The sequence below is a fragment of the Mustela nivalis genome (genome assembly GCF_964662115.1).
Source record: "Mustela nivalis genome assembly, chromosome: X".
NCBI classification, from domain to species: domain Eukaryota; kingdom Metazoa; phylum Chordata; class Mammalia; order Carnivora; family Mustelidae; genus Mustela; species Mustela nivalis.
In genome coordinates, this window is record NC_139040.1 from 103,788,088 (window position 1) to 103,860,176 (window position 72,089).

At 37.9% G+C, this 72,089-nt stretch overlaps 1 protein-coding gene across 1 annotated transcript; it reads left to right on the forward strand.

The window, feature by feature from the left end:
• The first annotated feature begins 18,958 nt into the window (after positions 1–18,958).
• On the forward strand, positions 18,959–49,105 carry TMEM47 (transmembrane protein 47). The gene is made up of 3 exons (XM_082717913.1): positions 18,959–19,465; positions 35,510–35,650; positions 45,706–49,105. Exons 1-3 carry the CDS (start codon positions 19,240–19,242, stop codon positions 45,882–45,884), a joined length of 546 nt encoding a protein of 181 aa, XP_082574039.1. The 5' UTR covers positions 18,959–19,239; the 3' UTR covers positions 45,885–49,105.
• Positions 49,106–72,089: the final 22,984 nt, after the last annotated feature.

A 72,089-nucleotide genomic window follows, 5' to 3' on the forward strand; every position in this document is an offset into this window, starting at 1 on the left:
TCATCTCCATGGTGAACTGGACCATAATAGAGTAGCCTATTAAGTATGCATTGGGTATCAGTTGGCTTGCTTTACAAAGACAGTAGAGAGTGTTAGTTAATTTGAGTAGTTGGTTGAGAAGAAATAGATTTCTTACATGAAATCATGGTACATTAAATGATATATAAAGTATGACAAGACAAAACAAATCTGAATGGGGAGACACAGGTTTCCCTACATTGATTATCTTTCACTTAAGATACCCTTCACTCGGGTGCTACCCCCGCCCCCCTGCCTGTCTCTCTGCCTACTTGTGATCTCTGTCAAATGAATAAATAAAATCTTAAAAAAAAAAAAAGATGCCTTCACTCGGGGAAGGAGTCAAAATGGCAGAGGAGTAGCAGACTGAGATGAAATCAGGTTGCAGTAGTTCAGCTAGATAGTTATCAAACCATTCTGAACACCTACAAAGCCAATGGAGATCAAAGAGAGGAAGAGCAGCAATTCTAGAAACAGAAAATCAACCACTTTCTGAAATATAGTACATGTGGAGAAGTGAATCTGAAGTGAAGGGAAGATAGACACTGGGGGGGGGGGGCAGCTCCCAGCAAGCAGCAGAGCAATGTAGCACAAAATTCAAACTTTTAAAAGTCTGCTCCACTGAGGGACATGGTTCCAGAGGCTAAGCGAGGGTGGAGCCCTCATGGGGACAGTGTGGTCTCAGGTCCCATGAGGTCACAGAAGGATCGGGGCTGTCTGAGTGTAGCAGAGCTCGCAGGTGTCACAGTGGGGAAGCTAGCTACAGAGACAGAGCTGAGGAGTGAGCTCTCAGCTCGGGGTTACCTTAAATTGTGATCTGTGGCACATTCGGACCACTGCTCTTTGAGCAGGAATCCCTCAAGTGGCAGATCTAGAGAGACTCACCTTCCTCAGCCAAAGAGCAGAGTGACAGGAATCTGCTGGGATTGGAGACTCCAAATGGGGCTGTGCGCCAGAGAGAGAAAAGTGTGAAGTGTGGTCACAGGCTGGGTGAAGACGGAGTGCGGCCAGAGACCAGGGAGACAGGAGTGATTGAGCACTTTTCTCAGAAGACGCACTGAGGAGTGGGGCCCTGAGCTCTCAGCTCCTCCAGCAGGAGATTGGGAGGCCGCCATTTTCATTCCCGTCCTCCAAGGCTCTATGGGAAGGATTCAGGGAAAAAAAGCTCCTGAGAGTGAATTGGAGCAGATTTCTTATCCTGGCCCCTAGGAAGGGTGGGGCAATTCTGCCTCTGTCAAAGTCATTTGAGAATCACTGCAACAGGCCCCTCCCCACAGAAGATCAGCAAGAACATCCAGCCAACACCAAACTCACTGATCAAGTAAAACAGTGGAATTCCAGAGGAGGGGAAAGCAAATATGGAATACACGGCTTTCTCCCCATGATTCTTTAGTCTTGCAAAGTTAATTAAGTTTTTTTAATATTGTTTTTTTCTTCCTCTAATTTTTTTTAAAACTTTTCCTCTTTCCTCTTTTAACATTTTTAAAATAGTTTATCTTAACAATGCCTTCCTTAAAAAAATATTTTTAAACCTTCATTATTATAGTCCTATTTTATCCTTCATGGTATCTAACTTTATTTTTTGTGTACAAGTAGGATTTTTTCTTCTAAAATATTTTGTGATATAATTTCTTCTAATAGATCAAAATATATTCTAAATCTAGAATAGGCTTTGTTCTAGTCTCCAGCTTGAACAAATTCTTTCCACTTTATTTTTCTTTCTTTTTCCAACCAACTTATCTTATCAATTCCTTTTTTAGAACATTTTTTTAATTTTCATGTTTACAATCATATCCCATCCCTTCATCATATTTATGCTTATTTGTGTGTGTGTGTGCATTTTTTTTCTTTCTTTCTTTAAAATTTTGGGAGGTAGTTTCTTCTAAGAGACCAAAACACATCCAAAATCAAGTGGGTGGCTATGTTCTATCCACCAGTCTAATTAATATATATCTTTATTGTTTAATTTTTTTTAATTAAAAAAATTTTTTTTTAATTTCTTTTTACTCCCTTTCTTTATCCCCCGGTTGTGGGTCTCATCTGATTTGGTTAGCATACATTTTTCTGGGGCCTTTGCCACCCTTTTAGTATTTCATTCTCTCATTCATATATTCTTATCTGGATAAAATGACAAGGCAGAAAAACTCACCACAAAAAAAAAAAAAAAAGAACAAGAGGCAGTACTGATGGCTAGGGACCTAATCAATATGGACATTGGTAATATGTCAGATCTAGAGTTCAGAATTATGATTCTCAAGGAGCTAGTTGGGCTCAAAAAAAGGCATGGAAGATATTAGAAAAAAGCTATCTGGAGAAATAAAAGCTCTCTCTGGAAAATGAAAGAACTAAAATCTAACCAAGCTGAAATTTAAAAAGCTATTAATGAGGTGCAATAAAGCATGGAGGCTCTAACTGCTAGGATAAATGAGGCAGAAGAGAGAATTAGTGATATAGAAGACCAAATGACAGAGAATAAAGAAGCTGAGTAAAAGAGAGACAAACAACTACTGGACCACAAGGGGAGAATTCAAGAGATAAGTGATACCATAAGACAAAACAACATTAGAATAATTGGGATTCCAGAAGGAGAAGAAAGAGAGAAGGGAGCAGAAGGTATACTGGAGAGAATTCCCCTAATATGACAAAGGGAACAAGCATCAAAATCCAGGAGGCACAGAGAACCCCCCACAAAATCAATAAGAATAGGTCCACACCCCTTCCTCTAATAGTAAAACTTACAAGTCTTAGTGACAAAGAGAAAATTCTGAAAGCAGCCCGGGACAAGAAGTCTATAACATACAATGGTAGAAATATTAAATTGGCAGCAGACTTATCCACAGAGATCTGTCAGGCCAGAAAGAACTAGCACGATATATTCAGAGCACTAAATGAGAAAAACAAGCAGCCAAGAATACTATATCCACCTAGGCTATCACTGAAAATAGGAGAGATTAAAAAGCTTCTAGGACAAACAAAAACTAAAAGAATTTGTAAACACCAAACCAGCTCTACAGAAAATATTGAAAGGGTCCTGTAAGCAAATAGAGAGCCTAAAAGTAGTAGACCATAAAGGAACAGAGACAATATATAGTAACAGTCACCTGACAGGTAATACAATGGCACTAAATTCATATCTCTCACAAGTTACCCAAATGCAAATGGGCTAAATGCCCCAATCAAAAGACACAGGGTATCAGAATGGATTAAAAAAAAAAAACACCATCAATATGCTGTCTACAAGAAACTCATTTTAGACACAAAGATACCTCCAGATTTAAAGTGAGGGGGTGGAAAACAATTTACCATGCTAATGGACATCAAAAGAAAGCTGGAGTGGCAATCCTTATATCAGATACATTAGATTTTAAGCCAAAGATGATAATAAGAGATGAGGAGGGACACTATATCATACTCAAAGGGTCTATCCAACAAGAAGATCTAATAATTTGAAATATCTATGCCCCTCAGAGGGGAGCAGCCAAATATATAAACCAATTAATAACAAAATCAAAGAAATGTATCGACAATATTACAATAATAGTAGGGGACTTTAACACCCCCCTCACTGAAATGGACAGATCATCCAAGCAAAAGATCAACAAGGAAATAAAGGCCTTAAATGACACACTGGACCAGATGGACATCACAGATATATTCAGAACATTCCATCCCAAAGCAACAGAATACACATTCCTCTCTAGTGCACATGGAACATTCTCCAGAATAGATCACATCCTGGGTCACAAATCAGATCTCAACCAGTACCAAAAGATTGGGATCATTCTCTGCATATTTTTGGACCACAATGCTCTGAAGTTAGAACTCAGTCACAAGAGGAAATCTGGAAAAAACCCAAATACATGGAGCCTAAAGAACATCCTACTAAAGAAGGAAAGGGCCAACCAGGAAATTAAAGAAGACTTGGAAAAACTCATGGCAAAAATGATAATGAAAACACAATGGTTCAAAAATCTGTGGGAAAAAACAAAGGCAGTCCTGAGAGGAAAATATATAGTGATACAAGCCTTTCTCAAGAAGCAAGAAAGGAAAAAAAATAAAATAAAATAAAAAAGAAAGAAAGAAAAAAAAAAAGAAACAAGAAAGTTCTCAAATGCACTACCTAACCCTAGACCTAAGGGAGCTGGAGAAAGGACAACAAAGAAAGCCTAAACCCAGCAAGAAAAGAGAAATAATAAAGATCAGAGCAGAAATCAATGAAATAGAAACCAAAAAAACAATAGAACAAATCAATGAAACTAGGAGCTGGTTCTTTGAAAGAATTAATAAGATTGATAAAACCCTGTCCAGACTTATCAAAAAGAAAAGAGAAGGACCTAAATAAATAAAATCATGAATGAAAGAGATCACAACCAACACCAAGGCAATACAAACAATTATAAGAACATATAATGAGCAACTATACGCCAGCAAATTGGACACTCTGGAAGAAATGTTTGCATTTCTAGAGACATATAAACTACCACAACTAAACCAGGATGAAATAGAAAACCTGAACACACCTATAACTAGTAAGGAGATTGAAGCAATCATCAAAAATCTCCCAACAAACAAGAGCCCAGGGCCAGACGGCTTCCCAGGGGAATTCTACCAAACATTTAAATAATTAATTCCTATTCTCCTGAAACTGTTCCGAAAAGAAAAAAACAAAACAAAACAAAACATACTTCCAAACTCATTTTATGAGGCCAGCATTACCTTGATCCCAAAACCAGACAAAGACCCCATCAAAAAAGACAATTACAGACCAATATCCTTGATGAACACAGATGTGAAAATTCTCACCGAAATACTAGCCAATAGGATCCAACAGTACATTAAAAGGATTATTCACCATGACCAAGTGGGATTTATTCCTGGGCTGCAAGGCTGGTTCAACATCTGCAAATCAATCAATGTGATACAATACATTAATGAAAGAAAGAACAAGAACCATATGATACTCTCAATAGATGCTTAAAAAGCATTTGACAAAGTACAGCCTCCCTTCATGATCATAACTCGTCAACGTGTAGCAATAGAGGATACATACTTCAATATCATCAAAGTCGTCTATGAAAAACCCACAGCAAATAACATTTTCAATGGGGAAAATCTGAGAGCTTTACTGCTAAGGTCAGGAACACGGCAGGGATGTCCAGTATCACCACTGCTATTCAACATACTAGAAGTCCTAGCCTCAGGAATCAGACAACTAAAAGAAATAAAAGGCATCTGAATTGACAAAGAAGAAGTCAAACTCTCACTCTTTGCAGATGATATGGCACTTTATGCAGAAAACCCAAAAGAATCCACTCCAAAACCGCTAGAACTTGTACAGGAATTCAGTAAAGTATCAGGATATAAAATCAATGCACAGAAATTACAGTTGCATTTCTATACACCAACAGCAGGACAGAAGAAAGAGAAATTAAGGAGTGATCCTATTTACAATTGCACTAAAACCATAAGATACCTAGGAATAAACCTAACCAAAGAGGCAAAGAATCTGTACTCAGAAAACTATAAAGTACTCATGAAAGAAATTGAAGAAGACACAAAGAAATGGAAAAATGTTCCACGCTCATGGATTGGAAGAACAAATACTGTGAAAATGTCTATGCTACCTAAAGCAGTCTACACATTTAATGCAATCCCTATCAAAATACTGTCAATTTTCTTCAAAGAAATGGAATAATCCTAAAATTTATATGGAACCAAAAAAGAACCCAAATAGCCAGAGGAATATTGATAAGGAACACTGAAGTTGGTGGCATCACAATTCCAGACTTCAAGCTTTATTACAAAACTGTAATCATCAAGAAAGTATAGTATTGGCACTAAAACAGACACATAGATCCATGGAACAGAATAGAGAGCTCAGAAAGGGTCTCTCAACTAATCTTTGACAAATCAGGGAAGAATGTCCAATGGGGAAAAAAACCAGTCTCTTCAACAAATGGTATTGGGAAAATTGGACGGCACATGCAGAAAAATGAAACTGGACCATTTCCTTACACTACACCCAAAAATAGACTTCAAATGGATGAAGGACCTCAGTGTGAGATAGGATTCCATCAAAATCCTTGAGGAGAACCTAGGCAGCAACCTCTTCGACCTCAGCCACAGCAACTTCTTCCTAGAAACATCTCCAAAGGCAATGAAGCAAAGGCAAAAGTGAATTATTGGGACTTCATCAAGATCAAAAGCTTTTGCACAGCAAAGGAAACAGTCAATAAAACCAAAAGACAACTGACAGAATGGGAGAGGATACTTGGAAATGACATATCAGATGAAGGCCTAGTATCCAAAATCTAGAAAGAACTTATCAAACTCAACACCCAAAGAACAAATAATCTAATCAAGAAGTGGGCAGAAGACATGAACAGACATTTCTGCAAAGAAGACATTGAAATGGCCAACAGACACATGAAAGAGTGTTCAACATCACTCTGCATCAGGGAAATACAAATCAAAAGCACAGTGAGATACCACTCACACCAGTGAGAATTAACCAGTGAGGAAATGACAGATGCTGGCAACAATGAGGAGAAAGCAGAACCCAAGAAGGATCATTCCTACACTGTTGGTGGGAATGCGAGCCAGTAGAGCCACTCTGGAAAACAGTATGGAGGTTCCTCAAAAAAGTTGAAAATAGAGCTACCCTATCACCCAGCAATCGCACTACTGGGTATTTATCCTAAAGATACAAATGTACTCATCCAAAGGGCACGTGCACCCAAATGTTTATAGCAGCAATGTCCACAATAGTCAAACTATGGAAAAAGTCTAGATGTCCTTTAGCAGATGAATGGATAATGAAGAATTGGTATATATACACAATGGAATACTATGCAGCCATCAAAAACCCCGAAATCTTGCCATTTGTAACAGCGTGGCTGGAAGTTTAGGGTATTATTCTAAGCAAAATAAGTCAATCAGAGAAAGACAATTATCATATGATCTCTCCGATATGAGAAATTTGAAAGCCAGGGCAGGGGGTTGTGGGGGTTAGGGAGGGAAAAATGAAACAAGATGGGATTGGGAGGGAGACAGATAATAAAAGGCTTTTAATCTCATGAAACAAACTGAGGGTTGCTGAGGATTGAGGGGGTAGGGATGAGTGGATGGGTTATGGACATTAGGAGGGTATATGCTATGGTGGGTACTGTGAAATGTGTAAGCCTGATCATTCACAGACCTGTACCCCTAGGGCAAATAATATATGTCAATAAAATTTTTTTTGGTTTGTGTTAGTATCCATATTTTGCTTACACAAAGTGAGAGTGGTAGGTATGGTTTTTTTTTGGTTTTGTTTTGTTTTCTTTTGTTTTTTTTAATAAATGTTGCTTAGTCTCAAGGTGGAAGAAAGGGATTAGTAATGCCAGGGGAAGAAAAAGGGTGAATGGATGGTCAGTCCTGAGCTGAAGCCTACTAGCAGGAATAAAACAAAAGGCAATTAGTAGAGTTTTTCACCTCTTGTTCCCTGGGCATAATAGAGTTTTAGGCCTTGTAAAAAAAAAAATTAGTTGGGAATAATGAAGCCATCTTGATGTTCTGTCACTTTCAGATGACGTAAAATAGAAACCTCAGCTTTATTACATAATTGTGTGGCGTTAGGTAAGTAACTTAATCTTTTTTTTTAAGATTTTATTTATTTATTTTGATACAGAGACAGAGAGAGATCACAAGTAGGCAGAGAGGGAGGCAGAGAGAGAGAGGTAAGCAGGCTCCCTGCTGAGCAGAGAGCCCGATGTGGGGCTCCATCCCAGGACCCTGGGATCATGACCTGAGCTGAAGGCAGATGCTTTAACCCACTGAGCCACCCAGGCGTCCCCAGTAAGTAACTCAATCTTTACGCCACCTGGTTATCTCACATGAAAAGCCATGCTCACACTTATCTCTGTGTGGTTGTATTCATTCAGTAAGTAAAAAGTAGGTGCAAAACACTTAAAAAATGCTAGCAGTTGATAGGCGCTTAATAAACCCTAAATAATAATAACATTAACAAAATGATTGCAATGAAATCTGTTTTGGAGCAATCACATCTTTCAAACTCCAGGTCATTAATACAAGTGTGTCACGACATTTAAATCTCTGGCATTCCTGGACCAGCCAGCTGAGCCATAGCCACAGTATCCTTTCTCTATCCCAACCTTCTGGCCAAACATGACAGTACACTGTTACAGGATCTTACAATGGAACTTGTCTCAAATTTAAATAAGGTACCAAAGAGAACAGATATTGGGACGCCAGAGCGAGGGTGACAGAGACTCCCTCTTCCAATCACTTGATTTACAAAGAATATAAAGTAGGACTGGTTCCATAGCTCTTAAACCCCTCAGCCTGGTCAACAGCATAAAAATAGACCTATAATAGAAGCAGCATTCCAGAAAAAGAAAAAAGGGAGTAGCTTTCTATGTTCAAACTGAATTAAGCCTGAGCTACAGAGAAGTTTTAATGCTGACTAAAATTTGGAGTTTCGATTACTGTATTGCAGCTGGACATTATAATCACTGAATCGAGATTGTATTTGCCACCTAAAGTGACCATGGGACTCTCTGAAAGTGAACAGATACCCATGAGGTCTGTAAGAGATATCAATAAAGACTAGAGGAAGATTACCTCGCACTAAAAATGTTTAAAGAGACCTTGGAGGAAGAAAAAAAAATAAGTTGCCTTTTTGCTTCCAGTGTTTTTTCTTGTGGTAAAATACACATCATGTAAAATTTACTGTTTTAACCATTTTTATATGTACAGTTCAGTAGAATTAAATGCATTCATAATGCTGTGCTACCATAACTACTATTGATCTTCAAAAGTCTTTTCATCTTGTAAAACTGAAACTCTAAACCTATTAAACAATAGCTCCCTATTCTTCCTTTCCCCCTCACCCCTGGCAACCACCATTCTACTTTCTGTAAATTGCCTTTTGAATCATGTTTTTTCAAACAGCCCTGTTACCCATAAGTGGTGGAATCATTTTCAGCTCCTCATTCTTTAGTATCCACATATCTGGGCTGTTTCCAAACAGGCTTTGCCTTTTTTTCCCCCTATATAATGCTTTTTCATGCTTTTTCTTCTTATGGAGACATTGTCAAATAAATTATTTGGAGTATAGTCAACTCTAACCCAATTTGGACTAATTTCTCCACTTCTGATCTATTTCTGTTTAAAGCGCTATTAATGATTACTACCAAAATTATTCTCATTTCTGCACATAATGTATCTTACACTTCTGATTGTTCCCAGAAGGGATGATAGGAAGGCAAGAAACACCTTACAAGACTAAGCATGCAACATTAGCAGATATGATGAGGAACTCGGACATGGTTGTAAAAACATTTGGAAGAGTGAAGGAAAAATGGAGCAGAGACAAAGCCATTCAAATGCTTGGCTTAAACAGTGCAGTCTAAGCGAGAACAGAGATCAAGGACAGAGTGAACATTTTGTACTACAGATTCCGAAATCGCACGTCTGGATTTTGTAGGACACTCCTCATTTTTAATATTTCGGCTGGTTGTTTCTTTAAAACAGTTAGCTGGTCTCCTAAATTTGGGTTTGATGACTTGTTGGCTGGCATGAATCTGGCTTGGTAATGGCAAAAATAGCCCCATATTCAGTAAAACAGCAGTAGGAACATTATCCCCAAATATGCAGAGTTTCCAGTTTGGTGAAATTGCTCACATCCAAGTGAAATTTGACTATACTTCAGGGAAAGATGGTTCTACATATTTCCTGGGGAGAGACAAAGATATTAACAAGGATTGGATGTCATACAAATAATACAGTATGAGCCATGCATGCTGTGTGTGCATGTGTGTTTTTTCAGACAATGTGATTCACTGCTTGTTTATTCCCAAAAAGAGACAGGATGTGGATCATGTGAGAGACTAAATATGACAACAGCAGAAGAAGGAATGAAGAGCAGTAAGATTTTTTTAAACAGGAAAAAGCAAGTCATGTATCAATACTTTAGAAATGTCTTTTGATTGTCTTTACTTCTCTCTTTTTCTGTCTATTTCTTTCACTGAATTTAAAGAATAGAAGTAAACATTGAAAATCATCAGGAAAACATGAGTTTAAGAGGATAGGATAATGAAAGTAGAAGGATGAGGCATGGAATAGCTGAGAGTCTTTTGCAGCAGGCCTATCAATGATTAAAGCCACACCCTTTAAAATAATTTCTATTTTAGTTTTGCTGACTCCAAAGCACAATTTTAATATATTTATTTTTTCTTATATTACTTAATCTTGCACTCAGAAACTTGAACAAAGAATGAAAACCAGATTTGTTTTTTCTTCTAAAAGGAAGCTTGTTAGGTGGCTGGGTTTTGGACATAGGGGAGGGCATGTGCTATGATGAGTGCTGTGAATTGTGTAAGACTGATGATTCACTGACCTGTACCCCTGAAGCAAATATTACATTATATGTTAACTTTTAAAAAAGGGGAAAAAAAAAAGAAAATTTAAGCCTTTGTCAATTTTTGACGTGAATAAATTAAAATTACTGCCAAATAAGAAATAAAAACAAAAATAAAAAATTAAAAGGAAGCTTGTTTCTCTCAGAGAGAAACGTACTCCAGAAAAGCCATGAACAATAGCAGCACACATCAATTGAGTAATATTAAAAAAAAGAAAGAAAGAAAGAAAGAAAGAAAGAGAAAAAAAAAGAAACACCAAAGCACACACAACACATGCAGAATACATGCTCTCTGTCCTGGGCACACACAAAGTATTAAAACGTATGACCAAAAAGTGAAATGAAAGTGATAGTAAATTGGTAAAGAGATTCCAAACATTTTGAAAAAACTTGCAATAGACATTGGATAGAAGAATATATTGGAAAAATGTACTTCTCTGAATATGCCTACTGATCTGCTTTATCTGTCTTGCTTTATCAAAATTGGTGATATCTTGTCAAGAAATAATACAGGGTTATCAGAAATCACAGCTTCACTTAGTTCACAGTAGGGCAATGGTGTCAAAACACAGAATGGCGGTGTCAATCACCTTGATTCTCCGCCAGCTATGAAAAATCGGTCTTTGTGAGGGTTACTAGCCAGTCTTTTGGTCATAATTGGTAATTCATATATATATATATATATATATATATATATATATATATATATAAAATTGCGCTTTTTAAAATTTCTTAAGTAAATTTTACTTGCCTGCCATTTTTATGCTCTCAAGCATGCCAAAAATCCTATACCCACTCTCTCTAGACACCAGGTGCCCAGGGTCAAGTTTCACACATGCCATCTTTCACTTACTTTTGTTTCCACGGGCGATTTCTGTTCTCAACACTGTTCACTGGCACACCATTTTTTGTTTGTCGATTTGTCAGTTAAGAAAACTATGTAAGAGTTTCTAAAATCTGATAACTGGGTTGGCTAAAGATAAGGAATTTAAAAGGAGTCCAGAGCAAATCTCAAAGTGGCCAGAGTTTAAAACCCCAACAATGCAGCTTCATCCTCTTACTTTACTTTACTTCCAGGCCTGTGACTCTCTGTATTTGATGGTCTTTATCACTGGGGATTAGCTGCCCTTTTGTACTTTGTTCTGTGCTGTACTTTCAGATGACTTCGATAATTGAACTTCTGCCTTTTACTTCTAGGTGCGTAGCAATTTATTTGCATATCGTGCAGCTGCATAAATGCCTCAGAGTGAATTTGCAGGAAGCCAAGGGTCACTCTTAGTGTTCCTCGGTCTTAGAAGTTGTTTTTTAAGGTGTATCTGAAGAGGGACCAACATTTATCTTCATCAGTCAATTAACACATCATCAGAATCTTGGGACTGAACTGAGAATTATAGCTCTCAGAAGTGAGACACCATTTAGAACTACTGAGTCTAGCATACATTGATTCCAGTTAAGGTCCACAATGCTGACTAATCATTGCTAATGGCTCCAAACTCAATGACAGTTAGAGCCTGCTGAGAAGTGGCCATGAATGAAATACCATTCACCTTGGCAGCAGGTAATGTGTTGAAGGGTAGGGCATAAAGTAGTGAATTTTTATTTACTTAGCAGCTGCTTTGATACCACTACTTGTAGTAGAAATTGAGCACTAAGAGACCTGAGAAGATGATGTCGCTGATGTTTCTCAAACTTGGACTGATACACGAATCACTATGGATCCCGATAACGATACATTCTGATTCAGTAGGTCTCGGGAGAGGTCAGGGCTCTGAATTTCTAATGAACTCCCCAGTGATTCCAGCTCTGGTGGCAAGTCTGGATCACACTTTGAGTAACAAGGATTGAGAGCACTGGGGATGAAATCTACTGAATGAGCAGATGGGGAGAAGAGGGTTGGATATGGATCTATGGTGAGGCAAGTGAGACATGGAGGGCTTTACTCTTTGTAGTGTAATACTGCTTACTGGTGACTTCTCAAGTAGTCCAAAAGATTAATAATTCAAAATTATATACAGTGGTGCTATTTGATGTATTTTTCGTGGTAACTGGTGAATAAGCTGGCCTTTGCACATAGCTCGGTTAGGGGTAGATTTAAGCATTCTACTGGATGCAGAATCAGATATAGAAAAGAACAGAAGCAAGGATTGAGAAAAGGATTTGGGGCTCTAAAGGATCATAAAATTAGTGATTTGAACAAAGTTTATCTAAATCTCCCAGGGAAAAGAAGGCCCTAGCCGACATCTGGATTATAATAATATAATAATTATGATTAGTGCTTACCATATGGCAGATAGTGTACATTATATAAATCACCTCATTAATTCTTACAACAACTCAATGACATAGGTATCACCCTATTTTATAAAAGAGGGAACTGAGGTTAATGGTATGTCCAAATCCATAAAGGCAGTAGGTTCTAGAGTGAGTATCTTAACCTTGATCTGGCTAAATCAAAAGCAATTCCCATTTTTGCTTACTGAAGACCAAAAAGATTAAAAGAGTGTATGTGGGGTGGCGTGGGAGGTAGGGAAGGGGCCCTGAAAAAGGTAGGCTAAAGAAATTGAAAAAAAAAATGACTCAGAGAATGACAAAAAGCAATGATCCTCAGATTGTTCTGATATTTCCGCCTGTATTTGTTTGAACCTGAATGAGCTGACATTTTGAATTTTGACAGACTGCTGACAAATCATGCAGTACTACTCAGTCACTTCAGAGACAAATTTTAAAAGGTGAAATCTAGAGGTGAGAGCCACACTGAAATACAATTCCTAAGAGGATCTGTTTTCCACTAGCCTCAATCCCTTAGCAATGTTGACATTTAAGACCACCTTTTGGAAATTCCAGGGAGAAATAGCTTAGTTGCATTCTTCTTCTTGGAAGTATGAGTATAAATTTCAGCCTTACCTGCAATTAACTTTGAGCCAACACTATACTAGAGATTTACGAATGTGGGATTCATTTTTTTCCAATTGCAAATGTGAGTCCTTCAGTTCACAAGAAAGAAAAGGGATCCACACTTTCTAATGAAAGAGAACTCTCTTACACTATAGATATAGTCTATAGTCTTATAGTCTATAAGACTTTTAGTCTATAGTCTTATAGTCTATAAGACTTTTAGTCTATAGTCTTATAGTCTTTAGATATAGGCTCTATCAGAAGACTTGGGAAGAGCTCCCGGCTACAACAACTTGGAGACTGTTTATACTACAAAAAATAAGCGCATGGTAAATAATGGAACAGTGCAATCATCATGGATGAAACTATTTTTGAGATGAGAAACTTACAATGTTGTGACCAATTTGGGAAGGGGGGGTTCCCAAGCAGGCATTTCTTAGAATTTTCCCATCAGTCTCAACTGTCTTCAAATGCCCAGGGGGTAAAAGGCCTCCATGAAAAATCACAAAGTACACAAAGTTGACTTTAGCCCGAAATCTGAAGTTACAGAGGAAGCTCAGATAACAAGTTCCAAAGAGAGCATGGAAAGGGTGAGTAATTTCCAAGGGCGATTCCTGATAATAATGATTCCATCTCTACTCTAACTTCACTTGGCTTGCATTGAAGTCAACACCGAAATCATAATTCAACACTCATTCGCTTCAAGTTCTGCCAAGCATATGCTAAACCTGCTCGTCTTATCAAGTATTCAACTATTCAGGGAAACCATTTCTGAGGCTTCCAGTGTTACATTTTCAATTTAGTCCTCCAGCACAGGGCGCGCCAGGAGAGATGTAGAATTGATGTACCATGTTGGTGGTGGTGGCCAAGGACAAATGAAATTCTGCCAGAATGAGAATATGTTGATAGGCATGCACTTGCTTCTTGCTTTGGGGTAACCAAAAGCTTCAACTTGTAGTTGTAGAAACAAAATGTATAAAAATGCAGTCATAAGGTGCTCGGAGTGCTTACACCTGTTCATTTATCCATAAAACTGAAAGTAAATACAAATAAAATATAAAAATGGAGGAAGTTTTGGGCCTATAAGTGATTGCTGCTAAGGAAAGAGATGCTTGAAAAAGATGGAAAAGGCATTTAGAGTTAGTCGCACTGGGAATATTGTAATTTTTCATGTACTCCTACCTCCTGGGCATCTGATTCATGCTTCTTTCATTACAACAAACATTTATTTTAAAACTAATCATCCTTTAACTCCAGTGGCCTCTTGTGTTTTCACTTCCAAGATGTATTTCCTTTATCTGTGGATGAGTAAATTATTATGGCCACAGGTACCATTATGAAACAACAATCAACTTGAAATCTAAACATCAACACATAATGTGAATAGCAAATACGCTATTATTGACTTAAATCTAACTGATTCAACAGTATCATACATTTTTAAATTGGAAAAGACATTAGCAAATGATGGAATTTAAGTTTTGGGGATCTGCAATTCTTTATCTTCATCAATATTGTTTTTTATAAAAGCAGAAATAGCGATTATTAGTAACAATTCTTGTGATAACTCTAAGCCAAGAACTTTGCCGCAATGCAACAAGAAATCTCAGTAATGCAATGCAGAATACACCATAAACTGGAACTCTCTTGGACCTTATTAATTTTCATAAATAGCATGCGGGTCTCATTATATCATGGTTTCATTCCCATCAGAATCCTTCTGGTGTGGAAGTCAAGAACGGAATTAGAGTAAAGTGAATAAACCACCAAAGTACCCTTTGTTTCTGATTTTTAAAATATTTTGCCAACATTATTACCTGTGACACTGGAAAAACAGTTGATGTGTGTTTCTAATCTTTTAATGGTTGCTTCATCACTTTCCCCTCCTTTCTATTTCCTCCTTTCTCAGCGCAAGCAGGTCTAAACCTCTATGCCACATCTGTATGTGATCCCAGTGCCAAAAAAGCCTTAGTAACAGCACATTAATAGTTGTACATCTCAAATGGCAAGCAAATGCAGAGATGTGCCTTTGCTGACAGACTGAGCAGACATTTACTCCTCTTTGTTCTCTTAAGACACATTCAAAGTCTGGAATGTGCTCCTCCTTCCTGTCTCTTTCAAACCCTCTACCTCCCACCATAACACTTTTTATTTTTCTGATGAACTTCCCACTCTCTTCCCTCTGACCTCCCTCTCACATTGCTGCCCCACTTTTCTGGCCTGATTCAAGCAGGGGGCTCATTTTTTCTTTTACTTCGGGGGCTAGGGAATGACTCCTCCCTGTCTTTCCCTGGCTGTACATCTCACACAGAGTCACACATTGAAGTTCTGTGACTCCAATTTTCATGGAACTCTTATAGCATGATATAGAGTTAGGGCCTCTAGCCTTTGCCCGCCCCCTGAGGCCCAGGGAGAGGGGTGACCAGAGTGCCATGGTGTCCCAGGCTAGGCTCAGGTGAAAGAGGGGAACTCTGGCCTTTGCATGACACTGTATAGTACAGGGCCAACAAAGTCATTGCTTTTAAGAGATTTCAAGTAAATTCTCCTGAGCTAGAAACTCTTTCTTTAAGGTTCAAAGCAGATATCATTTCTCAGATATAAGTTCATTTCAATCCTCATTTCTACTTCCCTCCTGTATACACACACACACACACACACACACACACACTCCTTAGTTGTCACTTCCTATCCCACTCCCAGTCACTTAACTTGTTTTTTTTTGTAGTTTTCATTCAATGTTTAGTAATTGTTGGAATCCTCCACACTACTTTTTCCATCTTTAGAGTAAATGTAAGTCCACCATCCCTTATATAAAACTTTTTGAGCTAGCTGTGTTGAGAAATTCAAACTTTTTCAGATTTTTAAAGGATACTCTGGTGCAGGGATGCCTGGGTGGCTCAGTCGGTTAAGCAACTTTTCCAGCTCAGGCTATGATCCCATGGTCCTGGGATCAAGTCCCACATCAGGCTCTGTGCTCAGTGGGGAGTCTGCTTCTCCCCTTCCCTCTGCCTTCCACTCTGCCTGCTTGTGCTTGCTCTCCCTCCCTTTCTCTCGGGCAAATAAATAAATAAATAAATAATATCTCTGTGTGTGTGTGTGTGTGTGTGTGTGTGTGTGTTTAAAGGATAATCTGGTGAATATACTGTAAATTTAGATAATACCCAACAGGTTCAGTGGCTGCATATTTATTCATGCTAAGTGGGTATAACCCAAAACCATAAATAGCCTCACATCAGTCTGGAATTGTTTTTTCCACCAAATGAGTTTGCTACAAACTTAGGAAAACAACAACAACAAAATACTTTGTCTTGAAAGGTTTTCATGTTTTAAAAGAAGATTAAGGATGGTAGATCTGTACTATGTTGTGCAAATTCTAAAAATGATTAACATAGGAATGGAGTATTTCAGGAGAATTTCCGTGTTTGTAGTTAAAAATGGCTGATTTTTCCAATGTTGGAGAAAATACAGAGAGTATAAAGTATAAAGAGTATACAGTAGTATAAAGAAAGATGGATTCACTCAAGTAAGCAATTGAGAACAAGCCAGAGAAATGAAACAAAATAAGTGTGTGTGGCTGGGGTAGGGGGGCGGTAGGGGGGGGAGGGGAGGTGGGGGTGGGAAGGTGAGGCAGGAGGAGGGCAGAGCAGCTAGGGAGCTAGGAAGTGGTGAAGGAAAGAAATTCAAATTAGAGGAAATAAAGATAAAGAAAAATATCAGCTGACTGGAGGTAAAACTTATTAAAGGCAGGTTATAAAACTTGGAGAAAAAAGAGTTCTTTATAACTTTGAGGTCATGACATTTTCTTAAATATTATTTGCAAATGTACATTTTAAACCCACAAACATAAATCCAGGTAAAAGAAAAATAGCACAGTCCTGGTCATCCATATTAATCATCCAGATTTTCAATTTTTCCGTGTTCCATTCGTTTTCACAGAGAAGCACTTAGGCTTCTTCCTCCTTCGAAGGTTGGGAGATCAACCTTCTGGTTGGGAGAAGCTTATGGGAAGTTAGAGGTTAAGGAGCTCAGAGTGTTCTAGGTATACCTTTGTAAGGGCAGTACATATCATAATTGAGAGGTAAGGGGGGAGTCGTCAATTTCCTAATTTCCAAGTGTGTGAAAACCATGGTCTTTTATTTCACATTGGGTTGATTCTTATTCTTAAGTCATTTGACACTAACTCGATTGTTTCTTCAATTAAAAATGTTGCTTCGGTCAAAATGTGGTCAGCTCTATGGAAAGATGTGGTTACAAGAAAAGAAATTGTTATCAACAAGAGGTATGAAATCCCACAGTGCCCACTGAGCCACCCAGGAGCCCAAGGACAGTGTTTCAATAAAAGAGAGTAGTCATTTCTTTCATTCTTCAGATCTGAACCACTATTTTGGGTTTCTACCAAGTTTTCCAGATGGTGAAAGATCTGGGAATATCCCCGTCCACAATGATCTATTCAACAATTGCCTCTTTTATAGGAAAAATGGAAAGCAGTCAAAGAGATACAATAGACAACCCGCCAGACGCAAGCTGCACTAGTCAATTACAGAACCACAAAGTCAATTTCAAGGGGTGTTTATTCCTCACAGATAGAAAAACAAACAAACAAACACACAAAAGAGTGAGTGAGTTTCCATAAGAAAAAAGCTCTAGGTCGTATTGGGCTGAATCTTCAGTTGGGAGCGCACAGTAGGTGCTCAATAAATGTGTGCAGATTAAGTACTTTAAAATAAGCCACTTTTCCTATGCCAGGCCCCGGGCCAAGTCTTGCGGGGTACAAGAATAAGTTAATACCCTGGAAGGAATTCAGATCTGAGTCGGCGTAGTGCAAAGCCGAAAGAATAAAGGTTTTCGTCAGCGCGCAAAAAACAGAGTCCTAGAGAAACCAAGTAAGGTTTACTTCACATTTTGCAGGAGCTCTCGCACTCATTTTAGCGCCTGCGTTCGCTGAGCAATTGCCCTTTATAGGGGGCGCAAAAGGAGGCGAGCCTCAAGAACAGAGCGGCGGCAGGATTGGGGGAAAGTTAAGAAATGCGAACAACTGCGGGTTCCTCGGTCTGAGTTCGTCCTGGATTTGAAAAGAGGACTATGCCTTTTGTCACTCTTCGCCTTTCTCCAAATCCCCCGGGAGGAGAAACTGGCTGGGGGTGGGGGGCGGGTTTACATCAGAGAGACCCACAGACAGTAACGCTCTTGGCTACAATGGCCACAGCCCAAGAAACCCATGAATCCACAGCTGACGCCTTGCAGAAAAGGACCCACCCAGGCTCGCTAAGAAAAGGAAACCCACGTGACAGAGGAGGGTGGGGGTGGGAAGCGAGGCGACCCCGGAGCAGGAGAGGCCAGGGGCGGGGCCGGAGACCAAGCTGCTGCAAGAAACTACCCCACAGAGCCGGTCCGGGGCGAAGGGTTCGCTCTGGGTTCCGCGCGTGCCGGACACTGTGCAGTAGACAACTCGTTCCGAGCGCGACACACACGAGGGTCCGAGAAGAGGGAACCGTTTCGCTTATTGGCAAGGGGCGGGGCGCGCGCTAGCCTCTCTCGCCGGGAGCCGGAGCTTGACGCCGCCGGGGTGCGGACCCACCGCCCCGCCCCGCTCGGCACCGCCTCCCGCAGCCCGGGGAGGGGCCGGGGCGGAGCTAGCCTGGCCGCGCCGGGGCGGAGCGGGCGCCGACAGAGCGCGGCGCGGGGCTAGCAGCGAAGGTCCGCGGCGGGATCGGTGTCGCTGCGGCTGCCAGAGAGCCCCCCACCTCGGCCGGTAGCCCCCACCTCGGCCGGTAGCCCCCGCAGACCTACCTTCGCGGCGCGCGGCGGCTCCGCTGCTTCCCTCCGAAGGAGGTCCGGCTCCCCGCTCTCCGGACCCGCCTGGCGACCTCGCCTCCGGCGGGGCAGGGGGCTGCGGCGCCCGGGGCATGGCTTCGGCCGGCAGCGGCATGGAGGAGGTGCGCGTGTCGGTGCTGACCCCGCTGAAGCTGGTCGGGCTGGTGTGCATCTTCCTGGCGCTGTGTCTGGACCTGGGGGCCGTGCTGAGCCCGGCCTGGGTCACGGCCGACCACCAGTACTACCTGTCCCTGTGGGAGTCCTGCCGGAAACCCGCCAGCCTGGACAGCTGGCACTGCGATTCCACGCTCAGCAGCGGTGAGGGCCCGGCGCGCCGCGACCCCTGCCTCCCACCCCGGACTGCCCGGTGCCCCACTGCCCGGACGGCCACCGCCTCTCTCCCCGCCTTCTGTGTCCCCTTCCCTCGTGCGCCCCGCCGCATCCTGACCCTTTGCGGACCCTTGGGCTCCAGCCGCCTCCCTGCGATCCACCCCTCGTCTCTCCCCGGTCCTGGTCGCCAAAGCCAATGCGACGTCCCACGCCCTCTCCGTCCCCCCGGGGCCATTCCTCGGGCTCTGGAGTAACACGTATGCTGTTTGGGGTAATTGATATCATTTAAGGCGAGAACCGCGGGGCCGTGTTAGAAATGCAACGCCTTCCACACTCTCGTTAAAAAAAGAGACGAGCAAAACCGCCCAACTCCACCGAGACGTCGTGGGTTCTCGGCTCGGTCTTCCCCACTCTCTTCTCCTTTCTCTCTCAAGGAGGAATTTGCCTGAGTTTACCTCTCAGTGCCCACGTTTCTGCCGGTTCTACTCCACTTTGTCCGGTTTTCCCCAGGGAGTTTCGCTTTGGGTTTTATTTCCTTAAATTTTTGACGGCTGTGGAGAGTTGGAAGAGAGACAGGCGTAATTTCCTTGCCTTTTTTGGTGGCACGTCGTTGGTTGTGAGTTGCCCTTCTTTCTCTCGCTCTCCAAATACCTCCTCTCTCCTCCAGACCTTTCTTTTTCTCCATGAGCTACTTACTCACAGATGCCTGTAAAGTTGTGGCTTATTCAGCTACCCCTGGAAGCTGCGAACGGGTGGGGTGGAGGGTGGGGAAGAAGGTAGTCACCCCCTGGGAGGGGGCTTTATTCTCTCCTTGACCCCCAGTTGGCTTCCTCTGCGCCCCAGTTATGCTGTTAGCAGAAATCTGCCAACTTCCGATTTCTTGCAGTAAACGCTTTTCCTTGCTAATCTTGATTCTTCAGCTGCTGGTGTCAGTGCAGAGAAAGGGGAATAAAGGGAGAGGACCTGCCCGTGATTTTACACTTACCCACGCGTACCCCTAAGAAACTGATTAAATTCCTTCGTGACAGTCTGTCTTCTCGGGGACTATTTATGAAGCTTTACTGGAGACGTTTCAAGTTCCAAGAAAGTTGAAATAGCACAAATGCCACACAAACCTGATTTACTTTTGTCTTTGGTTTCTTGTTTCAAGAAAGATTAGTTCACTTGGTTAAGTTTCTTCCATAAATTTGATTTTCTGTTTACAAAAGGCTGCTTCTTTGATTTTACTTCAAAATTCCTATTGATGGGATTTTGTCTTTGTTGCTTAATTCACTGTGGAGGGGACTGGTTGGCAGCAGGAGGTCAACATTTAGGTCTTTTAATTCTTTCAGGGTTTGTTGTTTACAACCAAAGATAAAATAAATTGGTAAGATGCCTTTCTTCAGTAACCAGGGGATCCAAATAAACTTTGGAGAAAATATCTTTTCTTTCCCCTCTCCAATAGAAATGGAAATTTATGTAGGAATGCCAGCTTCAGCATGTCTCCTTAGCAACGGCAATCTTTTGCCCCTTTCTCCTGTCTCCTGAAATAATAGTCCCCTGATTGCATAAAGACTTTTCAGATAGGTTCGAGAAACCAGCCTCTACTCTTTTCTTTTCAGACCCAGATCCTTTTCTCTTGGCCAGGAATGTGGGGAATGGGGAGAAGCCAACACGAGTTTGTTGAGCAGTATGCAGTGTTTGCTAATCTCTCCTTAATTGCCTCCATACCCATTTATCTCAGCTTTTTCCCCCTGTCCAGGCAAGGAAGTAGGTAGGGAGACTCAAGCTTAATGCAAAGGTAGTGATAAAAGGTCTCTACGAAGTACAAATGGGAGCCAGGGACAGTTTCTGGGTTTTCCCCACTAAGCCTGTTATCGTACCCTTCTGCTTAAACTCATGCCACAGCATTTATTTCTATTTGGGTTCCTGAAAATCAGCTTCAGTTCTATTTTGCTTAAAATAGTTTTCATCCCAGAAAAAGTGTAGTTGGTGAGCAAATGATGTGGGAGGCTTAGAGATGGTTTTGTTTGAGGCTAACTGGAACAAGTTCTTGACTTTCTTTATGTAGTAGCAGTTCATTTTTCCTCTCCAAGGCGGTGGGTGGGGGGTGCAGGAGGAAAGGAAACAAAATATGGAAAATTGCTCTATCTCCCCAACTTTACAAAATGTGCTTTCTTAAAATGTTCTGTGAACTTGAAGCTTCTATCCACAAATGTTTTGAAACGAAGAGGGAAGCTTGAATTGAAACGAGCAATCCTTTTTTCTTGCCTGTTCCAGAGGGCAGGCAGCTTTTCTCAGTCTGTTTGCGGTGTGGAGTAACAGAAAGCAGGGAGGGGAATGTCTTCTCTGAAGATTTTTTAAGAGATCCACTTCATTGTCTCTTGAAATGAATTACCTCGGGAGGAGCCACCAAGGACAGTTTTACTGAAGGCCCTTCACCAGGATCTTCGGGGCTTAATTAAAAACCTTTGTCTTAATTAGAATTAAAACTGCTATGAAGAGGCGAGCTTGTATTTACAGAAGGGAAATTTCAGGAATGTTTCTACTGACGACAATATGTCCTACTTAGGCCCAGTTCCTACGGAAACTTTCCGCTCAGCCATTATTTTTAAAGCTGCATTTTAATTTTGTTACCAAATACGCGTTGTTTGCTGCTTAGAACCCGTTTTATGGTTTTAAGCGAAAGCAGAACCATGCCTTTTGTGTCCTGGTGTATTGAAGGTTGCATCAGCACTTCTAGTAGGAACCAGTAATCCGGGTGTCAGTCAATTGTAATGCTTTTCTCTGGTGTCCCAGTTCAGAGTAGGGGGACAGTCCAGGCATTCATCTAAAGCTAGAAGTTTTCTAAAAAGACAAATGAGAAAAACGGCCAATAAACTGTCATTTGCGATGGAAACAAACAATAATAATAATAATAATAAAGTATGCTTGTTAAGAAGTTTAGAATAGGTAGTACTCCCATGGCTGCCGGCCACAGAATTTCTAAGAATAGTTTTCCCCACTACTGATTTGGGCAGCCTCTTAATACATCTTTAATCAGTTTTTTTTTTTTTTAAATTGTAGTCGTGTTTTTGGCTTTTGCTTAGTCACATTTAGTTTTGATAACTTTTGTTTAGAATATAGTTGTTAGGATTTCATAGCCATTGCAGAAGAATTCTTAGTGCAAATAGGATTGCTCAAGTGATACAGAATGCTGATGCCCTAAACTTGACATCAAATGTGCTATATAACCTCTAAGATGGTTTTAAAATTTATAAATATGGAGCTATTTCATACAAGGCAGATTCCTTTTTTGACGTCCGTGTGATTTATTGACCGAGCACAAAAGCAAGGACATGCAGATAGCCAAATGAGTGCGTTTTACTACGAGTAATTTTAGGATATAAAAAGTGCATTTATCCATCTTTCCATCTACAGAATATCTATACATCTTTTCTATCCATGAAATACTTGATCAAATAGTCTTTTTCAAGGAATATTAACATCATTCGTGTACTGTCCTAAAAATAGCTTCATTTGTAACATGAGTCACTGGCAGTTTTGAAATGGCAGTGTGTGCCGTATGCTAATAACAGGTGAATATTATTATTTTTTTTCAGCTGACAAGAGGTTCTCTTAAGAGTGCTTTATAGGTAGCTCCTTTTCCTAAAACTAGTAGAACATTCCACTTTGACAGTCATTGTAAGAAAACCCACCTTGGGTCATAGTTTAAGATAAACCAAACTGTCTAAACAACTACAAATCTTAGAAAATCTGAGGTTTAGTGATTCTGAATTCAGATGTATGTCCTTTGTGCATACTTTGAATCCATACCTTCATTGGGAATCAGAATTGCGTTAGGAAACGTCACAACGCTACTTACTTCAGGAAATGTTTAGCTTCTTTCCCAAAATGTGTTGATACCGATGTGTGTTTACAAATAGTTCTGCAGGCCTGGAGGTCAGACAGTTAGACCCTCTTCTGGATTCCTGAAAAAAAACATAAGTAGAACAAATGCAGTTTTATTTAACCTACACAACATAGGTGGGTGGAAAGTTATACAAAGAGTAGCACTCAGCACCAAAACTTTCTCAATAAACTGGAAAAAAAACCAAGTATGACTTATTTCACGATCTTCGTGATGATTTTTCTTTTACCATCTCCTAAGACTTTCAAATTCCCAAGACTGACTTTTAAAAAAGATGTTTTAATTTGTGGGCAGATATAATTCCGTTTTTGCTCACATTTATAGAATGATTGTAACCTCCAGGGAACCATTTGGATCAGTCTTTGTCAGCAAAGGGATTTGATGGGTGTGTGAGAAGCCTGGCCTTTCATAAAACATTTCCCAATAAAACCAAAACAAACAAAAGCATATCTCAGGCAATAGATTTTGTCTGCTGTCAAGAATACATTTGAGGAATTTCTTTCAAGTTTCTGTTAATGGTAAGACTACTTAATGAGACCAAAGATACATCCACTACTACTAGATATATTAGTGAAAAGGATTGTAGATGCTTCAGATTAAGTCCCTGGAATATATTACCTAAATATCACAGTAGATTTCTATATGAACTATGCTAAATTATAATGTAATCCTGTAGGAGAGCAGAGTACTGTTGTGGAGAATACAGGGGGCTTTAGATTCAAACTGCCCTGAACTTGGCCACTTAAGCATTCACGTGACCTCATACAATTTAATGGCTTCAAATGCTTTGTCATTAAGATTAAATATATAAAAGTACCTGCACATTAGGGTTGTGTTCCTTCCTTATTATATATTCAGAAAAACAAGCCCAAAGTGATTTTTTTTTTTTTTTTTTTTTGCAAAATTGAAGACTCCCCCCATCCCCCTTGGAAGGTAAACTCTTTGCATTGAATAATGAAGTATGCTGTCAGTTTCAAATTTAAATTGTGCTACTGCATTACCAAGCATTTAACAATGCTCGTGGTAGATCATGATCACAAAATTACTTTCTAATAGCTACCCTTTTTCTCAGTACTGTTACAGAGCAAACATCTCAATTATTGCCAGTGTCACAGTAAACTTGCAAGGGAGTTAATGTTATCCCTATATGTTATTGAAGAGACCAGGCATTTTGTAAGTTTACCAAGTTTTCAGTCGGTGGTAGAGGCATTTTTTCCAAGAGAGTGCCAGTTACTAATGCTGGGAAACAAACCACTTCAAAAGTTAGTGGTACAAAACAACAATCATTTTATTATGCTCATGACATCTGTGGGTCAGGAATTTAGATAGGACATAATGAGGATGGTTTATCTGGGGCTCCAGGGTGTCTAGGGGACATAGCTGAGGGTGACTTGAATGGCTGGGGACTGGAACATCTGCAACTGCAGGATCTTTTTCTAACTGGGTTTGGTACCTTGGGGGAAATGGCGGAGAGACTGGAGTCTGGCCACTAGAACCAGCCTTACTAGCATGGTGGTCCCAGGGTAGTCAAACTTACTATAGGATGAGTGGTTTTTCCCAAAATGAGGGTCCTAAGAGAACCAGTCGCTGTCTTAACTAGCTGGAAAATCACAGAGGAGCCATTTGGCAGCCCAAATTCCAGGCAAGGAAAGTTGGGCTCCACCTCTTGGTCTTGATGGAGCAACTGGAAAGTCCCATTATAGAAGAGCATGGAGGATGGGAGATGCTGTTGGGCCACTTTTGAGGCACAGAGTCTCACTGGAGTCTAGCTGCCAATCTGCATTCTTACTTTACTGCCTCTGAAGAACAAAGACAACTACATAGCTACTTTCTTGAAGAATTTTCAATCAGGGTGCCTGAGTGGCCCAGTCAGTTACGCATCTGCCTTCTGCTCAAGTCACGATCCCAGGGTCCTGCTCTGCAGTGAGCCTGCTTCTCCTTCTCCATCTGCCACTACCATGGTTGTGCTCACTTACTCTAACTCTCTGTCTCTGAGCTAAAAAATAAATAAAATCTTAATTAAAAAGGAACTTTGCATCAATTATATAAGTAAAATTTGGCTGGGGCAAAAACTGCCCTTATCACATGGGTTTAATGATTGGTCACTTGTATGGGGTTACTTTGGATTTGTAATCAAATGAGCTTAAAAACCTAACCTGTCTACCAATAGAGAACTTCTCCCACTCTCTTTAGGTGGCCTTAAGCCATTTTGGTTTATAGTCTCAAATGACCAAGGCTCAAACTGATTTGAATCTGGGCTATAAGCTGCTACTTCGTGTTGCTGATAAACTTTAGTTTTTTTGTTTTATTTTGTTTTTGTTTTGTTTTGTTTTGTTTTAAGAAAGTTCTGTATGAGACAGAGGAGATAGCTTCTTTGTACACAAACACTAAAATGTTAAAATTGAAGACAGGAGTCAAGTTTTGTAGCACTAGAAAGATGTTGGAGTTGCCGAATTATTTTTTGTTTGCTTGTTTTTCCCTTAATAAAAAAATTATTTTCCTGACAATTGCCCATATATTGAATTACAGAATAATAGCACATTTGGAGTAGAAAAGATTTTTAAAAGTATTCCTGCCTGGGCAAATTTCTTGAATGGATAAGAAAAATTGAGGAAATTACAATGGTAGTGACTCAGTAGGAATTGTACTTGGCTGAACTATTTTTGCACGGTGTGTTTTCCAGCTTTCCTGTCACACTGCAGGTAACTCTTTTCATTTCGGAAGGTTTGCTAAGTGCTCCCAGGCATGGCACTTCGGATTCAGAGGTTAAGTACTACACATGAAATAGATGTCTACTTTTTATAACCATCCAAGATCTGATTTCACATAGAATTTAAGATCTTCAGGTAGACTCATATGTCAGTAAGTCTGTGAAGTTTTAGATGTTTCCTAACATCAAATTTACTTTTTTTTAAGTTTTGCTATGATAGGATGCTTTAAAACATCTGTTTAATTTTAAAATCATAATTGTAAGTATGTGGAAGGCAGCCATGTAAGTTTCTTAAATTGATTACATGAATATAAATTTCACTAGATCAAGTTTTAATGCATCCTGGCTTTTTTTTTTAAGATACATTTATTTATCGAAAGGGACTGATGTTCCTTAAACAGAATTTCATCCTTATATGTCAAAGTTACTGGCAGTTAAATCTTAACAGTCTTTTCAAAGTATTGGATTATCTCCCTTGAAAATTAGACAAGGACATCTTTCCTTGCCATTTTTTGCTTGTAATTTGTGTGGGTTTTTGAGACACTAGTGTCGGCCATCAATTTTCAAAAAATCTTCAAAAACAAGGCATCCATGGTTCCCAAAGAACTGAGGAAAAATACCTAGATCATTTTTATCTCTAGCAGCTTATATTAAATGTTGGGGGATTTTAAATGATAGTTTAATGAGCCATATTTCAACATAATGTCACCTATTGATTCTCTTTTCAAAATACATGTTTATTGGCAAAAAGATGTTTAAATGTAGAAGCTGGGACCCATGAGTGACATATCCTCAGTCTGCAAAAGGCTCATCCACAAAAGAACTACAATTTTCATCAAACGGGGGTTTCTTGCTCTTGTGTTTTAAGGTCCCTAAACCAAAATTTCATCAAAATGTTGCCATAGTACTTTGTGAATGCGACCTGGCTAGCACCACTAGGTGACCTAAAGAGAGAAATGACCTTTCCCTTTTCCTATCTTGTCATGTGTGCCCAAAGATTAACTTCATTAAAACATATTCATTGATTTCATACAGGGCGTAGGCATTATCCTGGTACAGAATTAGCCAGTTTGTGTGGCACCACTGTGCTAGTTAGGGACAGCAAGGTGATGAATAAAACACTTGCTTTTAAACAACGAAATCATATAAATGTACAAAGTAATGTAAAGGGGGAAATAAAAGTTCAAATTCGGCAGGGGATGGAAGAGATCGCAACTAAAGAAGTTTGCTAACAGGGAGCTACTATCTTGCCAATTTTATCCCTCCCCCCGTATTTACTAAGAAGGTATCTCAGTACAGATCGTGGGTGACTGGCTACCTTCCGTCTACCCTTTGATTATTATTAGTTACTCTAAATCCATCACACAGAAGATTTTTAGTTGAATAGAGGAAGGTCACCCACTCCTAGTCCTGGTGTGGACTTCCTTCTTCCTGCTTTTCCAGATAACCAAGTTGCCTAAATTGTAACCTTAGATCCCCCCCCCCCCAAGAGTGGGGAAGATGTTCAGTATAACAAACTCATCACAACTTTATGGAAATAGTACGATCAGAAATTACTACTGAGCCTGTACCCTTTAGATAATATTAGTTACCATAAAATGCTAATGAAATATTTCTAACGTAGTACATGATAGCAGTGATGGTGTGTCTTTTTTTTTTTTTTTTTTTTTGGTCCAAATTCTGCAACATGCTTTAATTGCAGGGCATTTTGCTAAGCACTGTATATAATGGTCTTATTTGGGGGAAAAGATACCATACGTTATGATATTTAGATGATAAATTGCATTTTCACCAAATTTCTAAGATAGAATTCTGTGAAGCAGTTGAAACAACCCTTGATTTGTTAAAGAAAAAGAGATACATATTCATCTAACACCACACAGAATAATTCAAATTCAAAAGGCTTAAATGAAATTGTCTGGATTGAAAATTAGTAACCTGTCTGGTACTTTTGGACAACCAGAATTTTCCAGAATTTTGGCAAAATCGACCTACATTTTGGTTATTAAAGAGTTGTTGCATCACTTACTTGCATGGTTTCCTAGTATCGTATATGTGCTAAAGTCAGGTCAGTGCTGTGTTTTTGATACATTTTTTATTCATATGTTGGCCTGAAGAGTAGGACTCTAAGTTGTATCATTGCAACTTGATTAACAAGGTAGGTGCTTCTCTAATATTCCATTTCACTTTGTGCAGCACAGTGTACAGTGTCTATACTGTCATTTTGTAAAAGACACATAGTTGTTTGCTTTAAATATTTGTTTGCACATGAAGAATGTTAGATTTGATATTAGTTGATTCAAAACACATGGTCATTTTAATTATTGAAATTGGAATCAGAATTTTTCTTTTGCCTGTCTTTGTCTCTATATCTCATGGAGTGGTAGAAAATTAATGCAACACTGGTAGATTTAGGTCAGAATGCAACTTACCAAAGAAAACAAAGTTTAAACTCCCTCAGTAATGGCTTCAGTTTTCCATTTCATTTGCCATATACAGATTGAAAAAGTGAAGTGTATTATTTGATAACTCTGGAAATATTTTGGCTGTTAAGTCTCTAGTTACCTTCCTTTTACACAAATTAACAGCACCATTTTGATTCATTCTTCATACATGAGGATATGGGCTTACTGTCCAAACCTGGAAATATGTAGCATTAATCTCAAAATCCTAAATTACAGTTGATGAAAATAATTCAGTGCATAATTTCTAATAAGATGAGCTAGTCAGGAAAAAGGCATGGTCTTCTGTGATTTGGTCAGTGTTTTAGAGAATTGGGGTTTGAAAAGTTATTCTGTAACTGGAGCTTGTTTCCTCCTCAACAAATACAAGCCGTCCCAGTAGTTCCCATTCCTGATGATAAAAATGGAATTGTCAATATTGAGTTTGCACCAATATAATTAAAATTAATTTAAGTGTTTTGCTATACATATGCCCAACAAGTGAATAAAAGTATTTAGAAAAACTGAAGGTGTTCTGGGGATGAGTGAAATGATCCAGCTTCTGTGGATTTAGGGAAGATTTATGGATGACCTGTGAGCTGGTGTCAAGGTGATAGGAAACATCTTCACCCTGTCACCTCTTCTAGGTGGAACAGTAAATGATTTCGATTGGAGTTATGGATATCATTTTGGTTAATATACCTGTCTTTTAGGGAATTCAAAGGTGAAAATAAAAGTGTTTGGCAAATTTGAATGGGATTTTAAAAATCAGTATTTTAGGGGCGCCTGGGTGGCTCAGTGGGTTAAGCCGCTGCCTTCGGCTCAGGTCATGATCTCAGGGTCCTGGGATCGAGTCCCGCATCGGGCTCTCTGCTCAACGGGAAGCCTGCTTTCTCCTCTCTCTCTCTCTCTCTGCCTACTTGTGATCTCTCTCTGTCAAATAAATAAAATCTTAAAAAAAAAAATCAGTATTTTAGGGGCGCCTGGGTGGCTCAGTGGGTTAAGCCGCTGCCTTCCGCTCAGGTCATGATCTCAGGGTCCTGGGATGGAGTCCCGCATCGGGCTCTCTGCTCAGCGGGGAGCCTGCTTCCTCCTCTCTCTCTCTGCCTGCCTCTCTGCCTACATGTGATTTCTCTTTGTCAAATAAATAAATAAAATCTTTAAAAAAAAATCAGTATTTTAATTTGTGATGAGAATTCTAAAACAGTGATACTCCCATATTAAAACATTAAGATACATTTAGGAAAATACTGCCCACCCAAATTGTGGGAGTTGAATTTCTAAGACTAAAAATCTGTTTCTTCATTGCCTTTTAATTTTATCTAATTTCCTAGAAGAAGTGGCAGTTGTGTGCTCAAGGATTTACATACAGTAGAACTAATTTCAGCATATAAACAATACCTACAGAGGTAAATAAATTAGCCAGTGTTTGACAAGTTAAAAGTTTTGAAATGAGGTGGCACATTTGTAGTTCCACTAATGTGGTACATTTGAACTTGTGGAACGTGTGGAAAGTGTATTGTCATTAAGATTTTACCTTTCATGAAAATTGGAAGTAAACTTTGACCATGAATTCCCTAAAGGAATGTGAATTCTCCAATTTGGCAATTAGAATGTGGCTCATAGAATTTTCATAATGCAGTGGCAATTTCAGACCAGTCTCATGTATTAGACCGTAAAGAAAGTCAGCACAATTCTGCAGAATACTAAAGCATTTATAGACATTGGAAACACTGGCGCCAGCTAATAAAAATACCTTGAAATAGGACTTGATTTTAGTTCCTGAGTTGCATATTAATGCTGGACTTGATGTTGTGATATAAAGACTGCCCAATTTTGATTCTGTAACTACAGGGGAAAGTATAACATTATATATATATATTCATTACTGTTATTTTTTCCTTTTTAAAAATGTTTAACTTTTATTATTTTTTTTTTAGAGAAAGCACTAGTGGAGAAGCACACATGTATCTTGAGCCTTAGCTTCCATAGGTGCACATCCAGTGCCTTGTGTGTGCCACTGTGTCAGTTTTGCCAAAATACAATAGGCCCCCCCATCTCTGGGGGATATATTACAAGAACCTCAGTGGATGCTTGAAACTGTGGGTGGTACCGAACCATATATATGCTTTGTTTTTTCCTGTTCACACATATCTGCAATAAAGTTTAATTTTTAAATTAGGCACAGTAAGAGATCAACAACAATAACTAAGATTAAAAAATAGAAGAGTTATAACAATATACTATACTAAAAGTTATGTAAATATGATCTCTCTCTCGGACTATTGTATTGTGCTATACTCATCCTTCTCGTGATTACATGAGAAGATAAAATGCCTACATGATGAAATGAAGTGAGGCGACCGATACAGGCATTGTGACGTAGCATTAGGCTACTACTATTGACCTGGTGATTCATCGGGAGGATCATCTGCTTCCAGCCTGGACTGTGTTTGACTGCGGATAACTGAAAGCATGGAAAGCGAAACTGCAGATAAGGGGGGGGATCTGCTACACTCTTAAACAGAATCTGCCAGAAGTATGGCAGCCTCATTTCAGGTGGGAGTTCCAGATCCAAAACATTCTTCACAGCCCATTTGTGTCTTCCCTGGTTCATGGACCAAGGATGTACCTTTTTTTTTTTTTCATCAAAACTGATTATCACTTGTTTTCTGAGCTCTTGGAAACCAAACTCAAATTTCAAATCAGCTGGCCTGACATTGAACAATGACCAGTTTTAACTGTGCAGAGCACTGCAATTTGTAAAGTAGCACCATGGCCATTGATGTTCTGCAGAGCTGGTTTATGTTCACTGCTCCACTACAGTGTCACTTTATCATTTATAGAAATGTGTAAAACTAATGCAGAGTAATAAATCTCTAAGGACTCTTAACACTTCATCTCACTAAATACTGTGAGGGCTATAAAATTGTGGAACTAAGATTGATGTAGAAATTAACCAATTATGAGAACTTAAAATAGATGATTTTGTTTTAAGAAATGGGGCTGAAAATTGAGATTTTTATGACATTTTAATTTGTTTTGCAAACACTGAATATGGGATAGCAAGTACTTGTGGCATGCAAACCTTCTAATGGAAAAACCATTAGTGTAGAGACAAATTTTCTGCTCATTTATTATAATATTATCAAAAAAATCATTCACGTACAGAACATTCTATATGTATATTTTGTTAACTGTACATTGGTAGATAAGGAAGTATATGTGTATACATGAAGCCCAGAGTATATTGTTTTAATGGCTATTGCTAGGTATCTATAAAACTATTTTTCACTTTTTTAGAATTCTCTGTGTACTAGTCTTGTTCAACAAGAAAGAGGAAATGGTATCAAGCCGATCTACATGGTCCCTGACTTTAGCTTACCTGTAAGGCAGGCAGGCCCTAATATTTGGACAGTGGATTCTGTTTCCTGAAAGAGGCATGATGCCACAAGCACTGTTCTCAGCTTCAGAATACCTAGTGCTTAGCCAGGAAAAGTGCCCTGGATCTAACTGACTATGGTAGCCTTATCGAACCAGTTTTTGGCTTCCTAATTGTTCAACTGATCAGCAAGTTAAAGCTTGGGTCCTGGGCATCCTGCCTGAGTGAATCATTCCAAATGGCTATAATGACAACAATCTCAAAACTTGGCACTGTCTATGAGAGATATGGGCTCAATACTTCAGTCTAAACCCCAGCTTCTGGCCAGGCAGTGGCAGACATGGCCTAATTCTAGTCTCATAAAATAAAATGGCTTCTCTGTGTGAACAGGCATTATCTATGGTTAAGGACCAGAGGGAAGGGTAACAGTATTACAGTGTGATGTGCCTTTTTGACCTTATGTCTAGTATGACTTTCATTAGCCACAACCCTCAGTACTAAAAATAGATAGAGAGATACCGGACTTTGAGAAGACAATAAAAAGGAGCCCTGGGTGGCTCAGTCTGACTCTTGGTTTCAGCTCAGATCATGATCTCAGGGTCCATGAGGTGGAGCCCTGCTTTGGGCTCCATGCTCAGCCATGTCCTTGAGATGTCTTACCCTCTCCCTTGCCCCTCCCCTCCCCAAATAAATAAATCTTTAAAAAAAAAAAAAAAAAGGAAGAAAATGAGAACTGGTTGTATTCACTTACTTTTTAGAACTACTTCCTGTGATGTAAGAGGTTCCCTTCCTAATTAGGTTTTAGTCCCTTTTAATAAGTGTTGTTCTCCTGGTGGCTTCTATTGCATTTTATTGGTTTTCTCTATGACATGAAGGAGATTCGACATTTTGTGAGATTTGTGTTTTTTGTACTTTTCAGTTGCTAAATTGGGTCAGCATCACTTTGCACACCTTTATTACGCATTTATCAAATTGACTTTATTACGAAATTATTATTGTCTGAGAGACCTTTACATAGAAAAAAATTCAACATTTTTTAATGGTACATAAAGTACAGACCAGGGGTCAGTAAATTTTAGCCAGAGGGTCAAAACTAACCCACCACCTGTTTTTGTAGATAAAGTTTTATTAGGACACAGCCATGCTCATTCATTTACATATTGTCTATGGCTGTTTTCACACTACACAGCAGAGGTTGAGTAGTTGCAACACAGACCATCACCCATAAAACTGAAATATTTACTGTCTGGCCCTTTATGGGAAAATTTTGCCAATTTTTTCCTGTCTTAGTTTGTTTTTACAAGATGCAAACAAATACATGTGTTTTATCTATTCTTTGAGGATATTTAAAGTAGAGAAAAGTGAACAAAATTCCTTTTTTTCTTTTGGATTAAAAGTGGAAGTAGTCAAATGTGTGGCATTTTATGCATACATATTGGGCTGTGTGAAAGAACTTACCAGAAAAGCAGTCTTTTAAGCTATTTTTTAAAGTGAGTGAATATTTTGGTTGTATCTTGACTTAAAATTGATTCTGTAAAAATTCTTATTTAAAGGAATTTGGAGATGCTAACGGTAATAAACATTTTATAAATTAATGGTCCAACTAGACAGTGTTCCACATAGTCTCTCTTAAAGAATTTGATTAATGAATGGAAGGATTTTTTTTGTACCCTAAACACTTTAATACAATGAAAATTTTACTTATTCAGAAATTTCAACTTAAAAGTTTTCAGAAGAATTTCTGTTATGTTAAAGTAAAAAATAATTGTGCTATGTATAAACTTTTTCAAAGAAATTTAGAGACTTCCAAATGTAAGGATTATTCTTTGGGGTTTTTTAAATTCAAAGCTACATGCTGTTATGGAATAAAAAATCCATAGTATGGCTATCCTTTTAAACTCTAGTTGAAAGCCAGATATACTTTTGTTTGAAGTTATATGGCTTTGTTACAAATAGATGGCATAAAAAATGCTCTCTACTTTCTTGCGATTCACCTTTATATTTTAGAAGTGTGGATTTTTTTCTGTTTTCCCCTTGTTTGTTTGTTTCCTGAATGCAATGCAAGTTCTGAGTCAGTGCCAGTTATAAATCCAGAATTTATTACAAGGCAAAGATGTGGGAGAGGACACTTAAGGCGGAGATATATAAGTGTAAAGAAGAGAAGAAAATCCGAGGGTTTTATAGGTTCCTCCATTCATCCCCTATCCTACAGTGGTAAAGAGTGTGCTTTGAAAGCTTTCTGGAGGGATAATTTCAGAGTGCAGCATCAAAATATCATGAGTTCTTGACTTTGGATAGACTACATTGCAATTTAACCATGGATTAAAGTCTATTTTCATTTTCTGCACATACATTACAGTGAGGACCAGAAGAGGCGGCCTGGGACTTCCAAAAGACCCCCACTGAAGAATGTTCTGCACAATAACTTTTTTTGTGATGCTTCTTAAACTGAATAGTGCTTTCATATATTCACTTTGCTATACTTCTTAGAGAACATTTTCCTCTTCTTATGGAATGGGAAATGGGCCAATTTTCTGTCATGCTATTTCTATATCTTTATAAGAAATGACAGATGCATTTCTGTGAGGTTTACGTTTCACTCAGCATATGGGAGACTCACAGTATCCACGTACAAAGACCTGTATGTACCATGTGGTCAATATATACTTGCTGTTTCCACGTATGAATGAAGAAAGGGGGCCGACAGCTGTTTAGAGTACATTCTGGCTCTCTGGGAATACTTAATTTCACAAACCATCCTTGTGGTAAATACCACAGTGAGATTAAAATGAAATGAAAGAGAGGAGGAAAGAACAAACAGCAACAAATTCTCCTGATGCTATTTTGCTGGGGGAGTTGTTTTAGGGAAGACTGGCAAATAAAAACTTGGTTTTTGGGGGGGTTGGGGGTGCGGTAAGAAGGAAGGCTAGACAAGAAAGGACAGGAAAAAAAAGAATGAAGGAGTGTGTTACTGCCACACAACATGGGTGGATATCAGAGATGTAAAAATCAGACACAAAATCAATATCACAGACTTAAAAGCCAGACACAAAAGAGTTCATACCATTTACATAAAGTTTAAGAATAGGCAAAAATGAATCCAAGGTGATAGATGTCCCTTACTAGCCTGGGTGGGAGGAGGATTATTGACTGGGGAGGGGCACGAAGGAAACCCGGTGTCAAAAATGGTCTATATCTTAATGTGGGTGGTGGTATGTGTGCATACGAATATATATAAAATGTCATCCTAGTCTCGATATTCATATTTAAGATTTGTGAACTTTATAGCTCAATAGAGAAAACAATCAAATAATGAAAATAGGTTATGGAAAGGATACCTAATTTACCATGAAGGCATAGTAGAATCCTTGGAAAGCGTGGCAAACCCCTGGTCTAAAAACACTGCTGAGCTTAGCATAAGAGACTTTTCTGAATAAGGACGTTTATGGTAATTTTTGTTGCAAAACAGTTCAGTTCCCAAAGGATGCTTAGCATGCAGCCGGATCCCATGTATTTAGCTGTAGCTAGGTACAGGCTGCAGAACATCATTCTGTTGATTCTTTGAGGACAGACTGCTTAAAAGCAATACCTTTCTTTTTTTTCTTTCCAGATTGGCAGATTGCTACTCTGGCTTTACTCTTGGGCGGTGCTGCCATCATTCTTATTGCATTCCTGGTGGGTTTGATTTCTATCTGCGTGGGATCTCGAAGGCGCTTCTACAGACCTGTTGCTGTCATGCTTTTTGCAGCAGGTAAATATATATTTATTATGTTCAAACTGGTATTCAAGTTGCAGGAACCTTTCTACCACCCCTCTCTTCTCAGGCAAAAGCAGTATGGGGTTGCTGCATTACATAAAAATTGAGAGGCATTTGTTATATTTTAAGGTAAATTGATTAAGGGTTTGTCTTATTAGTTTTCAGTTTGTTAAGCATTTCAGAACACAGTGGCAATTTCTAAACTTCTAACTAAAACATGAATAAGTCATAGTTCTTGACAGGACTGTTGCCTTATGAATTGCAGCAGATGTATTTACCAACCGTCTTCATATTTAGCTTTTTACCCCACCTTTCACTGCCCCCTTGGTGATCTTAAGGTAACATTATTTTTTCCTGACATGAAACTGGAAAAAATTCCCATATATTTAAACTTAAAGTTCTAAATCTGTTTGGAAACAAACATGCTTGTAATGAAAAATGATAATATATAACTTGAACCATCAAACAATTCAGTTGTATGCGGTCACTGGCATAGTTGTTAATTTAACAGCCCTTGTCCTATGAAGCACGCACAGCTTGGATGAAAATATCAAGCAAGGTAGGGTGGAGGTTTTGCTAAAATCAGGGAACTATTTAGAAAGGGGGTTTATAAGACTAAAAGCCCAGTCCATTAATGTGTTTTAATTTTCATTTATAAGTATAGCCTTGGATATATTGTTCTTTGTGGTGCCTTCAATTTATCCTGTCAGTCACAGCTGATTTGAAGACTGCAAAATAAGCCCCTGTGACTGTCAATAATGAAGACACTGACAGAACCGTCTCGGCTGTTAGATGGATTTTTTTTTTTTTTTAAAGCTGTTTAAAGATGGGAACAGATGAAATTTCTCAGGATTTGAAGTGTAGTTTGATCTAAAAATATAAGATCAGAAGTATTCTGCTGCCCCCTGCTGTTTGTGTTCATTTTTTTATACCCAGGAACTGATGGGAATGTAAGCATTATGAAAACAAAGGTCCAGAGGGCTGAAGTACATCTAAGTCAAATCTCTGAAGTGACTTGCTCAAGATTGTATAGTAGCTACTGTCAGAGCCGGGGCTGGGAGGCTACTGAATTTTGAATTAGTGGCTTATTCACTACTGACTCATTCATTCATCCAGCCGTTCATTAGGTGCCTCTTACGGACGGAACATGGTATTAAGAGACCCACAAAACTAGCTAAATAGCATCACAGACACTTTATAATGGAACAGAAACACCATTACAAAAAAAAGTTTGAAGTCTTAGGCAGTGGCAATACTATTCATTTTTTTGTTGATTTCCTGTGTAATAAAGATCTCTATTGTGAATCATTTAGTACACCATGAAGATTCTTCTAAAGATTCCATCACAGTTCTCTTGTTTATATCTTGGTTCATGGATTTAGCATGGATATTTCTATTCTTAGAATGAAATATCTTAGATATTTTAATTTTAGTATAAATTTGTCTTTACAGCTAGGATTTATTAACATAGTGATAAGATAATTGTGATAAAATTTTTTGATAGATTGTTCTGAAATGATATACCATTCCTTAAAACTGGAATTACGTTTTGAATAATCTTTAGAACACTCAGATATTTCTGGTTTTAGAAAGGTATAGAGGTACTCTAGACATTCTCTTATAAATATCCAATATTATGGTGCTACCTAGTTACTCTCTCATTTAGACTTTAACTTACCACATAATAGCATACACAGAATCTGAAAAGAAATCCCGTGTTTAAAGCACCTATTCTAAACACGCTTAGAAAAATAACTAGGAGTTTCTAGTTCTTTCTTAAAAACCTCAGTTTTCCCAAGTATAGCAAAAATTATGAGAGTGTGAATATAAGTACTGATTGTAAAAGAAAACATACTGTAAATGACCATAAGTTAAGGTAATGGATTTGGTCAAAATAAAGATTCCTATTTAGCTCTAGCTACTACAAGTATTAGTAAATTATAAAATAATAAAAGGAATCCCACAGCAATATTCATATATTCATATTCTACCCGCTGAGACCTAAAGCAAGCATTATATTACTACATTTTTAAAATGTACATGTGCTGAGATTGAATTTTACTCATTCTCTTTTGACACTGTGCTTATGGAAGCTTTTTAATGAAATAACCATTAGTTTAGTGTTCTCTTTGCATAAAACAAGGTAAAAACTTACTGGTTATTTGAAACATCATGAAAAGGTTTCTCTCTCCCATCTGAGAACCCATAGTAAACATACTTATTCTCTTGGTTGGCCTGTCTTACCTGTAATTCAGTTTAGTGATTCTTTGTAGTAAATGTGTATTTGGGGCCATTTCCCCTTTTTTCTCACCTTGTTGTGCTTGAAAATAGTCTGTGTTTCTCTTCTTTTCTCAATTTTTTTTTTTTTCAAATAATACCCAGCCTTATCTTGGTGTTGACACACAGAGAATGTTACGTATCTCAGCGAAGAAATAATCTTTTCTTCTGCTGAAACACGCAGTACATAAAATCCAAATAAACATAACACTAGCACTTAGAAACATCTCGACACTGGACTACATAATTAATTCAGCACCAAGTGCTATGCCCAGTACAACGTGGTGCGCAATAAATAGTTGAATGAATGCTGGAAAGATGATGAAGGCATGTGTGGCTTATAACTTGACAGGGAAAAACAGGCACGTGAACAACTAGCTAACTCTAGTGCAATTTTTCTTAAACCATTTCTCTCTTGGCAATTTATGAAGTAGCAAGTTTCATGTGAGCACAAAGCTCAGACCAAAACAGCTCAAGAATTTATTCATGTTTTCATTCACTTATTTAACAAATACTTGTTAAATACTCTAATATGTAGGTATACTGCCTTGGGGTTAGATTATATACTCCAAAGGTATTTACTTAAAAGCTGATGATTAAATCTCATAAAGGCAGCCAAACATATTTTAAAGATTTTCCATCTTCCATTTGTCCCTGAAGTTCCTAATTTGGTGGTGGTGGGGGGGTGTTACCCGCCTGAATATTTACAAGAATTGCTAAGAGCTTGTCATCATTGCAGCCCATCTAAAACATTGTCCCATGTTCCACAGCTCTTTCATTCATTGGTCCTAGAAGTCTGAACTTCAGATTAAGATACTATCTGTAATAATAAGGTTGACAACAATAATTAATTGAGCACCTACCCCCTGTAACACTGCTAGACACTTAGCATATACTCTTTCTGACCCCAGCAATCTTAAGATTGGGTATTTATTTTTGCCATATTATCACTGAAGAAATAGGTTCAGAAAGGTTAAGTGATTCCCCAGGATTATCCAGCTAAACAGTTGCAGGGCCAGGGTTTCAATTCATCTTTACTTGGACATGCCTAACACATAGCAAAACAAGAGCAGAATCAGCCTTGAAATTTGAATTCAGCTGCCAGCTGTGTGCTGCAGCTGGAGTCCATCCCATAACTCCAGTTACTCTATTTCTTGGGGGCAACACCTAAAGGAAGTAAGCAACTGGAAATGTCCTAATAACCACACATTCATCAGTGTAACGTGACTGAATCATAGTGCATCATGAAAGTGTACATATTTCCAATACAGAGGACTATAACATATTTCTTACTGTGTAACTGATAACAATAGGGTATATATGATGGGATTATAAGTTACATCTAGTTCTCACTAAGAGTTGGTGAAATTAAAGGGGCTGCTTCTTTCTAGGTCCTCTTCTTTTATTTTTTGGTTTTGCAGATCTGTTTTATGCTCCACTGGAACTTACGATGATATACAGGCCTCTTATAAGGGCCTTTGGTACAGATTGCATATTTTCAGTCTTCTAATTCAGATTTTAAATAACAGAACCCCTACTAATTTTACTAAGGATACTTCCTTTCTGTTCTATCTGCAAAAATCTTTCTGTAAATGAATGTTTGTACAGAATAGTGATTTTTTCCCCCCATGGTCCTACAACTGCTTTCCACCTCTGACCTGTCTCTGATTAGAGACTTGCCTTTTGTAGCCCTACACACCATCCTGTTACACAGTGAGGTGCCTGGAGGTATTTTGGTTCTAGATTTTGGCAGAAAAACCAATGTGCAGCTTCGATTTCAAGCTAAAAAGGTATTCTATTCACAGATCTTAATCAGTATTGAACTACCCTTTGGCTAGAACAGTTTATAGTATAAATGCCAGTAATTAATTTCATATGTACTATGATTCTCGGTAGTTACAGATTAAATTTAAAAGGGAAAATAAGGGGGTGTCTGGGTGGCTCAGTCGGTTAAGCACCTGCCTTCAGCTCAGGTCATGATCTCAGGATCCTGGGATTGAGCCCTGGCTCTGATACTCAGAGGGGAGTTTCCTTCTCTCTCTCTCCCTCTAGCTCTGCCCCCTGCCTGTGCACACACACTCTCTCTCTCTCTCTCTCAAATACATAAGTAAAATCTTTTTAAAAAAGAATAAAAAGGAAAAGAAGATCACTTCATACTAACCCTTCATGGGCAAATGTTTTCATTCTCCAAATTACCATTTTCTTTTTGGAAATATTCTGTATTTAGAGATCTGCCTGGTAGGTCCTATCACTTCAGTCTCTAAATTAATCTCCTAAATCCATAGTTCCTTTTCATGAACCACCATTACTGACTTAGTTGAGGGCATAACTCTTCAAGTGAAACATCTCCACTTCCAGATTGGAACTTCCCCTACTTTATTTTTTGATAATATTTATATTTCGATAATATTTTGATAATATCTGACTTAAACTATCTATGCGACTCCTTCCTTTCCCGCCTTTTCTTCAGCTTCTTTCCCTTTCTTTCCCGCTGGTGTCAGCTCAGTCATCACTGCGTACAGGTATCCATGCATTGACTAGCCTCCTAGGGTCCTTCCATCTCTAGTCTCCTTCCCACTTACAATCTGTCTTGCACACAAACACATGAGGTACAGTTCTCAAATAGACAGCTGGTGTTGTCACTTGTCCTGTTGGTTTCCCCAGAGGAAGAATTTAAGACAAGGAAACAAGTGCAAGTACTTAGTCTGGGAGGCAAAAGCAGGGATACGGAAAGTGAGACAGAGAAGGGAAGGTAGGCAAGAAAGAGGACATTATCAAACCAGTTGTTGCTGAAGGCAGCTAGAGCTTAAACTTCGTGGAAAAATTCTGGAAACCGGTTTACAACATACAGCTCAGTTATTTCATTGGAAGGACTAGAGAACTGGGGTGTTTAAAAACCAGATTCTGAGAGTCATTGGTAAGGGCTGAGGTGATGCAGGGGAGCCAGCAGTGTTACTTTCCCAGAGCAACAGGACTGCCCCGCAGTCAGGCAAAGTAGCTTTCATGGCCAGAAGAAAAGTCAGGCAAAGAAGTGCAGGTGCTGCTGACAGTTGGAAGTCAGGCTAACGTGTACTGGAGTGATGAAGATGAGAGCATACGGGTAGGGCATGAATAGCATGTACAATTCAAATAACCTCTGAGATGTCTCCCTGTAGAAACCAGTCTCTTATTTTTATGACACACTAAGCCTTTTATAGTCTGAACCAAACCTTTCCATGGGAATGCACCCTTTATTCCAACCTCGTGAATTTTCCTCAGGCACACCCTCTTATACTGCTAAGCTCTATACAAGCTGCTGTTTTTTTTTTTTTTTAACTAGAGGTCTTTTTGTTTTTATCTTCTGATCAAGTCCTGTCCATCCTTCAAGAATCAGTTCCAATGGTGCTTCCTCATGGAAGCCCTCCCTTCTTTATCCAGGCAGAAATGGTGTTTGGGACATCATTAGAGTTCAGGAAATGTGTAGTTAATGGGTCAGTGAACATGCCTCTGCTCTTACTGTTGAACACATTCATTTCTAATTATCTATGTGTCTGTTTTCACCATAGAGTATGAAATATGACCGGCCAAGAGCCTTGTCCTGTCTGTCTGATCCCTTTCACCTGCCACACAGTCAACATCCAATAAGTGTTTGTTGAAATATCCCCTTAAATGAAAATATTGAATATTTCAGTATTGAATGTTTTCAATGTTTCAGCATTGAAAGCGCTGAAAAATAGCCTCTTAAAGAAAACTAGACGTAAGACAAAAATCAGTATCTCTAAGTTCTTGTCATGCCTCTCTCCACACAATTTCATGGTTAGTAGTTTCGTTACTTCTTTTCAAAAAAAATGGAGAGAGGTATAAAATGAACTTCAAGCTCCCTTCAAATTCTAAAATGCTACAGGACTTCACTTACGTTGCCTCTGAGGTAGAGCACAGAGAATATCAAAACCAGTCCCTATTATGTTTCATTGATTGGTAGGAAAGTAGAAATGTAAGTGTGATGATGTTTTCTTGAGTTCTGGCCTTGGTTTGTGTGTTTGTTTTTGCCTTCACAGCATCTATAAAAGGCAAGGAGGCATTTTTACCTGCTTCTGTGTATTTTTTATTAAGTGGAAAAAGTTATTTACAAATGCAGGTTTATGTTTTTTTTTCTCAGTTTTGCTATTACATGCTTTTCTCTCAGTGATTCTAAAGAGAGTAAAATAATTCAGAGGCATAAAGCGTTTTGGGGTAATTTTCATCTGGCTACAACACAATAAAGCTTTATCTCTAAGAAAGCTGTTCAGGAGAATATGCCGGAGGAGCCTAATGGAGTTGTATTTCCACTTTTCCACTAGTGGGAAATTATGTCATTGTACTATACCATGGAGGCCAAATATTTGCTAAATAAAACACATTGAAGTGAATATTAAAAGCGGTCTAGGTAAACAACTCACCCTAGGGACTGGCAGTTTCCCACAAGAACCCATATAATCCTTCTAGAATAGAATTCAGATTAGTTATTACTTCTCTGCTCAAACTCCTTTAGCAGTTGTTCATCACACTGAGAATAAAATCCAGACCCCCACCCATGGTTCACAGGGCCATCCCCAAATGGGCCCCTGCTTCTCTCTTCCATCTCCTGTCCTGCTGTGCTCTGCCTCGTTTTCTATACGGCAGCTACAGTGTCCTTACTAATGTCCTGCTGCCACTGGCCTGCTCCTGAGTCAGGGGTTCTGCACTGCCTCTGCCCTTTACCCCACTCAGTTGACCTGCACCCTCACTTTGTTCTGGCCTGTGCTTAGATGACTTCCCCGCAACCCCCCGCAAAGAGGCTTTCCCCAGCTTTTGATCTGAAAGAGCAGCCTGTGTCCCTCTATCTGGTTTTCTGGCATTCTTGTATTTTCATGTGTCTTGACAATACCTGCCATATTCTCTGCCTAGTTACCAATGGGTAACTAACCCATTGGTAACTAGGTTTTACCTAGTTACCCTGTGACGGTAGCAACTTTTGTTACCAATGCCTTAAACTGTACCACTTGGTTCAAACATTTATTGAATGAGTGAATTTATTGAATGAATAAATGAATGACTATTCCTAATTCACATTTATATTTCAGTCATCTACGGGCAGAATCAGTCATGCTTTGACAAGTTACCAGAATATAGAAGTGTGAGGAGAAATGCCTTTTTTTTTTTTAAACTTACTAACTTTGCCATTTTTTTCTCTACTTCATGGTTGATAGTAATTGACTTCTTATTAGTTTTAAGATGTTTAATACACGAAAGTGCCCTTTCCCTCACGAAGTCACAGAGCCAGCTGACTTTTTTTTAAATACACATTTAGCATTTACTGGCTGGAGGTAGAGCAAGTGTGGGTTACATAATGAGCTGTCAGTTGTCCTGACAATGACTTAAAACATTTTCTGAGATTTTTAAACTATAAACAAGTTCTGATTTCCATTTTGGATGCCAAGAGATTCTCATTTTATATGGACCTATTTTTCCATCCATTCTCTATAGTGCAGAAGTATGGTGGGCGCAGTGTTGACCTACATGGTAAAAGTGCTTCAAATTCTTATATCTGGCTCCAGAAATGTTACTTGACCCCTAGTCAGAACCTTGTAGAATGGAATGATTTTGTGCAATCTCATCCTCATGTATGTTCTGGAGTTCATCAGTGTTATGCTAGAGAGAGGATCATTAATGTAGACTTCTGAGAACATGAATCATATTGGTAACATGGATCTTTTATAGGTACTGAGAATAGATGAACATGGATTTTAAAGAACAAAACTCCAGTTTAATTAAACGCACTATCCATCCTACTGCTCTTTTTATTTTTATTTATTTTTATTTTTTTAAGATTTTATTTATTTATTTGGCAGAGAGAGACACAGTGAGAGAGGGAACACGAGCAGGGGGAGTGGGAGAGGGAGAAGCAGGCTTCCCACTGAGCAGGGAGTCCAATGCGGGGCTCGAACCCAGGACCCTGATATCATGATGTGAGCCGAAGGCAGATGCTTAATGACTGAGCCACCCTGGTGTCCTCCTACTGCTCTTTTTAAAAAATATAATAAACCGTATCTTTTTTTTTTTTTTTTACTATATCACATTTTATTCTTGTCACTTTCACTGTTCATGTTTATTGTTGTACTTTTGGAATTTACAGTATTTTTAAGATGAGTTAAATAATAGTCATTTTGACTAAACGTTTACTTTATGTATCAGGGGTTGGCAAACTTTTTTTTATAAAGGGCCAGAGAGTAAGTACTCCTGACTTCCTGAGCTGCATAGTTTCTCTTGCAACTACTCAGCTCTGCTGTTACAGTGCGGACAGTACATAAATGAATGAACCTGGCTGTGTTCCAAGAAAACTTGTTTTCAAAAACAGACAGCAGACCAGATTTGGTTGTTTGCCAATCCCTGCCCCATAGTACATGGTACCCCAGATTTTTTAAGATTGTTTCTTGAGGGTGGAAGCTGTTCTGTAGTAGAGAATGAGGCAGACGCATCCCATAAATTCTAGTTAAGCTGATTTAAATGAAGTAGAAATTATATAATAGTTGATGCAATATGCAGTGAAGATTTTGAATGGAAGCCATCATCTCTTATGTAATCTAGTGCCTCCCATATAGAAATAGCCACAGGATAAGGGCCATTTTAATTTTATATATAAGCAAAAACAACAACCCTTCCCTTTCCTGATGAATTGGTTTGTTTTATTTTGTTACGTATGACTCATCACAGTTCCCCCTTTAGCCGCGACTGACAACTGACTTAAGAAGTGAGAGTTAGTTAAGAATGAATAGCTGAGTTTTGTGCTTGAGGTAGTACCCAGCATTCACTGATGTTTTCAGTACCATTAGCTTCTTCCTATGCCTTCATTGATTTCATTCTTTTTTTAAAAAAAAAGATTTTATTTATTTATATGAGAGAGCATGAAAGTGGGGAGGGTAGAAGGAGAAGCAGACTCCCTGCTGAGCAGGGAGCCCAATGTGGGACTTGATCTGGGGACTCCAGGATCATGACCCACGCAGAAAGCAGTTGCTTAACCAACTGAGCCACCCACGTGCCCGATTTCTTTCTTTTTTGAAAGTAGATGAAGAATGAATATATAAATGTCATCTATTATATCTAATACAAAAGTATAATTGGATATGGCTTCTTTTGAGTCCCTTTTGAAGAATGAGAGGAAAGGAATGAAAATCATTTTTGATCAGTGGAATATAAGCGAAAGACATCACAGTAAGAATTGCTAGAATCATCGGCTCAGTTGTGGTATTGAGAAGCAACAGCAAGAAAAGTGTGTCTTAAAATCACAGCTTAACTATTTTCATCAGTACAAATGAATTTGAATTCCTCAATTCCTTAAGAGCATAAATAAATAGCAAAAGTTTGGGGTATTTGGGAATACTGTTCTCGGGAAACTATTTACAGATTTTGTATAGTGGAACAGTTGAACTTACAGTAATACTTGCATAATAGTGATGCTTATATATGTATGTCTGTAAAGTGAGAATCACTATGCTCTTGTAAATTATTGCATTAATTATCTCATCAAGTACTATTACTGTGAGTTACTAATTACTAACAGTAATTCTTACTATATTGTGAAACAGTGTTAAAGAAAAAAATGTTAATGTTTTCAGGTATACCATCTAGAACAAGCAGTCCTTCAATTTTTTTGGCTTTAATATTTGATTACAAAGTAATTCTCATATATATATATATATATATATATATATATGTTGTACCCTTTTATTTCCTGCAAATAACAGTTTTCTAAAATCTATTTGCTTTTCTTTCAGTTGTTTTACAGGTTTGCAGCCTGGTCCTTTACCCAATCAAGTTCATTGAAACTGTGAGCTTGAAAATTTACCATGAGTTCAACTGGGGTTATGGCCTGGCCTGGGGTGCAACTATATTTTCGTTTGGGGGTGCCATCCTTTATTGCCTGAACCCTAAGAACTACGAAGACTACTACTAGAACCAACAGTCTGAAATTTTAAAAACAACCAACCATCCAACAAAAGGATTATGTCTGTATCTTTTCTAACTCCCTGTTTTCTAAAACACTTGTGGAGCATCAAGCAGTTTGCTCGGTTGATTTAATATCTTTTGCCTTTTGGCTGTCAACATCATAACCAGCTTTTACATCCATTTTAGGGACCTGCACAAATTAAGAGAGCTGATTAGACATAGGCAAATGCTGCAAACTTCAAATATGTTCATGTCATTTTTCTTGACAAGTGAAGGGTCTATATGACAGCAACCATTGTGAGAAACTAGTTGGAATGAGAAATGCCTGAATCTCCTATTGCCTGCAGGGGAGCAGCTGGCATAAGCAACATTTAGAAGTTCCTTTGCTCTGACAAGGATTCCACTGTTAGAGTCCTTGTCTCCTGCTTATCCCACCCAATGACTAGATTGGCCATTGGCTATTTGCTTGAGCGAGCTTTAGAAAAGTGAACTGCCCTTTGGCACCTAATGGAAGTTCTGAATGTAATTGGTTCAGGGTACATATTCCACCTTCAAGAATACTCTTTTTTTTAATGGGAGGCAATGCTTTGGCCATCAGCTTCTCCCCGGGAAGGGAGTCGAGTCTTGGAGACATGTGCTTTTCATTATGTGGTTAGCAGTTGTGCCTCAACCATATCTAGAATGAGGAAAATTGAGAGTCTCTACTTTCCCTGGGGCAACTAGAAAGAAATATGCATGAGTTGCTTTTGTCCGAAGTACCCTTTAAATCATTTACCAAACATTACCGCAAATAATTGTGCATATGTAACAAGCTTAACTATTTTTATAGAAGGTGAACCATTAGTATAAATGGTAATAAGTTGTTCCCTAGCCCTATACATGCATTTGCCTATTACACATAAAAGTAATATTTGCTCTAGTGAAGTGATTTGAACACTAACCTTGTACACGTTAAGAGGCTTAGATTGGTATTCACACTTAGTTACTGTACAAAAGTACATATACCTTAAAACTTTTGCTCTATGTTCTCTACTGTTTCACTGAAAGTTTTAATAGAATTGTTTAAGAAGAAAAATTGAAATGGTGTTAATCTGAAAATTCATGATTCTTCTGTAAGCACTGTAGTTCAAAAGAGAATAGCAATTAGAATGATCATTTTGTTAAAAATTCAGTAAAATAGAAGGCTGCTTTTTTTAAGTACTTTAAATGTCTTTATTAAAAAATAAAAGAATAGCAATAGATTTATAGAAATGTTTAAATGTCTCAGTAGAGGAGTAGAATTCATCTGGTTATCACCTGGTCCTCTGAAGTTAACTAATGGGCTAACTGATTTGTGCACACATTTATGATGAATTTATGTTAAGGGAATCATTTGGCTGTTCAGATGGAAGGAAATATTAATGATAGGGAAAAAGTTTGCAGCTAATCTCACACTGCAAACTTGCATTAATCCTGTTTAATATACAAATTTGGATAGTTTAATTATAAACATATTTTTATATCAAATAATACAGTTCTAATATAAAAGTTATAGATAGTTATTTTTGTTAACAAAGACACTAAAACAGTATGTCCTGGTTTTGGCCCTTTTGCAGAAAGAAGCATTGGAAAAATCATTTAAAACCTACGTACGTTCTATTGTATTGCAAAATCCGTTAAGAGCAGGACCACATCAATAGTATTTAATAATTTGCTTTACCTCCCAGAGGAGAGTTCTGCTTTCAGCTTGTCTTAAGAACTGTTGCCAAAACAACAGGGGGGGGGATCTATTTTATTATTCAAACACTTAAAAAAAAACACCCTCCTATCTTGTGACTTTTCTATAGAATCACAAAGTAAATATAAAGAACTAGGCTTAATCTTACTTTAGCAATGACAGACAAAAGTAATTAAATGCATCCTAGAGAGAAACCTTTGTAAAAGTATATGATTCTCCATAGAATCATAAGAAACTAGAAACTGGGTGGAAGTTTTCCAGAATGGTATTAGTATTATAGAATCTTCTGAAGCAATTTTCTTAAAAAATAGTAAAATCTGGGCCAGACTGTCTTGCAGTTAATTGCATATTGTCAGAGCAGCATGAGAAATACGATATTTGTTGGATAGGGATTTCGGCTACTAAACACTCTCTATTGTGAGAGAGTCTCCTTATTCCTGAATAATGGAAGAACAGTACTTTGGTGCTGACATCAATCAGGCACTTTTCTTAGTCCTAATAGAGGATGCAGTGTGCTGTTAGACCAATATCACATCTTGAGTCTTATCAAGTTTTCATTCTCTGTCAATATGACAGGCTGGAAAATGACAGAATATGTTATAGGCTAAGGCACACATGTTTGCAGTACACTGAAAAGTAGATTTCTTATATAACTTTTCTCCCCTTCCCAGTGAAGAGCCCTATGTTATATTTCTACCATCACTAATATTTGAAAGTATTTCATGACTAACAAGCTCAGTACAACATGAAAGTTGTTGTTCATCCAAAATACTTTTTCATCTATCAGAATGAACACATGTGAATTTTCACCTACATTATGTCTTTGCAGCTTTAGGTTTGCTTGATGGTTTCTTACAAGCAAAACTGTTGGCTATAAATCCATTGTTTAACTTAAAGAGATATATACACGTACATACACACATAGAGCATAAAGTACTCAGCAGGGCTAGTTATTTGGATTTCTTGCACAACTATTTAGCTTTTTGTAAGTTCAACTTGTAAATTTTAAAGACAAATATAGAGAGACCTATGTGTTTGAAATATAAATGATATATATGGATTAGCATGTACCTGTATATTATTAAACATGCAATGAACTGACTGGTAAGTGACGTCTAATTGTATGGCTAGCAATGTAATTTATTCAGACCGTATTTTTGTACAGAGCAGCGCACACTAACCTATGCCTCTGTGTCCTCTTTAATGCCTAAAACTGTGCCTAGAAATTTCATCTGTCTTAAAAAATAAAATGATACTTCATGCTGTTTATGCTATAGTTTCTCTACTGCTGTTCTATATTTATTATTTTTAAATATATGACATGTTTACTACTTAAATATGAATCCATGGTATTCTGGTTATTTTTTCTAACAGTCCTCTGGGGGAATCCTGTTTATCACTCCAGTGGTTTTGAGTTTGCAGTTTCGCGATCGGTTCTTCATTTCATGATTTTTGTAGCTGACCTGAAGTTATCTATGTGGAAAAAATAAAAATAAAAGTGGTTTCACTGATGCGGTTTGACTTGTGCCTTCTCTGCTGTGTAGACCCATTAACAGGTTCCCAAATTACATGTCTGCAAGTTGATGTTCCCCTTTATAATATATACTTTACTTAGAAAACAGAACCTGCCATAACATGGCTCTTTTTATGTAAAACTTTTAAAACTACTTTTGTTTCATACTCTCTCCCAAGATTCTTTCTGTTCCTTACAGGCCAGTTATGTAAACACTAAGAGAAAGAAAGAATGTTAAATGTCTCTTTAAAGTTTTCTTTTGAAATGCACAGGAAAGAGATACAGTGCAAGCTATTGATTTTCATACTCTAATGACACAATTAGAAACAGGAGTAGCAAAAGGCTTGATACTCTGTTTTGGATTTTGTTTAGTTTTTGGTGTTTGCAAGGTTGGTTAACACAGCCTCTTCTGCATTCTTTTCTATCATTTTTAATTAGAGAAGTACACTCCATTTGCCATGCACATGTGCATGTGCATATGAACAAATCCATAAAATTGAAATTTTGCATCACGTTTGTGTATATAAATGGTGGGTGTACTTGGAAGGAAATTTAAATGAGGCAATAAAATGCACTTGTATGGTTGCCAGAAATTTTTTCTTGAAGACCTAAATAGAGCCGCATGTAATTGAATAAATTTTATTGTATTGATAAAATCAGTTTGAACAAAAAGTACATATTTTTGTTAGGATATCCTTTCATGTCTCTTATGAACCCTTAAATTTTGAAAGGTTCACAGAACTCTTTTCTGCCAAAAAATACTGTAAATCATCTGCAAGCCTATCCTATATTTAATCTCAGACTTTCAAAAGTATGCATATTTGACAGCCATAAGTTCTAATATTTTCTATCACTTTTCCTTTCAACTGCCTTAGACTCTAATTTGATGGAGTAACATCATTCATATGGTGTATTACATTTTCAAGATAAAGTAACTTTCATTTATATGTAGAATTCTCATGAGCAAAACACTTACAAACATGTCCTGCCTGGTAATTATCCATGACCCACTTTCTCTGAATACAGAGGACATGGAGACATAACTTTGCTCTGATTTGACAAGGGAAAATCCTTTGCCTTCAGAGATTTCATTGTGAACATGAAACAGGAAAGCGTTTTCAATTTGCTCTGCCATGATGGCCATATAGCCTGTTAGCAGTTTCTTTTATTAAGCCAGGTCCATCCTATGTCAATACAGCATACCATTTAAGTCATTTGGGTTAGAAAGTAAATTGGTAGTGAAGTCATTTTCTATTCTGTAAAATAATCCACCGAATACCTGAATTTCTGAATTTATCGAATTCTCATGACCTTCTGTTAATAGCTTTTCAGAAGCAGAACCTTAGGTGGGATTAAAAGAGCAAATAAATATTAGAATTCTGTGCTTAGTATTTTTACTAGAAGCACTAATTTACTTGAATAATTTAACTTTTATGACAACTATTGGAATGTGATATCATAGCTACTTAATGCCAAAGTTAAGATCGGACTAAGTAACAAAACACCATCTAATAAAATGCCAACAGTTTTTCTTATATGAGACAGATCTTCAGACTGTTTGGGAAGTCCTCAGATTTTTTTAACAACTACATGTTGCTATGAGCAGAGAGTCCATATATCTATAATTAGAAAATCTGTTTTCGAAGAGTCACCAGCTGGGTGACTCACACATTTATATTCCAGCAGTAAGTCTAATAGTTCCAAAGTATAACTAAGAGAACAGGAGCTGAACTGTTCAAGAGGGAAGAATAATATGTGGTGTTTCAAAGCCAAGATTAACAGCACACAAAGAATGGTGTTCTTTATAAAACTAAAGCTGTGTTGAGTGGTTCACCAGAGAAACTCAGTTTTGGCAAGCAATTATTTCCAAGTTGAATGACTTCATAGGAATAATGATTATAAAGGAAACTTGGAACAAGTGCTGGAAAATCATGTCACCAAACCAGCAAAAACCTTGAATACTTCAATTTCTGCATGTGACCAGAATTAATGAAGAAAATAGTATCTAAACATATATATATATATATATATATATATATATACACTAATAGCCATATATACTAATTATATATAGTAGATAATTATACATTACATATATGGGATGGTGGTACTGAAGACTGCCACTTGGCAGCTTTGAATTTATCATTATAAAGGTAAAATAAACAAACAGCCTATTTTTAAATAAAAATACGGTTCCCAAGAAGAGTTTAAAGAAATTGAAGTCTGAACAGACTTGAGCTCACTATGAACGAGGGATTACACTGTTAAGGGATAAATGGAGGAGATAACTTGTGTTAACAGATACCTCGTGCTAACTCGTTGATACCATGTATTAACTGAAAAGACATAATGCTCTCATGCTTGAGAACCTCTCCCACACACAAACTTCTCTATCAAAGTGTTTTTGGAGACTTTTGTGGCCATATCACTGCTCAGTGGGAATGTAACAACTCGACATCAAGAACAGTTTTCCAATTTCTAACATTTAGGAGATTCTTCTTAAACATTATCTAGCTATTATGATCGTATTACTTATTTGTATAGTGATGTGTCCGAAAGAAGCAAAATGAGAAATTGTAATCATTGGAAAGGAAAAATTTTCCTCTACCATTCAAGTTTATTTATTTACCTTTTTGGCTAGTCTTAAGAATTAAATTGATATGAGACAGCTAAACAGGAGAAAATCAAATTTAACTATGTACATATGGGGACTCTATAAGATTATGAGGCTCACAGGCAGTCAGGCATTTCAGCTAAGAAGCAGGTAGGGGTCTGGGGCTACAAAGGGAAGAAAGGCAATTCACAGGAAGATGAAAAAGTCAATGTTTGGTAAACAGTATTTGCTGAGCCTTCCAGAAACAATAGGACATAGAGAACTTGGCTCAAACAGGACTAGCTAGGGTTCCTCCCTATGGCACCTAGTTCATATTATACTATAGTTATCTGTGGTGATAGCTCTCTCTGGGAGCAGATCCTCTGTCTAAATCCTTTCAAGCAGTTATGGGAGAAGCAAAAAAGAAAAACTCCTTGAGTCATCTGTTTGTTAAAAACAATCAGCCTAAAGTAATCCACAGGCCAAAAGACACATTTGAGGAGGAAAATTTTGCTTCCCTAAATAATAAAACATTTAACACTTACGATAATGAAAATTATGCTTCTCATTCAACTCCACCCTCTGAATGCTGTTCACTGTTGGAAAAATTTTGGCATAAATTTGACATAATATAGAAATCCTTATGGTGGTGTAATGTTTCATATAAAATTTTCAGTTATATTTTCTGAAGACCTTGATATTTTTAAATGCTGCTCAATGAAGCAGAATTTTGGAATAGTCTATTCTCAGGGTATTTCTGTGCAAGCCTCAATATTTAGAACATCTTTCTAGCCAATTTTCAAGACATGGAATACTTTGAATTACTTTCTCCCATTTCTTCAGGCCTGTATAAAATTATTTTTTCCCTATCTGTATCAAAAGTCAATAAACATTAGTACATAATTTGGCCAGGCCCTTGAGCTTTAGCAAGTTCAAGTATGATCCTATACACCAGGATCCAATCTCCTACTGCCAATGATTGGATAACATTTTTGAATTAGAAATGTTCTAGAAGTTGAAGCAAACACTAAGACTTCTCATACCCATTCAAACCAAAAGCACAGTTTGGCTTCAGTTAGGTTTCTTTGACTATTGTGCCGTTTGTACAGGGAAAACACATGCAACATGCTATTTTCCTAAACTAAGGCTGGTTTTGAATTATTGGTATAAATATGTAAAAATTTCATGCATTTATATGCTTAGAATGGTTTTCATATTATCTATTTTGGAACTGGAACGTTTTTAGATTTACAACTTAATAGAAATACAAAGTTACAGTTAGAGTAACGATTGGGGGAAAATATCTATAGGAAAAGGAGATCAAACAGCTAGATCTTCAAAGTCTTACCATTTAGTCATAACTATGTGGTGTAAGACTGTGAAGGTATGAAAGCAGAAACCAGACAGGTTGTTGTAATTGATTAGCTTTGGAGTGTGTGCTCCACCCATAATGATTTTTCTGAGAACAGTGGACTACTTGGCAGGCGACCATATTTGCACCACATGACCCTGAACCCCTGGTCAGAGGTAATTACTGCAGAGATGGTTCCTGCCTTAAGCTAGCCTCGTCTGTTTCTCTTGCCCATTAATTTGGAATTGGTCTCTGCATGTAGCTAGTAATAAAATGCATAAACCATGGGGTTTTGGGGTATGTGTGCAGGGATGCAAAGAAAAACTGCAGAGAATAAAGGAATGAAATAGATATGCAGAAAGAAGCAGACAAGAAGGACGATGTAAGACCCAGAGAGTAGGAAAGTAAAGTGAAGCTGCCTGTGTTCCATGAAATACTCCCGTGTCCTTCCAATAGTTTCCTGTTTTGATTAAACCAGTTTTATTTGGAACTAATAGAACTTCTTTTAGACAAAGCACCCTTCATTAGAGAGTTCAATATGTAGGTTGTGCTAAATGTCCAAAAGAGAACTGGGAAGATTTCCTGGCACACTTCCCATCCCAACCCAGGGTGCCCAACACTCCATTTCCCTGTCAAAATTTAATCCCACTTGTCTTATTCACATTACAATGCTTCATTCACAGTATAATATGGCTCAGTGAAAAGATTTTAATGTAAATTTCCCCTTCTCTGTACATATATTTTCCAGGATCAAAGTCATATGCTAAGGAGGAAAGATCAATAATTATCAGATGGCAGAAAAGCTGCCCTGGAATCTTGGAAGCCACTTATGGTAATTTCTCCCCCATCCTATATCTAAAATGCACTGGCAATCTACATTAGCCCCTAAGAGTTGTTGTGCTGCACAACCCCAGAGAGCACCATTCTCATGTGTTCTCCAAGAATGCCAGTCTTGCTGACTTTGCCTATTTCTTTGAATTTATGGATTATTTTGAGGATTTCAGACTAATATCTCACACACACAATATATTTTTTAAATATTTTATTTATCTACTTGAGGGAGAGAGAGAGAGAGAGAGAATGAATGAGCAGGGGGGAAGGGCAGAGGGAGACAGAGAGGGAGAGAGAAGCAAATATCCTGCTCTGCAGAGGGCCCAATGAGGGGCTTGATCCCAAGACCTGGAGATCATGACCTGAGCTGAAGGTAGACACTCAACCAACTGAGCCACCCAGGCGCCCCTCACATGCACAATATTATCATCCAAAGTTTCCATTACCTTTACTCTACTGCTGCTTTGGGCTCAGGTGAATCAAGCCCAAGTAGAATCAAGCATTTTGGAACAAACCCAGTAACGGCATATAGTTAAAGAGTCTACTCATCCAACTTCTCTGGAGATTTGATCTGCATGGCTGCTTAAGCAAGTCAATCTGATGGTTACAGTTATTCTTAAACCATCCTTTGGCTACATAGTGGCTCCAACACATGACAAAGTAGTTACATACAAGCACAGACAACTAAACCCAAGGTCAAAGACTTAATCTATGATATAGATACTAACAACTTCAAGAGGAGGATTGTTCTTAAAAGAAAGAACATCAGACCAACAATATTTAGGTGTTTACATGACATAATAGGATGAAATTTTTAGTTCTTGGTGCAAAGTATTATAGGCAATCAAATTATCTGTCATCTCCACAGCTTTCATCCAGGGGCTAAGTGATCCACTTTGAGAGGTATTTTTTGTTCTTGTTTTATTGGGTTTTTTTTTTCTATTTAATTTCAAAATGAAGTTCTATTGATTGATGTGAATTTTAGCCTTGACGGACATTTATTCTGTGACTCTGGATGACAGCTGATGGCCTCGTGCCCTTAAGACCAACTGATTCACTACTGCTGGTATAATATATGATCCCTTCATTCTGTGAACAGTATCTTCAGATTGTCCAGGAAGCCACATGTACACACAATATTAGACAAAGAATGGCTCTGACAACTAGTACTATTGGGTAAAGAGCCCGTTAAGACTTAAGTGATAGAAGGCTTCAGGGATATGGTGGACTTTCTCTGGCCCATTTTAGTTGTTTCAGTATCTGATATCACTAAATATCCTACATCATCATTTTTCTCATTCATTTACATTTCTCAGGCCTTCAAAAGATCCTTGAACACATCTAACAAAAAATCCAATCCTTTAGCACATTCTTTTTTCCCTGGCCTGTGCAGCAAAGGCCATTTGTGTTTTGAAATACCAGCAACTGTCCCATTTCCTCGGTTAAGGGAAAATACATGCCTTGGTATTTTCCATTCTTATTTGGATCTAATAATGTGAGGCAAAACAATTTTGCAATCCTGACTCCTTCTTCAGGAAAATGACATAAGAATCCACATAACAATCACAGTACAAGGCATTTAGGAGTGCTGTATTTTACACACTATATTTAAATGCTTCAGGAATAAGAATAGAGTCTTAAAAATACATCAGGTCAGGAACTGCTTCCTCCTTTCTCCAGTCTTTAAATGCAAACACATGCATAGTGACAACTCTCAGAAAAATAGCCCTAATGAGAATTTCTCCCTTTCCCAAGGGGTGCCCTCTGCCACCATCTATTTATGGAATAATAGTGGGCTCCCTCCTTCATTCTCACATCCTACATTTAAAAGAGCAATTTCCATTTTTAAAGTATTGCTGAAAGGAAAGAAGTCATCTTTTATCACAGTCAGGAAAGGTCAGCAAGTCAGTAATCCTCCATTCACTTACTGACAGAAATATCCTTCCCTCCCACAGCAGACCAGAAAAGTGATTTATTTGAGATTGGCATTAATACATAAAATGTTCAGTACACCTAGCTATGCCTGGGCAATCCCTTACATGGTCCAGAGGCTTCTTTTATTACCTGCTAAGGCTGTGAATTGAATCTGTTGGAGCAAGCATTGTAGATAGGATTCCCAATATCCTCTCAAGCACTCTTCCATAATATCTGATCCTGTCAAGGCCAAAATATTTTCATAACGAAGACGAACCAAAAGCGCTTTTTGCTTCTGTGCCCAGATGTTGACCTTTCCTTTATATTTGGGTGCCCACACACATGGACGACCCTATTTCCAGAAGTTTTCTTTGTTGCAACCTGCATGTTTGTTTTTTAGTCCTCTAAATATTCACTACGTTTTATTGTGTCTTTAATATGGGCCCAATGTTGTACAAGATCAAGGGACATTTCTAAATGTATAATCTGAGACTTCACAGGTCTTCTAATTCAAGGGGCAACACAAGCATTGCACACAAAAACAATAATTTTGCCTCAAATTATGGAATACTTGAGTTCTCAAAGTAAGTCCACTGATTTTATTACAACCTGATACTTTAACAATATAGAGTAAATAGCAATATTCTGACCAAAATTAATACATGGTTAAACAAAATGATATATGTAAGAGTCAGTCTGGGTTTTCCTGTCCAGTTGTAGGTTTAATGTTTTCTTTTGGGAAATCTCTACCTGTGACTTGTATCTTGTACAATCTAAGATACCACTGGTTGTTAAGACCTTATGTACCAATAAGAAAGGAAAAACCAAGATTGTGTGGAGGAATGGTCTAACAGCAGTCCTCTGATTAAAACTGGGTCTAACCAAAGGCTATAGCTTCAGTATAAAACTAAGCAACTCAATAGAGTGGCTACAGAGAAAGGACCGGCAAGGGAAACTTAGTATTATAACCTCGACACTGGGTGGCAAATTTGAACAACTAGTCAGTACTCATGCAGGTTTGAGGTCTAAATTCACACTTTTAGTATGGTCCAAGAAATCTCAAGCAGAGAATTTAATTTAAAATGGTCTCAGATGGATTGTGCCTGAAGTTGGCTGGCAAAAGCAAATGAAAATTCTCTCTGGAAGTCCTTAACTTTGACCTAAGCTGACAAAGATTGAGGGTGCACTTGATTATAAGAGACACTCTGATTTCACAGGTGCAATAAAATATGTTTTAGGATTAATGAAATATGGTTATTACTTATTTGTAAGTGATTAAAAGACTTTCACCTCAGAATTAGCTCAGATTAAAATATCTGAGATTTAAGAAGAGTTATCGTATGTTTTAGTTATTATTTTTCAGTGTCTTTAATTTTAGGAGACTTATCTATTCATCTTCCGAGATACATTTCCAGCATAGCAATCCCAGGTACTATGTCACTTATTCCCAAAATAATAATGGTAAAAATATTAGATAAGAATTGAAGTAGTTCATTTGAAAGATTTGTTCTCTATAAAAGCAAACATTTAAAAACACGTGGTGCTTAATGGCAGCTTAGGCTAATGGAACACCGATAAACCAGAATATAATCATGTAGGTGTGCTTCCTTATGAGATGTTTTAATTAATATTGTTTGTTTTTAAATATTTTTTTATTGTGAAATAAAATACACACGAAAGTGTACAAATTCATATGTGGAGCTCAGTAATTTATCATGGAGTGAACATCCGTATAACCATAACAAAGACCAAAAAACTGAAAGTGTCATGCTTCTCTCATCACAGTCCTCCCCATTTCCCCCCCTCTAGAGAGTCATCTCCTTATTTCCTTTTCCAAAAAAAAAAAAATAGCTTGACCATGTAACTATTCATCCTTATATATTACAGTTTTATTTAGTCTGGTTTCTGAACCCGGGAAAACAGACTCATGCAGTAGTTGTTTTGTTTCCGTCTTAGTTTGTTCAACATTACGCCCTTGAGATTTATCCGTATTGTTGTGTGTAAATTGTAGTTTGTCCACTTCACTGCTCTTTAGTATTCCATTATATGAAGATGCCACAATTTATTTATCCATTCTACTGTGGTTGGACATATAGTTTGCTCTTACTTTGGACTACTACAAATATTGATGGTATGATTATTCTTGTATAGATCCCTTGATAAGCTGTACACACACTTCTGCTGTGTATTTATAATTTGGAATGTAATTGATGGGCTCTTGGGGGAATTCACAAGTTCAAGTTAATAAGTATTTCCAAGCAGTTTTTGGAAGCAGTAGTATCAATTTGTATGCCCATCAGCCATGCAATAAAGTGTCAATTTTTTCAGGTTTTTGTTTGTTTGTTTGTTTGTTTTTAGTCATCTGGCCTGTGGAAATTTTTTTCAATGACTTTTAAGAATAAATACAAATTTGCATATAGCATTGTAGGATTAAACTGTCAGGATTGAAAACTACTGACAGGCTCAGACAATGAAACAATGACAATAAGGTAAAATTCAGCAGGAATGATACAAAGCTACTTCATCTGATCAGTACAAGGAGACTAAGTGTCACAGAATTTCACATAAAAAAGATGGCGGGAAGTTATGAAGGTGTTATGGTCAGTAAAAAAATTGGTATCCAAATCTGCACTAAGCAGGGTCAGTTTTCTCAAAGCAGAGCTTGTAAATGCCCAAGCCCTAAGGAAAAGTTATCATTTCTCTCAGTAGATGATTGTTAGTTAATGAATAAGTTGAATGAAGGAATGACTGAATAGTTTGTGTTCAAAGCTGAATACTAGAGAAAGACACTCAAGAGCAAAGCTCTTCTGAGCATTCTTCCTCTTTCCTATTTCAGAGGACAGAGACAATTAGGTGACAATTATCAGAGGAGAAATAAATGATTAAATAGGAAGCAGTGAAATCAAGGGTAGGATCTTTTGGAGACACTGATGAAACAATAGGTTTTGTATAAATCATTTAAGTATTAGTTATGCTTTCTGGAGAACTTTCTTTCCTTGTTCTATTTCATCTGTTTTATTTTTTAGGTTCCTTTTTTTCTTCCCTTTTGTTCTAAGTTCACTTTTTCTTTCTCTCTTTTTAAAAGTGTCAGTTCTGTGTTTTATTTAAAAAAAAAAAAAAAAAAAAAAAGGACTCCTGCAGACAAAAGCCTCCCAAATCAAGAAGTCCCACTTCTGGCCATACCTTGCTTAGCTTAGGCACACCCTTCCACAGAGAGTCCTATTTCTCTTCAGTTCTCCCCATTATTCATTTCACCCAGTGTAGCATTCTAGTTTTTTTTTTTTTTTTAAGAAAATAATAAATTTTGGGGGGGAGATGTTTGATATATATATAAATGAAAAGTCGAATGGAATTTTAAAAAAATCATGCCTATAGAGAATATTCCATGTAAATAAAGTCATACCTCATAAACTTAATGCCTATTAGCATCTCCAGACTTTTCTTTTTTATGTTTATTCCAATTTCTAGGCATAATCAGCTTCTTGTTTTGCACCATTTGTATTTGCATGCCTCTTCGAAGCTGAGGAATAAACGCCTGTTTCATTGCTATTTCCCTAGGTTATTTTGGTTCAGTGGTCTGATGTGTGTAACGCTTCATAAAATTAAGAAATATCTTATTAATGCCTTCATTTCCCCTTCAGGTTTTTTTGTCTGTATGATCTATGCTACAGATTACATTTACTGTAAACTTAATCTATTTTTAATGACACTTGCCAAGAAAACCATGGCTTTATTTTTCTGTTTACTTGGTAGTTGCCGAGCAAATAGCAGCGGTCTATCACCAATTCGGAAGGAAGGTGGCATGCTAAATTTCACCATTTATCAGTTTTCCCTATGTAACTGGCATATCAAAGAACAGTGCATTTTAAATCATCGAGTGCTTGCCTGGGGTTTCTTTTTTTATGAGACAAAGAAAAAACTTAGTTGGAATTTTACAGCATCTTTGAAAAAGAGTTGCAGCTTCATAATAATGACTTATATTTTTAGTGTGCTTTAACATTGACAAAGCACTTTCAAAAAAATAATCTCATTTCATCTTCACAAAAACAAAGCCATTCAGTATACTAGTTAGGATATGGCCTCTGAAGCCTGGCTCCATAATTTCAAACCTTTCCTCTGTCATTTATTGTCTCTTAATATGACCCAGGGCAGTTCATTGAACTTTTCTCTGGGTCACAGTGTCTTCTTTTGTCCAGAGAGGATGATAATAGAGCCTATAGATTTGTTGTGTGCATGAGATGAGAGAATCATTTATATTTGTTAGTTATTGCCACAATAATATGAGTACTGATATAAATCCTCTAAGGTATACGACTAAAAGTTTATAGTTGGAGGTTGGCTATACTAATCATACCTGGTTTCCTGAACAGGTCTAGGAGTTGGCTGAATGTCAGTTGATCTAGAATGGCCTAGGCTGGAATGACTGGATGTCCTTAACTCTGTCTAGATGTGTCTTATTCTCTAGCATCTGTCCTGGACAGATTCCCGTAGTAAAATAGGGCAAGCCCCATTGCTAAAGTTCACTTCAAACCTCTGCACGATCTCACCCATGCTAATGTTCCATTGACAAAAATAAGTCAAGTTGTTAAGCCCAGGGTAGGTCAGCCAACTAGTGATGGGAGGACACTGAAAATATATTTTTGCAAAGGGCACAAATACAGAGAGGGGTAAAACATTGATGCTATCATTGTAATCTACTACAACATGAGGAACATAACAATGTACTTATATGAAAAGATTCAATAAATGTATAACTCTTACTATTAGGTTGATCCAAATGAAATGATCATTTTAATAGATAAAAATAATCAAATATCAGCAATTTTATATGATTCAAGCTCAAATTACCATTACAACTTCCTGTAAAAAAGAATTACCATCTACAATTTTCAGTGGAAGAATCTAAAGCCTAATTAATTTTTAAGGTTACTCAACTCATAAATTTTAGCCTTTTATTTCAATGTAGTCTTCTGACTTTAAATTCAATTGTCTTCTCTTACATTATAGCAGCATTATGAGATTCTTGGTGATAGATAAATGATTGTAACTATGACATGACTTTATATATAATACAGTCATAATTTTCTCTTTATTTTAAAACAGGCTTTAATTCAATTTATTTTTCTTATTAAAAAACTCTGTGGTGGCCACATCTGGAACCTGTGTTCTCTGCAGAGAAACTCTGGTGTGAGTCTTTACAAGATGGTCAGTGAATTCCTAATAGGGTGACGGGGTGAACACAATCTCTTTCCAGAGGTCATAGGTGAGATAGCCACAGGTCTTGGAAATGACATCAAAAGTGGCCTTGGTGAGGCTGCCTAGGGTGGCAGTGCAGCCCCGGGGTGAGGTATAGCAGGTGTCAATACCGGCTGTCATCAGCAGCTTCTTGGGCAGCGCCTCTGGGAGCAGGGACGAGGCGTACCAGCACAGAGCCACAGAGGCCAGTCAGCCTTGCATGGTACAGTACAGGCTTGCCGATCTTGCTCCACCAGTAGCTTTGCCCCACAGGGACAACGGAAAGTTTGGCCAGGAGGATGGCCCCACAGATGGCAGTGGCTACCTCTTTGGAGCACTTAACATCCAGACCAGTGTGTTGATTGTAATCGCCCATGACAATAAATGCCCTGAACATGGTCTGCTGACCAGCACCAGTTTGCTTTTGCACAGGGATAACCTTCAAAACATCATCCTTGAGGGATGGTCTCCAGGAAAAAGCCAATGATCTCAGAGCCCTTGATGGGATGGGGGAAGAGACAGATCTCCTCCCAGTCATGCCCTTGATCAGGTGGCCCAGCTTGTCGATGCACTCCTTGTCCTTGGCCTTGCCTCTGAGAGCCCCACCCCCGACCATGGCCAGGACCAGGTCTGGGCTGCTGCTGCCTAATCCTCCAGCCTCCCATTCCAGGGCCCCAGGGCCCTCTAGGGCCCTCCAGGCCCTCCTGCAGCACCGGTGTCATCTGCTATTTGGTGTTTTCTCAGAGAAGCAGCTAATTACCCAGCTCTTTATCCTCATAAAACTCATGCCGTGCCAGTGAGTACAGGCATCTGAAACACCTGGTCTTTTGCCAACACTAACCCTGTAGCATTCCATCTCCTGGTTACTAGCTCCCAGAAATAGAAATGAAGTTGGTAGTAGCTAAATCCTATATTGGTACTCTCAGAAAAGCCATCCCAAAAGCATTTGAGAATTTATGAGTTATAGCTAAATATATTATTTCATGCTTATTTTACTTGTATGTTCCTAAACATGCTGGCTATGGTATTTTTTCACATTTATTTCTTGTTTGTATATCTAATTATATTTTAGCCAGTTAAATAGATACATTCTGTATAAATACACATTTGGATTATTTTTACGTATGTGCCTATTACATATTTAACATTAAACTATGCATCGCAGGGGCATCTAGGTGGCTCAGTTGGTTAAGCTCTGCCTTTCACTCGGGTTATGATCCCAGGGTGCTGGGATCCTGTCCCAGTAGACTCCCTACTCAGCAGGGAGGCTGCTTCTCCCTCTCCCTCTGCCTGCTGGTCCCCCTGCTTAGACTCTCTCTCTCTGTCAAGTAAATGAAAAAAATCTTAAAACAAACAAATGAAAAAGAACTATGCATCACGATGTTTTTAGAGATGCTCTGTGCACTGTCTTTCACATGGCCTCTACTCAACAAATTGCCTTAGATTAGTAAACAGACATAGAGTTACAATACAACTGATGTCCCTATATGTGGATTTGGATGAGTCAATTAAATGAACATCCAAATCAAATTATTCTTACATTTACAAATCATGTTTCATATAGCTCAGAAGGAGAGAATATTTGCAAGGAGCAATAAGCTATTAAAGCTCCTCATTATAATATATTGCTGCTGAATTAAGTTTTCTTATCTGTCAGTTAGTATGTTATTTATAACGAATCTAATTTCACTCCTTCCTTTCTACTCACACTAGGGTCAGGATCTCGGAAGGATTCTTCATTCTCTGAAAAACTGGTAATTTCAAGACCCCAGAATTCTGTTACTTAATGCTTTTTAAATTAAATGATTGCACAGATTTATTTTGTTGGTGTTGTCAGATCAAGACAGACATATATTTATTACTGGTGTAAATAGCCACAGTATCTTTTTAAAATTTTTTTATTTCTTTTCAGTGTAACAGAATTTATTGTTGATGCATCATACCCAGTGTTCCATGCAATACGTGCCCTCCATAATACCCACCACCTGGCTCCCCTAACTTCCCACCCCCGCTTCAAAACCCTCAGATTGTTTTTCAGAGTCCATAGTCTCTCATGCTTTATCTCCCTGTCCAATTTCCCTCAACTCCCTTCTCCTCTCTCTCTTCCCATGTCCTCCATGTTATTTGTTATGTTCCACAAATAAGTGAAACCATATGATAATTGACTCTCTCTGCTTGACTTATTTCACTCAGCATAATCTCTTCCAGTCCTGTCCATGTTGCTACAAAAGTTGGGTATTCATCCTTTCTGATGGAGGCATAATACTCCATAGTGTATATGGACCACATCTTCCTTATCCATTCGTCCCTTGAAGGGCATCTTAGTTCTTTCCACAGTTTGGTGACCGTGGCCATTGCTGCTATAAACATTGGGGTACAGATGGCCCTTCTTTTCACTACATCTGTATCTTCGGGGTAAATACCCAGTAGTGCAGTTGCAGAGTTCAGAGGGAAGCTCTATTCTTAATTTCTTAAGGAATCTCCACACTGTTCTCCAAAGTGGCTGCACCAACTTACATTCCCACCAACAGTGTAAAAAGGTTCCCCTTTCTCCACATCCTCTCCAACACACGTTGTTTCCTGTCTTGCTAATTTTGGCCATTCTAACTGGTGTAAGGTGGTATCTCAATGTGGTTTTAATTTGAATCTCCCTGATGGCCTGTGATGATGAACATTTTTTCATGGGTCTGATAGCCATTTGTATGTCTTCATTGGAGAATTGTCTGTTCATGTCTTCTGCCCATTTTTTGACATGATTATCTGTTTTGTGTGTGTTGAGTTTAAGAAGTTCTTTGTAGATCCTGGATATCAACCTTTTGTCTGTACTGTCATTTGTGAATATCTTCTCAACAACAAAACCAATCAAAGGACAACTGATAGAATGGGACAAGATATTCACAAATGACCTGACAGATAAAGGGCTAGTATCCTAAATCTATAAAGAACCTATTAAACTCAACACCCAAAGAACAAATAATATAATTAAGAAAAGGGCAGAAGACATGAACAAACATTTCTGCAAAGAAGACATCCAAATGGCCAATAAACACATGAAAAAGTGCTCAACGTCACTCGGCATTAGGGAAATACAAATCAAAACCACGACGAGATATCACCTCACACCAGTCAGAATGACTAAAATTAACAAGTCAGGAAATGACAGATGTTGGTGAGGATGTGGATAAAGGGGAACCCTCCTACACTGTTGGTGGGAATGCAAGCTGGTGCAACCACTCTGGAAAACAGCATGGGGGTTCCTCAAAAAGCTGAAAATAGAGCTACCCTACGACCCAGCAATCGCATTATTGGGTATTTACCCTAAAGATACAAATGTAGTGATCCGAAGTATAGCAGCAATGTCCACAATAGCAAAACTATGAAAGAGCAAAGAAGCCTCACACTTCTTAAGCATCCTGTTTTCTGCAGGGGGCCCGAAAAATGTGTGTGCATGGAACACCTGCCATATGCCATCTAAAGGAAGTATGAGGAGAAGGGGAAACATCACAGTGTCTATAGTTGATTTTTATTTCTGTCTTGTACTAGTTGGGTAACTATAGGAAAGATATTTAAGCTCTATATTCTCTAATATTTGAATAAGCTGTAACACACAGTGTTAAATGGCATCATATGAGATCTTGTGTACACTTAAGTGCCACGCAGTAGTTGGTCAAGCTATGAGCTGCAGAATCCAGAGTCATCTGAGAAATAGAGGCTGATACATCTAGTAAAGGAGAAAATGTAAAACAGCCCACACAGCCTCTAAAGCTGAGGAATTTACCCATCAAATCTTTCAGTTATGGTACTTTATTTTAGGGGGATTCTTTTTTTGCATATTATAATTACCACAGATTATTTTGATTTGAGAGCGTAGACTGCAGTGTTTTTTAAATTTCTCTTTTACTGTGATACAGCAAGAAATGCATTTTTATTTTAGATCATTATATACATGCTGCATACATATATACACATCTGAAAGAAAAGTTTCATGAACTGTTGCTTACCTGCATTGCTGCCTAATATTTTCTACTCTGCCTTGTTCTACTATAATTTTTTAAATTTTTTTTTTAAAAATGGTGATCAGTATCCCAGCAGCAATGTGTCACAACATATGTTTTAAAATACTTTGAAGTATGACAGATCAGAATTTAAATCCCAAATCATCCACTTACTAGCGTAGTGACTGTGAACAAATTAAATTCTCAGATTCATTTGTAGAATAAGAGTTATAATAGGAATAAACCTTATCTCATAGAAACACGGTGAGGATTATATCAGATAATTAATATAAAGCACAAACTATAGTATATGCTCATTATTTGGGGGTTTCAAATCACTACCTTTAATTGCATTAGAGATAAAGTTTTAAAAATGTATCTGACTGTATTCTATCAAATTCAGAAAGGTCAGATAATAATCTGGACATTTCAGATCTCAAATTTCTTACTCCCTTGACTATGTCATATATAGAGAAATCAAATATTATTTTAGGAGATTTAATATCCCTGAAGACACCAACTTAATATCTAAACACCACTGTCCTAGTTTGGTGGGAAAGGGCATGAATGCTTTGGAAGCAGCATTCTGGAACTTGACAAGTGCCTCACTGCACAAAGCCATTGAGGACACTGGCCTGGTATAATTTAACTCTGTTCCTGAAAGCTCTAAATCCAGGCCAACATTTGTAAACACTATTGCACGATTGATTGCAATGTCACTCTGGTCTCTCTTCTCCCTCCTTACCCTCCTTCATTTCCCAGCATGACTCAAAGTTTAAATTTATCTGAACCTTCCAAGTGTGTCTAAGAAAAGTTTATCATTGTTAGTCACTTAACCTCCCTGGGCTTAGAATACTTGGCGAAACCCAAATGTCTTATTTCATACCAGAACTCTCCCCGTTCACTACTGGTGCGAGAAGCAGAAATTCAACTTAATTTAATTTGTATTTTCTCCCTAATTTAGTAATGCAAATTATTATTTTCTGCCTTGTAGATGCTACAATGCACAATGCAACTGAGACCCTGTTGGCTAGTAACCCAGATAAGTGAATCGGTGGAAATGTTTACAGGGAAGCAAATGACATGCTTACTTAAAATTCATTTCTCTTTAATGACAAGAAAATTTAATTTCAAATTGCAATCTACAGGTGTTTGCTAACAGACCTTTCCAGCCATTAGGTCATTTCTTATCACCCACCCTCTTTTGCCATGCCTTATAAATACTGTTGACAATGGGTTTCAAAACATTTTGCTGGTATGTTATATTTCTAAGTCCTATAGATTGCTTATCATGTCCTCTTGATATCATCTGAAACAATGTGTTTTTATGAGGAAACTGGATGATTACTTAATTGCAGTGTTTCTGTTTTCACTGTACATGCTACTGAATAGAAATGAGGGTAATATAGTCTCCTACATAAAATTCCCTAGCTAAGCTAGAAATATGATTTTCATATCTCACTCATCAGGTGACTCTAAACCAAAATAATCCTCCATCTGAATGGAAATATTTCATGCCTGGTTTCTGATGGAAAGAAAAGCGTATTTTGATCCAACCTATTTCAGTTACTTTTCCATTAAAAAATCCTTAAAAATATTTTTGTGACCTGTAAAATGTTCAGGCAGCCTTAAAGATGAAATAAATTTAAACTAGCAGGAAATATTATTAATAAAATCACTTAAGTGTTCTGTGTTTAATTACAAGACCTTTGGAAAAAATCTCACTGTGGAATGAGATACACTCAGATTTCAATGAGAGAAATTTTAGGATTTGATATCTTGATAAATTGAACCTCAGGAAAAATATGAGAAAGGTTTGTCATTCACAAAGTAGTGTCTTCATTATGTGTAGGCAGTCTGTATTTTTTATTATTTTATTGCATCTTTGTACCCTTATAAAAGGTGCTTAATTCCAGGGTTTCTGGCTTAATGGTAATGACCTGTCTCTGCTTAGGTTCCTGTCTATTGTATCGGGTAAATTTTGGGCCTGTCACTTCAGTGACACTGCGAGTATACTGTTGAAATGTGTGTGTAATCTGGGGTGCATGGTTGGCCCAGTTGGTTAAGCATGTGCCTTCAGTTTGGGTCATGATCCCAGGGCTCTGGGATTGAGTCCTGCATTGAGCTCCTTGTTCAACGGGGAGCCTGTTTCTCCCTCTGCCTGCTGCTCCACCTGCTTGTGCTCTTTCTCTGACAAACAAATAAAATCTTAAAAAAAAAAAGTATGTGAAATCTTAAGACACTCCAGTTTGCCCAAATACAATGAAAATGGTCACATCAGTTCTAAGAACTAGAATTTGGGCCAAAGGACCAAACAAAAAAAAAAGGCTAAATGAATGAAATGGATATGACCAGAGTCATGAACACAAGTACCTATGTGCCTGCCGAAATAACATAAATGAATGAGATTGGTTGTATGAAAGACACATTGGAGAACGGCAGGGTCTCTGTGCCACTGGGATTATAAGAATTTATTTGATCCTAAACCAGGTTGCTAGGCTTATTTGAAAATGTGGGTTCAATGTTTCTAGGTCTTCCTATTTTCTATAAAAAGTTAGAAACAGATTCCATTTTTATTTATTTATGTGATAGGGAGAGAAAGAGCACAAGCAGGGGGTGCAGCAGAGGAAGAGGGAGGAGCTGACTTCCCGCTGAACAGGGAGCCTGACAGGGGACTCCATCCCAGGACCCTGGGAGCATGATCTAAGCCAAAGGTAGATCCTTAACCAAATGAGCCACCCAGACACCCTAGAAACACAGACTTCTAGGTTGAAAATATTGGCAGCCATTTTAAAAAATTACTTAAACATTAAGTTATAATAACTTTTGTTGTTTTTTTTTCAAATTTTATTCTTTTCATTTTGGTAGTTTAATTCAGAATCCAAATAAGATCCACACTCTGCAGTTGTTTGACAGAGCTCTTAAGACTCTCTGTTTTTTAAGTAGCCCCACACTGGCCGTGTGACCTCACGACCCTGACAGAGAGTTGCATGCTCTCCTGACTGAGACAGCCGGACTCCCCAAATTTTGTTAGTTTTTTTAACTTAGAGTCCTCGTTCTTCCAAACTTTTAAATATAATTTTTATATATATATATATATATTATTTATAGAGATTTTAAATATGTACTATGATAAATTTTGATAATGCATATACTCATCTAACCTTTACCCCAAACAAGTTATAGAATGTTTCCTTTACCCAAAAAAGATTCCCTTATTCTCAGTTCCGGTCAATTTCTTACCTGACAGTTAAGAATAGTTCTGATTTCACGATAACTTAGATTGACCTTTCCAAATACTTAATATAAATGGAATGACGCAGCCAATTTAGGTTTGGCTCTTTTTGCTCAATATAATGTTTTTGAGATTCATCCATGTTGTTACATTTGTCAGTAGTTTGTTGCTTTGAGTGGCTTAGTAGTATTACATTCTATTCATCTCAAAGCATTATGTAGACCAAGTCTCACGATAGACTTGGCCTGCAGGAAAATGGTAGGTTATTTCTGGATTGGAAAGAAGATAATGGGTGAAGGCAAAAAAAAAAAAAATGCAGAAAGGATGAAAGAATAGATGATTATTGTGCTATGGGAGTGTTCAAATAAAACAATATAAAATAGTGGAAAGAGAAGGACTGGAAAGCAGAAGAGAGCAAAGGACCCCGTAGGTAGGCATTTCAAGAATCCGGGTGCGAGAGGGTCATAGAAGCAACAAAGGAAGTGAAGAAAATAGCTGATTCTGTGATGTGGGTATTTTCTTGTTCACCCAGTGTGTTGGAGTTGCTCAGCCAGTTTCTGGATTTCTTTTAGAGAGAATTGCTCTGTGTGTAGCTGTAGATTCTATGTGTTCATTAGAGGAGGTGGATTCAGAAGCCTCCTATGTCACCATCTTGTACTAAAATCCTTCTTATGGCTTCAATAGTACCCTTGATATTCTGCTACATGGATGACAAATATTGTGCTTTTTTTTTTTTTAAGGATTCTGTTTCTTTTCTATCTTCCTTTCTTCTGATCATCTCACAGTAGCCTCACTCTTTAATGATTTAGCAATGATTATCATTTTCCTAACTTGTGAACGTTAAGTTCACATTGTAAAATTATCTTTGTATTGATGATAGTTTAAGGACAGGTCATATTTTTCCTATTTATCACACTTAAGAGAAATAATCTGGGGGCACCTGGATGGCTCAGTGGGTTACAGCCTCTGCCTTCGGCAGGTCATGAGCCCAAGGTCCTGGGATCGAGCCCCACATCCAGCTCTCTGCTCAGTGGGGAGCCTGCTTCCTCCTCTCTCTCTCTCTCTCTCTGCCTGCCTCTCTGCCTACTTGTGATCTGTCTGTCAAATAAATAAATAAAAATCTTAAGAAAAAAAAAAGAGACTATGGACTCTGAAAAACAATCTGAGGGTTTTGAAGGGGTGGGGGGTGGGAGGTTGGGGTACTAGGTGGTGGGTATTATAAAGGGCACGAATTGCATGGAGCACTGGGTGTGGTGAAAAATAATGAATACTGTTATGCTGAAAATAAAAAATAAATTAAAAAAAAAAATCTAGAATTGATGAAGACCTGGAGAAACAGGTTCTGTATATATAAAGATAATCTAAAATACAATTACTATCATCTCTGAAATAAAATTTAAAATAAAGCCAAAAAAAAAAAAAAAATATCCATTCTGTTTTTCATCAGGATCTCATGCTCTGTCTGCAATGAAACCGAATCACAATTCCCTAACAGTGCAGAGAACTTCCAACAAGGCCATTGCCATATATAATCATTCAATAGTCATGGAGTAGACATAATAGAAATGACTTCTCCTTGAATCTCAATATTCTAAAATTACTATACTTCAGTCCAATTCCCTTCGGTTGATAATTATTTGCCTCTATGTTCTGTGTGTGTGTGTGTGTGACAATTTAATACTTGAGGCTTTTTCAGTTCTGAGGTATTCCATACTTTAGAGGATTTTGGAATCAGTCTCTCAGCTACCAACAATGCTATCTTCTTACATTCCTAGAGACGGTTTGGTAAACTCCTTCTGAATTGGATTACATTATATGAACTAAAATGTATTCACTTATATTCTGTTGCTAACAATGTAAACAAGAATCATTTTAGCCTAAAATTCAGTCCAACAACAAAATATTTTACTATGAATCAAGGCCAGAGTAGATAATGACATACTTCCATGTTGTTTAGAAGAATAGTTTTTGATAAGAAATACTAAATTAAACTCTCCTAAACAATAAGGAAATATATTTTCTTGCATACCAGGAAGACTAGAGGTAGTGCAGGGTCAAGTATAGAAACATCAGTGATTCACCGATTCAGTAAAATATCTATTTCTTCTTTGCTTTCCTTAACAACTTCTTTTCAAGAAAATGCCAACAGCAACGAGGGTATTTACTTTCTTGTTTAGTAAAACAAATAAGAGTAACTTCTCTTCAAAACATGGAATAAAATTTATTCTGATCTAACTTAGGTCACATGACCTTTGTGGAGCAAGAATAACCAGAAGAAATTCTATGCTCTTATTCCTTTGGCAAATGGGAACTCCCTCTGGAGCCGGAAATGAAGTACATACCTAAACAAAACTGAGGTTCTGTTAGGAAGCAGTTAAGTGTGGCTTCAGCTATTTTCCATTCTGCTGTATTTTCTATTCTACTATCTCCTGAGATTTTATTTATAACACATGGGCATTTAACAGCTATTCATGCCATTTAACGTGTGAAAAGGTGGGAACTGAAATTGCATTGGAGTCTAAGTACATAGTGGCTCACAAAATGCAGACACTGAACTTTTATATTGAAGAAATTATTCATAACTTTCAGGAACAAAAATCTTTCCAAATTGTTTATTTTAATTGGGTGTATTTCCTGGCTGCAGAAATAAATAAAAGCTGATTTTAAATTTGTGCAGTATGTCTTCAAACACCAGAGATGTGCTGAGTCATTGATAAATAATTCACTTAGCCTGGCAACAGATGAACGAATTTCTGAAAGCTGCAGACATCTAAGTTTCCCCATACTTTTCCTTTTTGAGATTAGCTAGAACAGAAGAATGATGGGATTCTAATCAGGACCAAAAAAGGGCAGCCTCTTTAAATTTTCAGCAACCTGCTATGGTGAATTACAATGTCATGCCTAATCATATTGTTTGTGTCAAGAGTCCTCTGGTCTGCTGCATCTAAGTACTGCAAATAGTTGCAAATAGTTGATATTTCCACCAGAAAACAGCTCCATTTGCAAATTAACACACCTCCTAAAGGAGAAGTGATAAGCAGGAAAATAGGATAATTCTACTCCAACTAATTTAAAAGTAAGTTTGAATTCACTTTATCCAGACCACTAATGTAGTTTGTGATTTTTATCTGATTTTTATCCAGCACTGCAGATTAAAGGGTATTTTAGGGAGCATTATTCAATAATCTGCCTGGTGTATTCTCCAATATCCCTGAGCAAAATAAATTAATCCCCCCACTGCCCTTGCCAAAGCCAATAACTTAGATTCACAAAAATAACAGGAGTTTTATGGTTTATGTAGATTTGAGTTAAAAGTTGACAGGGTGCCTGGGTGGCTCAGTTGGTAATGCGTCTAACTCTTGATATTATCTCAGAGTCATGAGTTCAAGCCCTGTGTTGGGCTCTGTGCTGTGCGTGCAACCTACTGAAAAAAAAAATTTTTTTTTAATTAAAAGAAAAAAATAAAAAGTTAAATTTTTTTTTTTAATTTTAGATTTCTTTTTTAATTTGTCAGAGAGAGAGAGAGCAAGCACCGGCAGACAGAGTGGCAGGCAGAGGCTCCCCGCCGAGCAAGGAGCCCAATGTGGGACTTGATCCCAGGATGCTGGGATCACGACCTGAGCCAAAGGCAGCCACTTAACCAACTGAGACACCCAGGCGTCCCAGAAAAATAAAAAGATTTAAGAAAAGAAAAGCTAATGTTGACTGTAGAGTCAATAAATGTGCTTTGGTGACCTTGAATAACTCTTAAGAATAGAGCCAGGGAACAGAAGGTTGTTTTCACTGAGCTTCCATGGGTATATATCATAAAATATTTGTAGGTCAAAC

What these genes read in the sequence shown, in the direction of transcription:
- TMEM47 (XM_082717913.1), top strand. Translation starts at nt 19,240, where the DNA reads ATGGCTTCGGCCGGCAGCGGCATGGAGGAGGTGCGCGTGTCGGTGCTG. An exon ending in CGATTCCACGCTCAGCAGCG is followed by an intron (nt 19,466 to 35,509) that starts GTGAGGGCCCGG and finishes TTTTCTTTCCAG; the next exon opens with ATTGGCAGATTGCTACTCTG. An exon ending in TGTCATGCTTTTTGCAGCAG is followed by an intron (nt 35,651 to 45,705) that starts GTAAATATATAT and finishes CTTTTCTTTCAG; the next exon opens with TTGTTTTACAGGTTTGCAGC.